At 39.6% G+C, this 72,089-nt stretch overlaps 1 pseudogene; it reads left to right on the forward strand.

The window, feature by feature from the left end:
* The first annotated feature begins 24,370 nt into the window (after nucleotides 1-24,370).
* LOC112312451 (cleavage and polyadenylation specificity factor subunit 1 pseudogene) lies at nucleotides 24,371-24,980 on the forward strand (annotated as a pseudogene).
* Nucleotides 24,981-72,089: the final 47,109 nt, after the last annotated feature.

Consider the following 72,089-nt stretch of genomic DNA (forward strand, 5'->3'; position numbering starts at 1 on the left):
TGATGTCACCAAATTTGAATTGATTCATCCAACTGAATTAAACAGAAGGAGCATGATAATTACAAATGAGAATGCTCCTATCTACACACATGTGTGTTTAAGCAATCAGCAATGATGGGAAAGGAAATATAGGCAAGGCACATGGTAGAAGTTTGCCAGGCTATGGCCCTAGGGAAATGTATTTTTAGATATAGCATTCTGTTTTTGAGATTGCAGTGAATGCTTTAGGACAAGGAACGAAGCAATCAGCATTGCCTGTGCATTATGGACCACACTGCCAGGTATATCATAATCACTTGGCCTTTAGTCTTTGATCCAAAATTTATTCTTCTAGTGTATAGAAAGGTGGTTATATTTGCTTTACAAATCATAATACTGATAGATAGTTTATCCCTAGAGTCTCTGGGATTCTGACCAGAAAATTATATTCTTGTTCATGGATGGTATGTCTGTGTTTCATACAGATTGGTAGTGAGAAATGCATACTATTTGGCACCAAGTAGAAAATGTTAATAGTATTGTAACATCATGAGAAAGAACCAAAAGTAACATAGGTGTTTTTGTCTTTGTTTTTACTATAAACTCTTAATGATAATTCTGAATATCCAATGTCATTAAAACATAAGCAGTCTGACATATTGTGAAGGGCTCTTCAATTTTCACCATAACAAAGAGTGTTGCCCCTTTTGCTGATGGTTTGATATGGCAACTTTTAGAGTTTTATAGCAAGATAACAATTCAAAGTTAGGACAGTAAAATTACATAGAATTTCACTGCTCACGTGATATATTCATAGCCCTGCAATGGGGCAGACAGAGAAAGTTTTATTATTGGCATGCCATATCAGTCTCATCCACATCTCAGACTTAAGAAAAAATATATATCTAATGTTCCCTAGAATTCAGTTATTCCTCTTGACTACAGTATTTCTGAAGCTAATACAACTCTCCCCCCAACTTTGAGATGTGAAACACTGAGTTGATATTTAATACCACTTTTCTTCTTTGCTTTTCACCTCTGATCGTTTGACAATTCCTAGCACTTTGTCTTTCAGAATTATCTATTTGTGCTATACCTTTGGCCAGCAACCAAGACTTTACACATAGACCATGGCCCTGACCCAGCCAGTCATCTTTCTGCCTCCAGTACTTTCCTCATCTAATCATCTAATCCATTCTGCACATTACAGACAGATTGACTTTTATGAAAGGGCCAATATATGTCATTCTTCTGCTTTAGAATCTTCAATGGTTTCCAATTTTCTACAAAATAAAATTTCAAACTGTTTGGTCTGGCAATAGAAGATCTTTAAAGTGTCCAATTCGAGCCCTATTCTCTCAATAGTCACCATATCAAACCTAGGTTCCAACCAGTCTAGTAACTAGAAAGTAGATGTATCCCAAACGTATACTGTTTGTTTCTCACCCCAGGGACTTTTACAAAAAAATTTCTTCTATCTGCAAAAGAAAAGGGGAAATGTTGAAAAATGTAATGAGGTGTCTTGGATGGGATCTTAAAACAGAAAAGGACTTGAGATAAAAAACTAGGGAAATCTGAAATAACAATAATGGAATGACTCTTCACTGTGTGTTGTTTTGGGGGTGGGATGCTTAATGGCAGGTTCTGAGGCTTCTGGCAATTTTCTGGGTCTCTTGTGACCAAATAATCTCAACATTCCCTTCAGCTTGACTACACTTTAGACAGGCATCTTCTGGAGTCTAGGCTCCAACCTCCTTTTACTTAAGGCATATACTTTAAGCATATGTACCTACGCATATACCTTTCTGACTTAGGGGAGACACATCTGTCCTGTAAATATGGTTGGGAGGTGTATATCTTCCTTTGAAATTATTTATGTCAAAGGGTTGGTAAGTAAAGATCCATGAACCTCTCAGCCATGCTTATTCAGTTTTGCATTGTCTATGGCTATTCTCATGCTACTGGGGCAAAGTTAGGTAGTTGCAACAGAGATGATGGGACCCTCAAAGCTTAAGATATTTATTATATGATCCTTTATAAAAAAGTGTGCCAATCCCTGGTTTGTTTCGCCAGTTAGTCAAACTTCATCAAAACAATGTTTTGTTTTTCCAAGGGGGGAAAATTACTTTTACTTTCTTATCAATCAATACAATTCAATAAATATGCAAGCAGCATAGTGTGATTAATAGTATGGGTTATGGAACCAGATACTCAGTTTGGCTTTAAGATGTGACTTTACCATTTACTAGTTGGATGACAAGAACCTTGCTGGTAACTTTTCTGTGCCTCTGTTTCCTCTTCTGTGAAACAGATAAATTATTGGGTCCTTAAGGGCATTAGTCAGCAAATGTAAACACTCAGAACATTAGCACATAGTTGGTATCATATACATATTAGACATTATTATTATTAATAGCAATACATCATTACCACCGACAGATTCTCTCCTTTTTTAAGGAGGATAAAGAACCAAATTGGTAATTGTTGCCTAAGCAATCCTGTGACCTCACAATGAGTGTGCAAAATATTTTGCTACCAGTTATCTTGTTTATTTTGTTTTTAAGTACTGTCCTACCCTTTGCTGACATTTTGCTATTGTGTGTTCCATTTTAGCAGGATCTTTCTCAGTGTGTTGATACCAATATTGGATACCATGGTTATGGAAAAACTTACAATAGTCAAAAGAATACATCAGTAATGGTGGAATTTCATGCATAATGGTAGCAGTGGGGAAAATAGAAATGATCTCATTATTTTCCTCCCAAATCATATTTCTGTCCTAAGGTTTACTTTTCCCTAAAATTCACTTTGTAGCATTCCCAACTACCACCTGTCTTCTTTTTGTCCTGCCTATTAACTCTCCCAATGTATAGTAAAGAAGCCCTGAATTCCAGTTGTTCTGTTTCCTCAGATACAAAATAGGAATAAAGCTGCTCTGGCTATCTCATTGAAGTATTTGTTCCCAATAACAAATATGGCTAAAATCCAGTCATGGGGTCACATAGGACCTACCTGCTATGGGGAAGATTTCCCCATAGCAGGTAGGTCCTATGTGACATGCTTCTGGCTTCCTCTGTTCATGTCTGCTCCTCTCCCTCTTGACTGATTCTTACCGTAGTGACTCCAGGTTGCTATTGGAACATGCAATTGAGTTTCAGCCTTAGGCTTTTGCACTTACTGTTACTTCTGTCTGGAAGTCTCTTCCTCAAAATGTATTTCTTTCTTTCTTTTTTTTTTTTTTTTGGTTCTCCGCTTAACTGTCAATTTTCTCAGAATGACTTCCTTGACCATCCTATTTAAGTGTTTACAGTTTATCATTTGGGAAATTTATATCCTGCCTTGTTTTTCACTGCAGTGCTCATCATTACTGATCTTTTTGTTTATGTATTGTTGTCTGTCTTCCTCCTAGAAATTAAGCACCATGAGGATTAGATTTTGTCTGTTGTATTCACTGCTGTGTTTTCCTTGCTGAGAACTGTGACTGGCACACCACAGGTATTCAATATAAAGTTGTGGGGTAAATGAAAGGACACTAGGGTTTGCATATTAACTTGCTTTAAAAAATTACAGAGTTGGAAGTCAATTTAAGATGTGACGCTGAATAACTTCTGCCTTTTCTAGTTCTTGCTCCTGCCACTGCTGAAATATCCCTTTTATCTTTCCCAGCTAACTTCATTCTTGCTGGACCTCCTTCACTGGCCCCTGGCTTCCTTTCATCAACTTTCTCTCACCAGATTTCTATCTAATTTCCAATCTTGTCTGAAATCTCATTGCTTCTCTCTTGCTTCCTAATCTCTGATCCTACTTGGTACTCTGTAATGCTATCACTGAGAGTACATCGATGCATCAGAGAGCAGTGCTGTTCTGGAGGTATGAGACACAATTAAGTAATGGATAAAAGATTAAAAAAGTCATAGCATCTTGTGAGCTATTATTAATGTAGAAACTGTCAAATTAGCTCAAACTGCTTGAATTCTTAAATGGTTTTATAGAGAGGATTCACTGGCAAATGCTAGAAAATGCAATACATAATTTGAAATGGGGTACTCCTTTTGGATAATTCTTTGAAATTGGATAAATATGTTAGGACAAGGTTGGGAGGGAAATCCTGGTGGGAAGAGACCCACAGCCTCTATGGTTCTGATGTTCCTTGATTCCTGGTTCTCTTCCCCCTTTCTCATCTGCCTTTGGTTGTTACAGAATTTGGAACAAAGATAGTGTGCACCCCCCAGACTTCGGCCTCCAGGACCACATTGATCCTCTAATTTGAATTCTTTTGGTTTTAAATTAAGACAGACAAAAGGATCCCTTAATAAGAACTCCAGAAAACAAAGAATCTTGACAACAATGATAAAAGAATAAGAAGGAAAGAAACAAATGAATTAAGACAGCTCTAGAGGGCATGTGGGTAGACCAGTTGAGGTATTTTGGGGATCTTGTAGGAAGAACATATTAAGGTTGTTATCTTTCACCTCAGGGCTACACTTTCTAACATTTGGAGAACAAATGCTGCTGAGCAGAGTATTTGAGGAAGAAGGAGCTTGCATTAAGTGGAGAGAGAATCAAGACCATGAGATGGGTCTGTGGGCCAAGAGTGGTTGATTTTGAATATAATAAAGGAGCATCACTCAAACTGTCTCCAATCCTGGCTCTTAAGAAATGTATGTGAGGCTTATAAGGAGAGAGGCAGTAATTACAAGTGAGTTAGTGAGGAGAGGCTAGGAGCACCAAGGGTACAGTTAGTTTCCTTCTGTCCTAGGGCTTTGTATGAGGGGATAATGCAGTTGCAGGGGCAGGGATAGGGGGCATGGTGTGATGTGATGGGCATGGATGTGATGGGATTTACATTTGATTGCAGTGCATGCTGTGAGATCCCTTGGGCCAACACTGGAAACATTGGTAAATGTCTTTGCTGTGACCTAGGAGTCTTGTAGTTATGCTGAGAAGGGTAGAGAAGATCTTCAGACACTATCTGGGAAAGATTTACTGGAGCTGGATCCTAGCCCCTATGCTTTAACATTGACCTGATGATAGGGATAGATTTATTGCTTCACTTTTTTTTTCTGGGGCTACTTTACATTTCTAAGTTTATGTTAGGGGAATAAGCTTTGGACAGAGAAGTGAGTTTACAGACAAGTTCAGCTTTCTAGGCATACAGGTTGAATTTCTGTACATTCAGTCTGTCCTCTATTTTGTCCATGTACTCTTTGGCTCTGACAAAGAGGCCATGTGTGGGTATTTTTGAAGGACTTGTTACTATGTGTCAAGTATTGTGCTATCTGCTTTCCTTTTACTTTACCATTTCCAAGTTCCAGGAACTAGAAATCATTATGATCCCAATTCTAATTGCTCAAGTTCACATAGATAGTAAGATGCAGATCTAGGATGTGAACTTGTTCTGGTCTGTTTAATTATAAAGCCCAAGCATGTAACCTGTATCTTGTACAGATATTTTTGGTGGCTACAAATAAGGGCACTTAGTATCGGATTTGGCCCATTGCAGCTACTCAAAAATATTAAGAGCAATATTTTTATTATGCAAAGAATATTGGCCCCCACATCTAGAGCCTTTAAGAAAGATTTTCACCAGCCATCTAGATAACAGCTACACATGTGGAAGCTAGGAAAATGTTTTATGTCAAGTGGACGTTGATATGGCCTGAATTTATTTCCTAGATTTAAACGTAGGTATTCTCCTAGGTCAGTAAGTCTAGAAACTGAGATATTGACAAAGTGTCAGTGTGGGAAATAAATTTGAATTCAGTCAAGTTAAAAAAAAAAAGTCTCTATGTAAAATAGCCTTAAGCCATGCAGGATTTCTCTAGGTTCCCGTTGTCACATTCCTTCCAGCCCACCCATAAGTCCTTCAAGATCCCTGGTTTCTCTGTGCTTCCCAACTTTGTCCTTGCTAGTCATATTATTACCTCTTTGACCACAAGCCTAAGGCCATATAGGGAAGGCAAGCATTCTCTCTCCCACACAACTCCTTTGGGAAGGAGACATTTTGCTAACAGCAGTCTATGCTTCAATGCCAAAGGTCAAAGTTTATATAAGACTTGATTTTTAGGATCTGAATCCACTTAGCCCTTCTTCCTGAGTGAGATAAATTGTGAAGGTTATAAGGCCACTTCGTTTTACCTCAACCTTTCAGGGCTGCTCAAAAGTCAATTGGAAGTCAGTAATATTGTAATAACTATGTATGATTCCAGGTGAGTATTGGAAATGCCAAGGAGAATAATGTAAAGTATATGCTTATCTAACCTCTAGCCTATACACCTGAAATTAATACAAAATAATATGGAATATAAACTATAATTGAAAAATAAAATTAAAAAGAAAACTATAAAAAAGGGGTAGCATATGAAAAGAAAACTGCTTTTGTAAGTAGCATTATCATAAAAAGAACAGAACTAAATGAGCAAGAACTTTATATATTTGAATTCAAGATTTTCTTTTGAAATATTTTTGTTCTCCCTAAATGAGAGTTGAAAATATGTTAGGCATTTGAACCTGTCACGAGGCACCCCAATACCTTTAGACATTATGAGGGATCTTTATTTCTAACACCTGAAAGATTCTTCTGGAATCTTGTGATATTGAGACAAAAGCCAGGGATCTCTAGCCCAGTGCCGCCCTGCTTCTCTGATTGCTCATCCAGAAGGAAAGTGTGGGGAAGATGCGTGAATGGAGAATGCGTGGGTCCCTCTTCCACCTGGGCCCCACGAGTGCCGTGGTTGGAGTTGCCCAGGCACCCGCTTTGTGCGTGGGTTCAACGGCTTGCATGACAGTCCGCATCACATCCATGCTTTTCTTGGCAAATCTCTCTCAGAAAAATATACTTTTCTCAATGTGTCAATAAAGATCTTTGAAAGGAAAAATATACATGTAATTGAAATGAATAAATATAAATGTTATTCACACAGGAAAAATGTCAGAGCCCCCAAAGGCAATTCCTTCTTAAACAGCACAGCTTCCCCAAGTCTCTGGAGCCTGTGGGGCAGGGTGGGGAAGGAGCATGGGCAATCAGGAAGGAGTGGATGCTGTGCCAGTTTCTGCCCTTCTCTAGTCACCTGTTCTACCTGGAGGATGGGTTGGAATTCACAAGAAGGGATTATTGCATTCTCTCCCCTCAGGCAAGGCTAATAATTCCCCAGCTGCTCCAATTTTAGATTCCCTGGGTATGCTCAGAACAATTATAAGTAAAGAAAACACCCAGTGCTCCGGCACTAATAAATTACACAGTGCTCACCTAATTAATAAGGTAATAGTGCCCTGCCAAATTATAATCATTGGGTATCAACCATTTACACAATCTACTCTTGAAGAATAGTAAGTAGAACTCAGTGAGTGCCATAGGAGGCCTCTCACAGGACTGAAGGCAGGTGCTCTGAGTTCTGACTGGGGTGACGGAGCACATGGACTGATGTTCCAGCAGTGGCCTGGGAATTAATGACTCTGAGCCTTTCCAAGGATCACAGTATTTTGGACAATCTCGGGCAAATCATTTAGGGATGTTAAGTCAGGGAGAACCAATCTTACCAGTTTTGAGATAGTCCTGTTAAATGCTGATGCATTCTTTTTGGTGTTGCTGGGAAAGACTCATGACACACTATAACGGTGCAGCCAAGGGGGGGCCCAAATGGGGATTTGTAATGGGGTCCAGAACTCAGTGTCCAGGAAATATTAAAAAATATAGATATATAGGATGTCCTCATCCCCAGAAGTCTGAGCTGAGGGATGGGACGCATGGAGCAGGGCCATTGAGAGTCGTTTTGAATAGCAACCGTTTTGCAGATAACCTCTAGAATGGTCATTTAACATACTTATAACCTTTAACTAGTTTCATAGAGATGTTAAACAACTATGGCCATGCTTTGAGCCAGGGGGGTGGGAGTGACTTTAACCCATGATGTAACTGGGAGGCAACTCACCCTGGTTACAGAGCCTATGTAAAAGCTTGGAGATGATTGGCTCCACACCACAGGGCCACACCTGCCGGAACTTACTATGGCAGCCCAGTAAAGCTGGAAAAATACGGGAATGCTGTCCGCTGTGGCCAATTGTGGGAGGAGTCGGAAATGGTGCAGCAGAGGATGACTGGTGCTGGGATTTAAACCCAGGCACAGCAGCCACGCAGTGTCTTTTTGGGACCATGAGGCTTGTACAGAGAAGAACTATGGGCTTTTATTTCTTTTTCTGAGATACAGTACCCTAGACTGGGCAGAGGGGGAAGGAAGGACTGTATATTTGTGGGTATTCTAAAGGACTTTGGGATCTCAACGAAGACGTTAAGTTATTACTCTTAAGTTTATATATCCCTTTAAATAAATAATCCCTTTCCTTTTCACCAATCTCTGGCATCAAGAGACATCTTTTCCCTGGCAGCAGGCAAGGCAAACCTAGTATAGGGTGGGGGGCCGCTGGAGCGCAAGGGTGGATCCATTCGGTAATAGTACATCATTCCCCTGCCCCGGGTCTGTTCTGTAACAATACTATGACATATTAAGCAGAATAGTGACTGATAATTAAGGGGAAATGAATCTTTTTGTGTAAACTGTTTTTCCTAACAAGTCCTGGAAAGGTAGCATTAGGCAACCCTGTGTAAATCTTGTTTTGTTGTGAAGCCCTCCCACTGGTGCATCGTGGATACGAGCAAGTTCAGAACTTTCTCTATCTGTAAAACATCCAGTAGCTGTCTGTCAGTCTAGGGAAAGAGGCTGTGAAGATTGTTTGATTTTTAACATTTCTGTGTTGAGACTTAGTAATGATGTTAATAAACCACAAAATGTACTCCAGAGACTGCTTGCCCTGGAAGGCACCTGTCCAAATATTCATGTATTCAGAAGTCTGATTCTATTTTAGATCTCTGCAAATGAAGGACAAGCAAGGTATCATTATTTATAAGAATACAATTGTTAAAAGATTACTTTAAGGGGGAGAGACAATAAATATGTTGCATTTCTGATTCCTTGTAGGTTACTTCCTTCTCTACATATTTTCTCTTTCTCTTGCTGACACACATTTGCTTTCTAACCCTCAGTCTCTTTTCTGTGGTTCCCCTTGTATATGGTACTTAGAAGCTTACGAGGGACCTGAAGGAACTCTCAGGGCATGCTGTCATCACAAAGAACCTCCTAGGACCCACTCTATTCATAACCAGACCTTCCATGCATGATCTAGAATGTCGGATCATAACCCATGCTAAGGATAACATGAGGAAGGTGCTCTCTGCTGGAGCTGAGCTGGGGCACCCAGGATCTTTGACCAGCTTCACATTTCTACCAGAGTTTCGAGGAAACAGACATCTCATGACGACTGCAAGGAAATCATAGTCTCCTGGTGCATGAGGCTGGATCACTCAGAGCCACAAGGATTCCCTTCACTTGGCCTAAGGTGTAGGTAGGAAACTACTGCTAGAGTAGATTTCAAAATGTAAATAAGGCCAAGCCCTAGGGAAAGCACATTGGTACAGAAAAGGGGACTGGGAATGGTCTCCCCATTCCTAGCACAGCTTGCCTAAGGGTTGAGTTGTATCCTCTACAAATTTTATGTTGAAGTCACAACCCCACCATATCTATGCATTTGACCTTATTTGGAAATAGGGTCCTCACAGATATAATTAGTAAAGATAAAGTTATTAGGTGGGCCTTAGTCTAACATGACTGATGTCCTTATAAAAAGGAGTAATTTGGACACAGACACATTCAGGAAAATACCATGTGAAGATAAAGGTGGAGACTGGGGTGATGCTTTTACAATCCAAGCAACGCCAAAGATTTCACATGTATATTTTTCTCTGCTCACCACCAGAAGTTAGGGGGAGAAGCATGGAACAGATTTCTTCTCACAGGCCTCAGAAAGAACCAACTTTTTGCTGGAACCTTGATCTCAGACTTCTAGCCTCCACAATGGGAAGACAATACATTTCTGCTGTTTTAGCTACCCAGCAAGTGATGATACCTTGTTACCACAGCCCTAGCAAAGTAATACAGGTACCCGTGCCAAACCTTCTGTAAAACTGAGACAGTAAAGATGCCCTACTCCTGAGTTGTTCTGAGGGATATAGTCAAATACTTAGTAGAGTTCATGACACACATTTGAAGCTGAATACATTTTGGCTATTGTTATTACCTAATTATTATACCTATCACTGTATCTGTCTGAAGATTCTCCCTATTCCCCCTTCTGTAATTCTCAGCACAGTTAGAATATTAAGTTCTGATATTGGTTGAAAACTAACTCCCTCAACTGTGCAGAATGATTCATTGGTTTATAAACCCAAGTTTTAATTTCGGAGCTAAGTTAAGGAGATCTGAGCCTGCCATTGTGCCATGTAGAAAGGCAGGGATGTCACGCAATGTATTACACTTCCACTGGGAGATGGCATGAGAGTTGCCTCCTCTAACTTAATCTTTAAAGCTACTTATGGAAGGTTTTTGTTGAAACAGACAGGGTTTCCACAATTAAATTAGCGTACATTAAAAAGGTTTCATTATGGCATGATTCTATTATTGAAAGAGGCAGCAAATAAGCAGTGTAGGGTCCCTGGCTGCAAGTCCGCATTACTGAGACCAGGGTTCTTTTTAATAGGTGGAAGAATATTAACCTACATATAGCTCTAAAATAGCATGTTCTCAAGAATATGTAAATGGTAAGTTGTGCTCCAGAACTCATTAAAAATAAAAGGTAACCAGTGAGAAGACTGATCTTATGAAAAAATATGGCAGGCTATTGGCTGCTAGGAACTCCAGTCTGTTAACGGAGGGAGAGAGGCAGAGAGGCAGAGTCTGGATAGCTCAAAGCTATTGGGATTAGGGAGGTTTTGATGCTTTCCTAACTCTAGAATGATGGCTGGTTCAGATCTATCATCTCTATCAGCCTCTATCAGCCAGTCTTCCCATCTCAGATAAGGCATTTATCCTCCAAAAGACTGTTTGGATTCCAATGAAACTTAGTGGACCCAGACAAATGGAATGCCTTCTCAGGGGCTTGTCATAATTCTCCATGTGCAACCCTCTTATGGTTTGCAGGGGCTGTTTTTGTGGACTTTGGGTTGCCAATTTGAGATAGGCACAGAGATACTTAAATAATTACTGACCCAAATTTAAAGTCTAATTCTCTGATATCAGTGGCCTAGCTTGACCAAATCAATCTTTCTTTATAATGTGTTTCTATTTTGAGGTTTTGTCTACTTCAACTCACTGGAAAAAAGCTTCTAAATTTTTCAAATCTGGTTTTATTTTGCATTTGCTATTTGAAAAAGTAGCTGTTGGGAATAATAACTAAAATAAAATTATATTAGACAAATGGTTGTTTCCAACCAAAGTGCCGCAGGAAATAATCAATAGCTCCACTGTTGGAAAATCAAATATGTTGGTATTAATATTACTATTGTTTTCCTCTTTCCACTAACATTTTAGATTGTACCTCTAAAGCATTTATTGTTCAAGGTTAGCAATCTTATTTCCAATGTGTCTTAGTAATTCAGCATTCATATTTTATAAGCTGCTAATTGTTCTCTTCTGCATATATTATATAATTTCACTAGACTTTGTGTTTTTTTGCATATGCATATATTATTTCTTTTCAATAATAGGTCAGTGTATTTTAATTAATCTGTTTCTGTTTGCATATGTATATTTTTCTCTGCTCACTAATAGGCTGTCACTGTATGTTTGTATATTTATGTATTTTATGGAGATATTTGCTACTAGTTAAAATGCACACATTTTATTTTCTAAACATAATTTATTTTTATGCATTTAATATATAAGAAATTATTCATGGAACAAACAACCAAGAAGCATTAGCAAATATCCAACTGAACTACTTATGGCAACACTAGTCTCCATTGTGAGAATTCTCTTCAAAGTGACTTGTAGTCATTTCTGCCATGGGCTTACCATTTTATTTAATAATTGTGATATTGTCACATACCATTCTGCCTACACTTGGCACAGTCTGTCTCAGTGATATATTTGAAAAAGGTTCATAAGCTCAGATTTTTTTGATTCATCAGTAAGAGCTTTTCAATTTAAATTGAGCGTATGTATTATATTTCAATAAATAAAACATGGTTAAAAATTAAGACCTTCTTGCACTCTCCTACTACTTCTCAGGCTCTGCATCTACCACGTTCATGTCTCCAAGGTAACCACCTCCAACCACTCCCTCACCATTCAGGGCAGAGCTACTAATAGTTATGGTGCGTTGGCCATCAGCTCTCTGAAGAAGGTTAACAAGCCATTGGGGAGGACTGAAAACAGAAAATAGTGAGCAGAATTATTAATAAAAACAGAAAATGCCCCATGCCCCATGTTTTCTGTTTTTATTAATAATTCTTCTCACTATTTCTAGTTCTTCAGTTGGTTATTTGTATAACTCTGAATACTGTGCTTCTGTACCACAATTTACTGATTTCAGACAGTATGTATTGCCCCTTTCTTGTGAAAGATGAGAAATACAACATACTTACACCAGCCCGTGTCTTTTCTTTTACTCTTACCCATTTGTTATTATTTTTAGATCCTCTACTGGCTACCTTTATGATTTCAAGTAATGACTTAAAACTTTATTTCTTGATATATAAAACATAAGCAATGTCTCTTGACTCCTCATTACATAAGATGATATGTATGTTTCTCCCCCCAAATTTTATCAGTTCTTCCCAAATGGCTTATTTAGGTTCTTCAGAGAGCTGGTCTCCTGCTTCCCTCTGGGACCAATACCACTACTGTTAGCATCTCTGCACAGAGTTCTAGGGAAACAAGTGTACTGTACCGACTTGTACTTGCACTGATTGGTGTTCTTCTTCTCATACTTTGAGAGTCCAAGCCTCTTCAAGATTCTGTGATGAGGAGTGGTTTCTAAAGCCACCCCTTGTTCAGGTTAATTTTAATATGATTCTGTTTATTTCTATATTTCTTTCTTTTTTGTATTTATTTATTTATGTTTAGAGAGAGAGGAAGGGAGGGAGAAAGAGAGGGAGAGAAACATCAATGTGTGGTTGCCTCTCATGTGCCCCCTAGTGGGGACCTGGCCAGCAACTCAGGCATGTGCCCTGACTGGGAATCAAACCAGCGACCATTTGGTTTGCAGGCCGGCATTCAGTCCACTGAGCCACACCAGCCAGGGCTGTTTATTTCTATCTTTCAAAAATTCAGCAGTGTACCCTAATGAAGATCAACCTTCTATTCATAATGCTCTTTTGGATCAATTTTATTTTGTATGCCACGTATGATATTTTATTATGATTCTTTTTGAGAATGTGGGGGTAAAGGTGTGTGCTCAGTCTACCTTCAAAAGGTCCTTGTGAGGCAGATACAATTTATGACTATCTCAGGATGCAGCTCTTGGGAACACTGGCTTTTCTGTAGTTTCTTCCTGCTTCTTTCAGAGGGGAGCAGCATCAAGGCCCAGCCCTACTTCTAGGGACATACTTCACATGAAAAGTGTGCTCTTTTGTTATGGAAAATGTGAACACATACAAGAGTAAAGAGAATAGTATGATGAACCACCACTTGGTCATTACCCAGCTTCAACAAATATCTCACAAGCAATCTTGTTTCCTCTTCACCTCTATCTACTATAGTCCATGTGTGGAATTACTTTCAAGCAAATCTTTGACATCACACCAGAATAAAAACTAGCAATACGGGAATAGATTTCTAAGCCAGACTTCAGAGGCTGCTTTTGCCCTTCCCCCACCTTGTTTCCTGCCTGCTGTTAGGTGAGTGACATCATACAGCCACTGATACCTGGGCTGCGCACCTGGACCCACAGAGACACAAGCAATGGCAGGGAGAACTGAGGACGGGGTTTTTCCTAATTGTAATTTATTTTTTAAGTGAAAGGGTAAGAATATTTAGAAATACCAAAAGCAGTTAAGTTTAAAATGATATAAAAAGCTGCTTCTCACACTCTGGCAGAAGGACTGTCGTTTACCTCTGGGCTTCTAGTACCACACAGGCTTTTTATCTGCTTGTTGGAAGCACCAAGGCAGTTCCTAGTATGGACGCAGTTATTGATCTTGATGGACTAATAGACATTTCCAAATAGATATTATTTCAGAATTTTAAATTTGTTTTAACCTTAAAGTCATCTTATTTAAGGGAACAGAAAGAGCCGGGAGTATTCAAGCCAGTGTTAGTTGAAGGTTCCTAAGGCAAATTGCATTATGGCCCTGATAGAAAATATTTCTGAAGGTAACTAGCCTTATCCTTTGTCTCTGGGTTAGAAAAATAAATCAACCTAAAAATAAAAAGAAATCTCAATGACCTGTAATGTCAAATGTTTCTCAGTATTTTCATCTTTTTTAAAGTTTCAATTATTATGTCTATATAAATAATTTCCTTCTCTCTCTGTTTTCAGATCAAATTTGTTACTCAAATTGAAAGCTTTTTTTATCTATTGGGTTGGCCAAAAAGTTTGCTTGTTTTTTTCTCCCATAAGATAGCTCTAATAGGGCTTAGTTGCCATTAACTTAATTTGAAACAATTTTGTTGGAATGTATTGTGACAGATGTCATATCAGCGTGTATTTAAAAAACAACTTATCAAAACTGATGCAGTTTTGTGTGGCCATATTTAATTGAAGATGGAAGAAATATACATTTTCCAAATGTTATGCTTTATTATTTCAAGAAAAGTAAAATTGCAACTGAAACACAAAAAGAGATTTGTGCAGTGTATGGAGAAGGTGTTGTGACTGGTTGAATGTATCAGAAGTGGTTCGTGAAGTTTCATGTAGGAGATTTCTCACTGGATCATGCTCCACAGTCCGGTAGACCACTTGAAGTTGATAACGATCAAATTGAGGCATTAATTAAGAAAATCAATATTACACCAGGAGATAGCTGACATACTCAAAATATCCAAATCAGTAAAGTTATTGGTGAAAATGTAAAATGTGTCTTTTATTTTACAGAAAAAAGCATACAGACTTTTTGGCCAACCTAGTGCTTATTGGAAACACCCATGCCAATACCTAGTACACAGTAGGGACTTCAACATTAAACTTGGTGGACTATTACACAGTTCCAAATAGATATTATATCAGAATTTTCCATTTCTTTAAATCTCAAAGCCACCTCCTTCTGTTTCCACAGGTTGCTCTGGCGCGACTGTTGTCATTGGTTGTACGGGTGCTAAATGTGGTTCCTCCCTGTCCTGCATTTAGCACATCCAATTATCTACCAAGGCCTGTGTTTCCCTCCTTAGTATTTTGTCCCATATATACTTTTCAATGTCCACATTCACTACTTAATTTAGCCCCCCATTAACTCCTGCCTGGACTACAGCAGTAGCCTCCCAAAGGGTCCCCCTTGCTCCAGTCCTTTCTCTTACATTCCATCCTGAGATTGTGTCTGAAAACTCCACTTTGGTTGCCATTCCCCGTCACACTTGTGACCAGAAACCCTCCGTAATTCCTCATTGCCTGTAGAAGGAAGTCCAGTGCCTTTGCCTGGCATTGCAGGCCCTCCACACTGCAAAATCAACAAACCCTTTCAGTCTTCAGATCACTTATCTCAACTTAATAACTTTGTTTATTTGTTTTTCTTCTTTATTGTCTGCCACTCCCACTGGAAATAAGCCCCATAAGGCTTATTTCATCTCCTAATGTATCCAACCATCCACAGTGCCTAATACAATGCTTGGGAAAGAGCCAGCACTGGATAAACATAACATATTAAATGAATGAGTGTCTTTCTCGGTACTCTGTAATTCTATACTGAACCAATCTCAATTACTTACTATGTCTTCAATTACAAAATGGTATTTACTACCTCCTCATTTTGGCTTTTCCTCTTCTTTCTCTTTGGAATGTTCCCATCCTCCTCATTTCTAACTGTAAGACCCACCTCAAAGTCTGTATCCTACAAACTTCCTTCCCTGATTTGCCCTCCAAAAGTCCCGATACTTCGTTTGGACAGTCTCAGAGCATTTATCACATCCTGCTTTATGCTGTACTTGTTTATGCATGTATCTTGGTTTTGTTAAAAATTGTAAACTCTTCGAGATTGGGAAGCATGTCCCTTGTTTTGGAAATATGATCGCTACCTTTTTGTGTGTTCTACAATTGTGGTACCCACTGAGGATGTTTGGATCACTCACACTTGCATTCACTGGTAAATGAGAAGTTGAAATCTATAAATATTTCGACCTTTTCTTCTCCATTTACTCTCCAAATCCCAACTATGTTCTTTATAATGTCAATCATTGACTGGCCATTGAGTTTTCTTCTATTTTCTGTACATTATATATTTATGATGTGGTGAAATTCATCACTGGCATGGGGATTTGCTGACCCAACATGATGTGTTTTTAGACTTAAACTCCTATAATTGACTCTTGGGTTTCTGTTCACTCATTATTAATATGGATAGATTCATGCTGCTGAAACTGAGCTCCAGCTCTGAGAAAAACACTGTGTAGAACAGCTTCTGAATATCATATCCTTAATTTGAAATTGCATTAGACTCTCTAAGTTGTAAAACGTGGGAATTCAGGAGCCAGATTTACTACTTTCTAGCACTATAACTTTGGCCAAATTCACCTCTCTCAGACTCAGCTTCCTCACCTGTGAAGTGGAGATAAATACAAATAAATTAATACAAATAAATTAATTGCTCCTAGCAAGCTGGAAGCAAGCAGACAATAAAAGTTCACTTTTTTTTAGGGAAAGACATTGGAAAAGAGCTAATTTCAAGAGCTTATGTATCCCTGGGCAAGGACCTCATACCCCGAGTTAGATGTGAAGGCCAGGTGACCTCTCTGATTGGAGCCTCTCTTGCTGCAGTGGCTTTAGGAAAAGCTTCAGCTCCTAACTGCACCTATGATATAGACTCTATAGTTCTGTCTAGCCATGCTGAATTTCTTTTGCTTCCTCCAAAGGGCTATACTTCTCTCATCTCTGGATTTTTGTATGAGTTGGTTTTGTGAGCAACACCTTTCCAGCTTTACTGTCAGTTCCTCAGTAATATCTTTTGATAACTGTTTCCCCCATACCTAAAATTAGGTGTACTCATATTTCCTATGCATTGTGATAACCAAAGATGGCATTTAACTGGAGCATAATAAATAGAAGAAAAAAAAAGGAAACAAAATATAACCAGAGACATTGAAGTTAAGAGCAATCTAACAATGGACAGGGGGGAGTGGGGAGGGGACAGTGAGGACAGGGGATTACAGGAACTATTATAAAGGACACATGGACAAAATCAAGGGGGAGGGTGGAGGTGGGGGAGGGAGGGGGATTTGGCTGGGGTGGGGTGGAGGGATGGGGAGAAAAGGCACACAACTGTAATTGAATAACAATAAAAAATTAAAAAAAATAATCAAGGAAAAAAAATACTTAACAATCAGCGCAGCATCAGTATGATCAGCAAGACCATGTAATAGTCATGACTCTGGAGTAAGGTCTCAAGAGCCCCTTTAGTTGTTGGAGTGTGAGGCATTCTTGGTCATCTAGGAGAGAGACTGAGGGAACCAGGTGGATGTGGGGAGGCCCTCTGAGGCCCAGTGTAGGAACTGGATACCAGGCAGTGTAAAAGTAGTGGACTGTGTTAACAGCTGGGTTCCATGGCGTTTCTTAATAGCTGAAGGTTGGTCTTGACTTTGGCTCACTATATTTCCACTATCAAAATGCTTGCTGCACTAATTATAATTGTTTATTGTCTTGGACATATTTCCTGCCAAACTTTGACTTCTAGTCAATATATCTTTTTAATAATTGTCTTAGGTTGGCTTTCCCTGAAAGTGGAGCCAGAGTCAAAGGCTTGATGCAAATAGATTCTTTGGGAATTCATCTCAGGGAAAAGAAGTGAAGGAGTTGGGAGAGAGAGAGGAGAAAGACGAAAAGCCCATTTTAAGGGTACATTTTGTAAGCCATGCTGTAAGCAGTGGGGGCTTAATTCTGTCCTGGTAGCAAATGGAATTCCTATCAAAATTGTCTTCTCAATGAGGGAAGGTTGATTTATCCTGGGGCTCACATCCTCCTTGGTTTGAGAAAGCATTTACTCCCCTGCATTTCTGGATTGCATGTATATGTGGACAGAGGAGATTTAGAAGCATTAGTAAAGGTTCTGGGGCAGTCAGCAGAAAGGTACAAGGGCAAGCATGAGGTGGGGACATCTGTGGAGTATGAGTCTGTACATGATACACCCGTCCACTGTAGCTGCTGCTGAAATCTGAGGTGGCAAGAAGTTTGATCCAGGGCACCAGAGGTACCCGTTATAATGATACACTTGTACTATGAGCCCTAGTTTTATTTTGTGAAATTAAAAAATGTATATATCTTGCTAAGTTCCATGTTTTTCATGTTCTTCCTCAACTCTTTCTCAGTAGCTTCTCTTCTATATACTCAAAGATTTAACAAATAAATATTGAACATCTAATACATGTGAGATTTTGTTGATGGTTCCTACAATACAGCAGTGATAAGAGCCAGTTCTTGTCCTTCATAGAGCTTCAAAACTATCGGGTCCTGACCCAGTGCTACACAAATGGCTTCAGAGTACAGCACACCATTTTTAAGGGTTGAAATGGTGGATTAATAGAGCATTGCATGCAGTGATGTTCTGTTAACCCTCATCTTTGTTACCCATTCTATGCCTGGGTTTCCTCACATCTTGAATGGACATTACACGACCTATTTTTAGTACTTTAGGACTCTGTTGAGTAGACAAAGGGAGGTAATGCCCTTGTAAGTTTAATGTAGCACTGCCAACACACTATTTTTGAAAATGTAAATAAATAAATGAAATAAAAAAATAACTGAAATGTATGATAGTATTGAAAATTTTCCCTTTCTCTAATTTTGAGATTTTGAGGTTAAGATTTATAAAGTGCATGTTAATCTCAAACTACAAATCAGGGAAGTCCAGCTCAGGTTTATTGTGATGTAAACTAATCTCCTAGACCAGGGGCTTCCTTAGCAGAGGAGAAGAGAAAGGGAAGACTGTTCACTGAGCATCTGCTATGTACTAGAGTGGGCTAGGCACTTCACATTAGTGGTCTCCAGGCAAAGCCATACATGGAAGCATCTTGTCTTCGGTCCTTACCTTCCCCCTATGATACCCTTTCACTTTGTCCTTTTTCACCACTCAATGCTCAATGGATGTAAAATGTCTCACCTCCTTTTTACCATTGTTATACCGTCTGCATCCCATGTCTTCAAAGTCTGCAATGACTAAGGCTAATGTATTTAAAATACCATCTCTATTAAGGTATTAATGAAAGATACTGATATTATGAGAACTTTGCATCTCAATTCAAATAGTAATTCCAAGGCTGAGAATATGAGATAATAACATTCAGGGGAAGATAAATTTGGAGGGCAAGGTGAAGATCATGTTACTTTGCATATGACAGAACATGTAGTACCCGTCTACAGGGCTTACCCTGCTTACATCATAATGTTGAGAAACCTGTGGCATAGCTTGACTCTATGAGAAGGCCAAATTTCCATCACCATTTCCAATTCTTATGTGTCTGATTACAGTAAGACAATAACCTTTCCATGTGTTTAAGTGGGACATTAGAAAAGTAAAAAGTACAGGAGAGAAAAGGTCACCTGAAATCAACAACATTTTACTTATGAGTTCCCTAGGTTTCTAGGTAAGTGGAAAGTTTTTTTTTTTTTTTTATAAAGATTTAATTAATTTATTTTTAGAGAGGGGAAAGGAGCGAGAAAAAAAGGGAGAGGAACATCAATGTGTGGTTGCCTCTCACATGCCCCCTGCTGGGGACCAGGCCTGCAACCCAGGCATGTGACCTGATTGGGAATCAAACTGGTGACCCTTTGACTCACAGGCCAGTGCTCAATCCACTGAGCCACACAAGCCAAGTCTGTGAAGATAGTCTTAGTAATAGTATCATTTTTTTTTCTCTGATTGTACTATTAGATGTGGATTTCCAGACAACTGAGTCAGTCTTTGGTAAAAGGATAATGAATGGTAATTCTGATCTCAAATATTTTATTTTATTTTTTGTTTATTGATTTTTCTTTTAAGAGAAAGAGAAACATCAATTTGTTATTCCACTTATTTTTACATTCATTGGTTGCTTCTTGTATGTATTGTGACTGGAGATCAAACTCACGAACGTTCGTGTATTGGGACGATGCTCTAATCAACTGAGCTACCCTGCCAGGGCCTGACCTCAAATATTGACAATGCTATCCCTGTCTCAGATGCATTCATTTAGTTTTCAAAAATGACATGTCTTTTAAAAAGATTCTAAAACTGAATAATCTATTTCTTCTATAATAATATACATTTCCATTATGATTACCCTGATTCAAGTACCTTTTCCATGTATGTAGAGCACAAGTTTTCACCTTTCTTAAAAAACATTGTGAAGACTGACAGACAACCACACATGCCTTCCTATATATTTAAGTTCTGGTTAAAATAATTTTCTGTAGGAAGTGCTCATTTTTACAACCTGAAACTACTTTCAAGTGCAATTGGGTTTGGGCTTCAACAACAGTGTCAAAACAACAGCATCAATAAAGACTTTTTGCTTTCTTTTTAGGACTCTTCCACTGGCTCAAACTTTGAGTTGAATTTCACAATTAATCTTTTTTTCTAGACAAGGGCACTTTTTATAACTGTGTTTTATGATTTTATAATTTAACATATCTGATGAGGGACAAAACCTTAGACAAAACACCAACAGCTCTTAAGAAACCTTTAGACATTCATATTACAAAAGAGGCTCACAATCTGAAAGATACAGAATCTGACACATTACTAGGTACAAAATTGTCACCTTAAAATGTGAATGATCAATCTAAAGTGATTAGAGAGGAAATAATCAGTTAGTTGGAATTCCAGTAACTCCTGTGGTTTGCACAGCATGCTGTTACCTCCAGGGTGGAAGAATCTATCTCCTTGTTGTAGAAATGTATTCAGATGAACTCTAATGAAAGCAGGCATTGCATATTTTTTCTCTTCTTCTTCCAACTAGCTTTTGCTTTGGTTGGACTTTGCAGATATCAGTAGAGAACAATGACCAGGCGATTATTTTTTTATATCTTCTTATTCTGCCCCACCTTCTATACCTTTGGATGCCAAACCAAACTATCAGTTCACTTTGATCATGTCTACCACTTAATTTTAAAATAACAAAATTTAACCTTACTCTTTGACTATTTTTGAGGTGATTTTCCTCTTATGGTAATTAAACTGGATAAGCAACAAATCAGATTTTGAAAATAAAGCAGCATTTTCAAGATGTAAATCAAGATTTGTGATCAAATATGTGTGGCAAATCCAATGTCCTGTGCCACTCAGAGTGTGGTCCGTGGGCTAATACCAGCTAAACACTTGTTTCCTGCCTGTGATGTGATACAGACAAAAACCGAGAGAGAATAGACTTGAATAGAATAGAATTTCACATCTATTAAATCTAATAATAAAAATTGATTATATTTTGAATGCATTTATTGTTTTTACTTCAGTTTTCTAGTAAATTACTTTTATTATATTTTAGTAAAATAAATGCTCCTCTATGAATTGGGAAAAAAAACCCAAACCAATTCTTCACCACATACAGTTAGAGGAACACCAGTATATGTTTTCATCCTCCCTCAGAGATTCATAAAACATAATATGTAGTAAATTAGGCTCTCAGAAGTCATTCAGTAGAGAGACTCATTTAACTCAGTGTTTCTGAGAAAACAACTGAAATGTAGAACAGTATCTAAAATCTCCCCTCTCTCCAATTTTGAGACTTCGAGGCTGATTTATAAAGCACATGTTAATCTTAAACTACAAAACAGGGAAGCCTTATAACTTCTTTCTTTTGGGTTACTTCTATTAACATTCCGTGTAATTGATGTTCTACAGAACACATTTTGGGTAATGTTGAATTATGATGAGCAATGTCTATAAAGCACTTTATCTTTTTAAAAGCCTAGTAATATATTACCAAAAATGTACTAAAAGGGGAGTCAGGCAAATACCACACACTGACATGATGCCATATATATTCAGAAATGTACGTTTCAGCTATTTAACTAGGGCATGAAAACAAGTAGAACCTATTCATACACTTTTAACGTATCTGAAAGTGTTAATCCATGTAAGGATGAACTAATTTTACCTTAGATAAGGAATAAGATAAATAATGGGGAGAAAGACTTGGACTATTTACTCATGTCAAAAATAGAAGGACACTGAGCCCAGTTTCCACGCATGACACGTCGGAGCCAGCAATCGTGTTGTGAATTCCCATTGCGTTCACTCCCACGTCTTCAACTGTCTAAATTTGGGTGATATTTGGAAGATGTCAAAGCAGAGTCTAGAGATTTGGTTTTCATAATCAGGAGGCTAATCACTAACATTCTGAAATAATTCAAACAAGAAATCCAACTTCTTGCATTCCCAGTGATGCAGGGGATCACACTGTCTCACTCAAGTGACAAATAATCTGAACCAAGTCAAATGGAAACTGCAGAAAGAAAACAGAGAACATAGTTAATTTCTTCAAGTGAGGGATTTGAAAGTGATGGTGCACAGGGATAGCAGTGTATGGAGATATTTCCTGGGGACCAAGGGATAGTGGCTCACCCAACAGGGTGGTGTTTTCTTGGGGAATTCTCTGTGGTTTGGGGGTTAGTCCTTCAGCATCAGAAGCAATATTATTAGTGCTGCACAAATGACAGGTGTTAGTATGCTAATTAGTGATATGAAAGCTTACAGCAACCCTAAAGATTAAAATCAGGTACTTGGGAGAACAGTGGTGAAGAATACACATTCCAGATGGATGTTTCTTCCTAACTTCAGTTCCTGGCATCTCCACTAACTAGTTGTGTGACCTAGATGAGTGACTTAGCTCTCAGTCCTGTTGAGAGGACTGAACAAGATAATAAAGAATGCTGTCTGGCATGCAGTAAGCAACAATGGTTAGCTATTATAATTTATGTTGATAAATGCAATATCAAGTAGACTATATATTCAAATTTGCTTGATTAGCTTATCTCACCTTGTAGGCAAGCTACATAGGAAGCCAAATTACCAACAGCTGCTTAATGATGGGGCACTGGAAGGAGTTACTTCTGTCTGCATGCTTTGTAGAACTAGCCCATGAACACACAGTGCAACCGTTTCAGTGCCCTTCAAATAAGAGTCATGGATACGGCTGGCTAACAGCTTCTAGTAGGTTAGGGGCAAAAGTTGTTTTCCTGAGAGGTATTCTGCTTCTTTGTGGTGAGTCTGTATACCTATGTTCTGACCCCCTATTTGCTAGTTTTAGAGTGAAGCCCTAAGAGGACAACCTATTTCCACGATCACAGAGGTCATCTTACTGTCACCCCACCATACTCTTACCTTCCGTGAGATAGGCATGTATCCAGACTCAAAGTGAATCTAATAGTGAAGACTGGGAATTCTGGTAGCAAATAACCTATACATAAAAGAATAGCTCATTTTGAAGATTTGTAGAAACAAAGTCACAATTTGAGAAGTGATTTATGAATTTTATTGAGTACAATTAAATGTATGCAGTTGGCTATTGAACTGAAGCCTTTAGGATTTATCTGAATTATCAAGTGTCTGCTTTATCAATTTGGTCCAATTATTAAAGAAATGGATGGAGTGAATTATATATTAAAAATTGGTGAACTTATGGTATATAAATTATACCTCAATAAAGCTATTTTTAAAAAAGAGAGAGAGAAAAAAAAGAAATTGATGGAGCTTAAATAAAACTGCACCCACCAAACAAGGAGTCTCAGAATAATCCTGAAACGCTTGACTCTTGCTACACGGCAGCCAATGTGTTTAGGCCCTCCCGGGTTTGTGACATTTGGTCATCTTTTATGCAGGATCCCTCATAAGTGATGTGAACCCATGATGACATTAGAGTTGTGCAGGCAATTTTCACCCATGGTTCAGCCTATTAATTACCAGTATTTTTGTGATCTTGTTAAATAATGTTGAATGGCTACAACTAAACTTGCTCCTTTTTTATGAATAAGGTGGATTGAGTTGTGTTTGGACTGCTTTTGTTTACTATTAAAGGTCAATGTCTACGATCACTGCAATTAGCAGTGAAAAATCATCAGATTCGATCTTGTATGGATCATTGTAGAGACAAATATTAAGAAGTGTGAAGGTTCTTCTTTATTATTTCTATTTAACATAGCAGATACTTTTTGTGCATCATTCATCTGCCCTGAATTCTAAGATTAGTGTATATGAAAATAAACTTTTAACTAGCAATCTAGTGAAGAAAATAGACTCCTATTCAAATGTTACATTATCTCCCCTCCCCCCGCCCCCCGTCCTGCCACACACACACATTTCTATCGCCTTTTAACAGTAATCCCCAGCAGCTGTACATCTACCAGATAATCAGCCAAGAACTTGAACCTGGCCCCAGATGTCATGAAGAGTATCTTGCTGCTGTGCTACAGGGAGGCAAGCAAGACGTTAAGCTTTGTTGCCTGGACACAAAGCCCCTGGAAGTGAACAGTGTGGGCTTCATGGTGGACAATGCCCAGCTGGGTTTCCTGGTGCCTGACTGTGACCACAACCTGATAGTGTACACGTACCTGTTAGAGGCCAGAGAGAGCTTTGGTGGTACACACCTGCTGCCCTGGCCACGATTTCATGTGGGTGCCCCACCTTCTAGTGGAAGGAGGCAGGCTGCCATGGGGCCTGATGAGAAGTCGGTCCTGTGGAAGAGCAAACACATTATGTGGTTTGCCACACTGGATGGTGGCATCGGGCTCCTGTTGCCCATTCAGGAAAAGACTTATCAGGGTCTGTTGATGTTGCAGAATGCGCTGACCACCATACTGCCTCATCATGTCTCAACATAGACCTGTGCACCCTACTAAATGCCATGCACCACATCCTGGACCGGAAGCTGCTCAACTGCTACCTATACCTGAGCACCATGGAGTTCGGGGAGTTGACTGAGAAGATTGACACCATGCCCCACATCATCCTAGATAACCTGTCAGAGGCGGATGGCACCATTGCCCACTTCTAGACCCCTGCACAGCTGTTGCACCCGTGCCCTGCCCACACCCATTTTTTGTACAAAACTCAAGGAAAAAGGTTTGTTTGATTTGAGAAAAAAAATCTCCACCATTTCTACTTGGCAATGAACCTCCAGCATCACACTCAAAATCAACTTAGAGCTTTTATTAAGTACATTCTTTACCCAAATCCAAACAAATACCTTGTTTTTTTTCTTATGTAAAACATCCTCCTAAAGAGAAAAAGTACAAGTATGTATGATTGCTTTCAAATCTTAGATGAGGTAAGTTCAGTGTTCAATAACTTCATCAAATAAGGTCCAAATTTTATGGTACAAATGCCAGGCTTCACAGGTCAGTGAGCTTTTTCAAATGGTACATAGGCTGCCTCTATCAAATTTGTACAAAGGAATTGATTTTGGTGGTTGGAATAAGGCCATTTTAGTCTTGCTGCAAGCTCTCCAGAAATAATGGTGCTATATTAGAAGATAAATTATAAATAGAGTACTGTTTTTAAGTATTATTCAGAATGTTAACAACTAGTACAAAGGGCTTTCTATTTCAATCCTAAATAGCAAGTGACAACCTGATTTTTAAAGTTCTCTAGTACCTCTCAGTAGTCCTGTGGATTCCAAGGAAAGTGGTGCTGTCTGGCTGACAGAAACATCATGTTTTATTTGTAACCTTTGTTTTCTTCCTTTTGGGTCTTCTGTGCCTGTTATTGACAGGAAGCCAAAGAAGGCAGACAGGACCATTGGTGTCTAGAGAGTTTCACCACTGGGAGATGGGAAGAAATGTGTTTCTAAAATGGAGGCTCTTGTTATATTTTACTTTTTTTTTTTTTTTGAGATGTTAATTGGCAGAAAGATGGTAGGTACGTTTGTAATGCATCTTACTTGACCTCCCATAATGCATCTTTTGCCCTTGTGAACTTTTATCTGTGTATCACCTCTCAGAATGGGAGTTTTTTCTAATCTTTCAGCTTATCCATTCTACAATGTCATGAGGACTTTGCGCAGTGCATATACGCATTGTGTCTTTTAAGAGGGCTTTCCACAGCTACATGTCTGCAGTGGTTAGGGACTGAATGTATTGAGTGTGTTACACACATAAAAATACAGAGTTCTGTGGAAGAAGCCTCAGTTCCTTCAAGCAGATTTACTCATGTCTGTACACCTGATGCCCTTTCAGCATTCCTGTTTGTTTGCATCCTTGTCTTCTTGACTGGGGCAGGAATTTCTGCCATCTTTGCTTCCTTCCTTGTATATATCATAGAGTCTGGTACCCAGTAGGCGGTTTTGTTTATTAAACGTTTGCTGCACCACTTCAGGACTGAGGATTAAAATCTGGCAAAATATGACAAAATCTCAAATATAGAATGATCACTAATGTGAATTAGGGATTTGTACTGAGTCTATATGATGCTCAGGTGGGAAGAAATTAGGGAATAATGATTAGTTTCTTTTTCTTTTTTAAATTCTCACCCCATGACATTTTTTCATTGCTTTTAGAGAGAGGGGATAGAAGAGAGGGAGGGAGAGAGAAAAACATTGATGTGAGAGAGAAATATCCATTAGTCGCCTCCCATATGTGCCCCGACTGGGGATTGAACCTGCAACCTTTAGATCATGGGACAATGCTCCAACCAATTGAGCCACACCAGCTAGGGCAATGATTAGTATCTCAGAAAAGTAAAGCAAATGTTTACTTCAAACCCTAATAAGAAAGAGATGTAGGCTCCCACTATAAAAATACCTTCCCACAGCTGATTTTCCATCTGTAAATGAGGAAGTTGGATGGATCTCAAGGATCCTTTGAAGCTTAAAAATTAAGCATCTTTAGCATAAGGTACTAATTTCTTTTACTTTGCCCTGTTCTTTATATTTTGAAGATCTGATGTTCTGTTTGCTTTTCAGCCATGAAACTAACCGTAGACCTTACCTATAACCAGGACCTACAAAGAAAACTTCCAATCATCATTTTGGGTTTTTTAATTGTTTGAGTGATAAGATATTTACAACTGGCATATCAAATTACATATTTTATGTAAATATCTTATGACTACATTTTGAAATGTAAATGAAAGAATTAATTTTAATAGAACCATCTTAAATTACCCTCCCTCTCACTATTAAAATGACCTCTCTAAATTTATAGTAGTTTATTTCATTGTTAAGTAAAGATTATCTATTGTTTCTCAGGGCCCATTGTGCCTACTCAAGCTGTTGTTAAAGGTCCCCTACCAAGGATCGCATACCCAGTCTGACTGGTTTCAGTGGAATCTCCACTTCTAGCCTCAGTGGTTCATTTTGTCACTTATAATAGTAGCCATTCCCAGATACTCATAATCCTCAGAGCTGAGGTGTTTGGGATCACTCTAGGCTAGACAGTCCCTTATGTAAAAAAGTGAGGACTGACTGACTCCTTATGCCACATGTGTCTAAGGGCTTCCATTCCCTTGCCCCCTCTCTCATGTTCCACTTCCGGTCCTCACACCTCCTTCCTGGAGGGAGTCTGTATTCCTTAGCCTGTTCTTTAGCATAAAAACCTGGAACTGCAAGGGACCTCAGAGATTATGTGTAAATTTGACAGATTAGGAAGCCAAGGCCTAGAGCAGTCATTCAAACTTCTTAAGGTCAAACAGCTAGTTAGGAAAGAGTGGGGCCTGAACTCCAGGTCTTTTGACTTTTATGCCAAAGACTTTTCTCTTCTGCCAGGCTTGGATAGGAGCAGTGCCAGTAGAGGCTTTGGAGTCCACATTGCATTTTACAATAGCAAGACTTTGCTTTAAGTTTTTTTCTCTCTTGTTTCACAAAGGTGTGTGTGTGTGTGTGTGTGTGTGTGTGTTTTAACTTTCCCAGTTCTCTCATTTTCTTACATGGAAGGCTAATCTGACATCTTGTGAAGAGAACTGATGAACTGTTTTCTACAAAATAAACAGTGGAAATCAAGTAGCACAAGTATTTAGGGACATTCAAGGGTCCTTAGTGCCCCAAGCTTCCAATGGCTCAGTAAACACGCCTGCCTTGACTGTGGAGGGAGAGGGAGAGATGGAGAGAAGCTGTGTTCTGGGGACTGTGCACCAGAGAGGTAGTGTCTCAGTGAGTGAGTGAGTGAGCGAGCGAGTAGTTTTCTTGGCATTGCGATACATCTATTCTCCAGAAAGTATAAAAACGCAGAATCATCATCCCCAAAGCAGCCAACGAGACTTGTTTTTCTGTCTCCAAGTAAAATGTTAACAAGACACTGCATGTCACATCAAACACCCCAGAAGGCGAGCCATGCATCTCTTTATGTTCCACAGGGACTGCGGTTTCAATCTCATGGGGGAGATTTCCAGCCCCACACAGTAACATCAATGAGTTTACGCCTGCATGGAGGATGCAGCAGTGTGAAGGATACTGGGGGCAATGACCTCACTTCTAAATGTCTAGATGTTTGCGGTGGGGGGGTGGGGGCTTTGAGCGGGAAGTTTAAAAGACTAAACCATGCACGATAAAGGAGCTGCAGCTTTTCTTGTCTTTGTCTCGTTTGCTTTCCTTTTCTCCCTTTCCCAATTTGTGCTACCTTTTCTATCTTCAAACTCTAACTAACCTACACACTGCCTGGCTTGCAAAAACATCTCTTGAGAGAACTGTTCAGTTATTGGGATGGGATCTTACCAGCAACCCTGAGAGACATTCCAGTTGTGAGTTTCAGAGCAGTTACAGGTGAAGACTGCTGCCTGAGCGAGACCACAAGGGCACATCCCCCTGTCTTCCCCACACCACAGGAAACCCCAGTCTTGCTGCTGTTCCACTCAGAGTCCCTGGTCCTCAGAGCATGGGAGGAATAAAGCTGTTAGTCTCAATTTGAGTCATTGAAATCATTTTGTTTTGGCAGAGGGTGTAGTGATCATAAATAAAAGGGTTTTATCTGTGACTTTTCAACCCAGATGAAAACAGAGATACCTAATGGTGCCGGAATAATAAACTTTGTTAAAGCCAACTCTCAAAACTCCCAATCCTTCACAGTAAGGTTGCATTTGCTCACTAAGTCCCTCTGACTCAGGGAACAGGCAGTAATCTTATTCTGCTCAACCTTAAACCTGGAACAGGCAGTTTGTGTTGGAGGCTGATGCAAAGCAAGAGGCTAAACTGATTTATGGGTTTTCAAACTCTCCAGGTGATACAGACTAGGTGGCTTATTTGATTTCAAGGGGCTTCTCTTCATGACAAGTGTGTGCAGAGAGTTAAGAGTTACTCGGAATAGGAAAACACCAAGGTGATGCTTCTCTCAGATTACTGGGAGGCCTGGTAGGGAGCAGGTGTGTGCCACTGAGGATAGTGGGGTAAGGATAAGAAACAATAAACTGGGCATTTTGTATTCCCCTGTTACTTCTCAGAGAGACTGTAATACAGTTGACCCTTGAGCAACTCAAGGGTTTGGGGCACTGATCCCCGCAAGCAGTTGAAAATCCACATCCAACTTTTGACTGCTCCAAAACTTACCTACTAAGAGCCTACTGTTGACAGGAAGCCTTACCTACTAAGAGCCTACTGTTGACAGGATAATATAAGTGGTTAACACATATTTTGTATGTTACATATGTTATATACTGTATTCTTACAATAAAGTAAGCTAGAGAAAAGAAAATGTTATTAAGAAAATCATGAGTAAGAGAAAATACATTTACAGTATTTATTGGAAAAAAAAAACCCTGTGTATAAGTGGACCTGTGTAGTTCAAACCCATGTTGTTCAAGAGACAACTGTCCTAGCTTACTTGTCTTCTGTTACCAGGAGACTGCTTTCCAGCGTCTCCAGGGTGATTTAATGTAACAAACAGTGTGTACGCATTCAGGTTTGAGCAAGACTGCCTCACTTACCAGCTGTGTATCTTCGGTCAGTCCACTAACTAGTCTACCTGTTTTTCGTCTGTAAAATAGGAACAAGAATATCAACCTTAATCAGTTATTATCAGAATTAATGCATATAAAATGTTTAGCATACTGTCTTTGATGCAGTGGCTGTTCGGTAAGCATTTCTTTCTCTTGCCTGGCCTGCTTCCTTCCACTCCAGCACGTCGTGTACTAAGACCTCTTGCTACTCAAAGGCTTTTGAGCAGCCACTTTTGATGCAGACTTCTGTATTGTCTCTAAAAGTCTCACGCAGCCTGCATACCCAACTTCTGCTTAATTGCTTCCTCCCACCATTGCTCTTGCTAAGCTCTCTATAACTCAGTTTGAAGTTTAACCCTATTTGCCCCTTGTCAAGGAAACTATGCTTGGGGGGTAAGCTGTTTCTGAAGAATTGTGCAATTTAGGAAAATTAAGTTCCAGGCCAGCCATGTGGCTCTGACAGCTTATACTGCTCGGTACTTAGCAGTAATGGAGAAAATGCCAGTAAAAATGATAAAACGGCAGAGCCCTGACCCACCAGGTAATTGTATATTGAATATGTCTTGGCTCAAACCAGGAATGATTTTGCTTAAATGAACTAAGGGCAAAACTGCATGTTGTAAGTCATATAAAACAAGGCCAGTACCCTGGGTAATTAAAGATGCAAACTAGAAGCACAAGATGTTTGAAAATGGAAAGTGAATATCATTGGCTTCAAAGGGAAGAGGTGGTGGGGGGAAAGGGCAGACAATTTTTCTTTAATGAGTACATTCCAGGCATGTATATGGACATGAAAAAAGACAGGCAGCCATTCATACCTAGTGCTATTTTCTTTTAATATTAGAAGAAAATAAGATGAGAGATAAAGGTTTTCCAGAGCCAACAACTGCTGTTATCATCCTACAGCCTCACAGAGAGGGGCAAAGAAGGTAAAGAGTTTGAAGGAGATAAGTACAAAACCATAGAGTGAATTTGTGCAGGAATGAGGATTAGAGACATTAAGTACTTTAGTCACTTGATCCTGCTAATCTTTGTTCTCTTATGTGAAAAATTCACAGGCTTTAGAAAGAATAAATACTGTAGGTTCTTGGATGAAACCAGGACTGACTGTCATTGTATAATCCCCTCATATTTGCACCCTATCTCTTCAGTCATCAGAAACAGGCAGGTGGAGAAGGCAGGCAGAGAGATTAGCTCTCCATTTCTCAGCACATTGTGTTTTTGTATTGCAGCATCTTAATTACCGAAAAGTAATTCGCTGAATAGTACCCTAGTGGCTTGAGGAAGTTAATGCAGTTTCCAGAAGTGTCTAACCTTCTCCCAGGGAGTAGCTTAAGTACAGAGGAAATCTGGCTCAATAAATACTGAACAACAAGAATGAACTGATAAGGGTCAAACTCTATACAACAAAATTTAACCAATGGCCCATTAAATCCAGTACCTTCTCAATAAATCCCCTTTCACCATAAGGCACTATTTGCCTGGTAATTTCCATGGATTGATGGCCATACTACCTCAATCCTTTGAGGTCAGGTCAGTATCAATTTATCCCTTCATTTATTTCATCATCTATCCATCCAGCCATTGCCCTTAAGTATCTATTGTGCAAGGTTTGTGACAAATAGGACACAGTCTTTCTTATAAAGAACTCATTGGAAGGGGGAGATGGGTGAGCTAGAAATCCATACCAGACTCTTAGAGAGGTCTATAGAAAGACAATGGGCATCATCTGTTTCAGAAGTCTTCATGGACCAACATTCTTCCATAGGCTGTGTCAATTACTCCCTTTTTGTGCTCCCACATGGCTCTGCGTTTCCCTGTGTTCTAGTACTGGTCACATTGTACTGTAGTTGCCTTTTCATCATTTGTCTCCTCCCCTGTGATATGATTTTCTTGAGGGCAAGTATTAAACTTCCGTCATCTTTTTCCCTCAGTGTCTAGACCATCCACGGGCACTGAGAGGGCCTCAATAAATACTGGTTGATGAATGAATGGATAAGGATACATTATTTTGGCTGTGAATCCAGCTATACCAGGCATTGTTTTGACCTACACATATAACCACATACTGACTGGCTATTTTCAAGAGGTAATAGCTGGGAATGACCACAGAATCTCAGGCTATGGGCATAAGTAAGTGGGTGTAAAATAGTGATAAATTACTATTTATGGCTTAGGCAAAATTTAAAATTTGTGTGGATGGCACACAACTGCTTTTGGGATGAGAAATTCAGAAATACATATCCATCATGAATACACAGATGTGTTATATATAGTGGCATCCTAGATTGCTTCCTTTACCTTATAAGCTATGTTCAACCAATCTCTGCATTTTGTTTTTCTATGACCTTCATATCTTCAAAATCTGTCCACTTTTTATCCTGACTGGTGTGGCTCAGTGGATTGGGCATTGTTCCACAAAGCAAAATGTCGCTGGTTTGATTTTGGTCAGGGCTAATGCCTGGGTTGCAGGTTTGGTTTCCAGTTGGGGCTTGATATTTCTTTCCTCTTTCTCCCTTTCCTTCCCTTCCCCCTGAAAATAAATAAATAAAATCTTTTAAAAAATCTGTCCACTCCTCCCCATCTTTCCTGCCAGTATCTCAGCATAGGCCACCCTCATTTAGTTTATAGAAACTGTTCCAGTCTTCCTAGATTACAGTCTTGTCTTTTCCTCCCCCAAATCTATTCTCCACATTGAAGCCAGAATGTCTTTCTAAAGTATATGTAATTATGTCTTTGTCTTGTTTAAGACTCTTCAGGCTCCCAGTTACATACAGGATAAAGCCTCAGATCGTCAGCATGCCATGCAGTGTCCTCCATGTTCACCTGTGTACTGTCAGCTCCTGACGCTTCTCTGTTGATTTCTCTGCTGTGAATGCACCATGCTTCGTCTTGCCTCCTGGCCTTTGTTCCTCTTGTTCTTTGGCCAAAGTGTCCCGTTCTAGCCCAGCTTAAGTCCCACGCCCTTCCCTCTGTATACTTTAATAAATTCTATCAGTGTAAATGTGTCTTCTTCAAAATTCCTTTCTTGAATGTCCGCTTCCTTCTCCCTTCTCCCCAAACACATGGGGGCTGCAAGCCATTTCTTTGTCTTTCTATAGCCTCCCGTGTCCTTTTCACACCAAAGCAAACAGACTTCTCTGCTCCCCTATCTAGCCTAGATCTTGCTTACTCAACTCTCTAATACTAAGCTTATGATAAGAAGTAAATGAGTGAAAGTAAAATAAAGGCTCAATGAAGGGTCAGTTCAGTTTCAATTTTGCCCACACTGGACCTTTCACAATAGGACTCATTTCGTGTGAACCCTTGGTGAGTTTTTATTGATAGACAAACTAGAGATAGAAGTGCAGAACATTCCAAACACGTTTGGTGAGTTAAGTCCTTATTTCTGATACTCATTAAAATTTTGAAAAATAGGATGACCAACTGCCCTGGTATGCCTGTCCTGGGTACTTAAAGTGCCACTTCCTGAAAGATCCTCATTCCTGCTTTCATGCCTGAGACTCTTATGTGCTGGGAAACCTTCCTGAGTCCCGTGCTAGCAGGGCACACTGGAACTGTTGTTCACCTTAGAACTCTCATGCCTTGGAGCTCATCTGCCTAGGACTTCTGCCCTACTTAGTTCCACAGCCTTTAGCACTTCCATGGAGTGCAGGCATATGGAAAAATTACAAAAGGTAAGTGTGAGCTGAGGCTCTCTCTAAGATCAGACCAACTTTCTGTAAAATGAGGATCTAGAGGACTTAGCATTATCCTCATAGAAGCTCTGTGAGGTGACTGGTGGAGCAGAAATTCAAACCCCTGTGCCACAGATTCTGCAGATCTCCCTCTCCTGGCAGCGGTGAGGAGTGGCATAATCCTTAACTGGGAGTTAGGAGACCTAGAATCTTAGATTCCTCAAAGCTAGTTGACTTTGGGCCAACTCTTTAACCTCTCTGAGTCTGTGTCTTCATCTGTAAAAATGACATAGTGCTTTTACTATATGCATCCCAGGTTGTTGGAGATTCAAAAGCATAGTGTATGTGAGAATAATTTGAAAGCCATGAGTGCTTTGCCAATGTGACTGCCATTATCCCGTATCAATGTTATGTGAACACAGGCTGAGTATTTTTTTTTTTTTTACTAAAAGTTATAGTTGGTATAATTCTAGAAGTGTCTGCTCTCAAGCATATAAAGCAGACCTGTGCAGAAACATAAAGCCAGTCTGCCAGTGTGTGATGCACAGCTGCATACGTTGGAAGCTCTTGGCTGTGATGCAGCGCTGGCGGCCTCAAAAAGCAGTGTGTGTCTTCCTGAGATGGAGCTGGGGATCATCATTTACAGAATTGAACTGTACAAATTACACAACAGTAATCTGACTACCTGATCATTACTTTTACTGACATTTGCCCAAGTTGGCCTCAGACCATATATAGGATGAGTTGAATTTTTAAAGCTGTATTGAAATTTAACATCCACCCCTTTATTACTTTAATGCTTTTTTGTGTTTTTTTAAGAAACATGATGTTGCCTTGCTGTTTTATTCGCTTTCTGCAAAACCACAGGAAAACAACCAATCCTGATGCCTCTCTTTTATAGCATTTTTAAAATATAAAATATTTTCTAGGTAGAACACATTGCATTACCTTTTGCAGAAAACCTATGTCATGCCTCCTCACCCCCCAATGCTTACTCAGTTTCACAATGTGTGTCTGCACCAAAGAAAACTACTGACCCTGTGATCTGAACAACAAAATGTCCCCCAAATAAATCACCTCATTGGTTAGGTTTGATTAAATCATTTATCAGCAAAAAATAAAAATTGCTTTTCTTTGCTTAGTGTGTCTGGAGATTCAGGAGTATTTTGGGAGCCTATTGTGATCTCAGCATTTGTAGTAGCACCGCACACTATATTACCAGTTGATGACAGTATGGACGTGAGTTCAAGTTAGGAGGAAGGCAGTGTTCTATTTGCACTGCTTGTCACATCTGGCTTTGAGTCTGAATATATTGTTGGTTAGATCAGATCATCTGTAGGCATTTAATTGTACAGTTTATGTACATATTTACTTCTGTTAACAAAATCATATCACTCCTCCATCCCTGATACCTAGGCACTGAATTCTTTTTCCAACCATGCAGATGGATTTGTGGTGTGTGCTTTCTTTCTCACCTTATTGAAATACTTGGCTAAAATTAAGAATGTGGCCAGATGTTAAACACCGGAGTTTTTCCCCATGTGAAGCTCATTAATTCCAAGGGCTTCTGAATTGCTATCTTCCTCTTTTTTCTCCATCCCCTTCTTGTAGGTTACTCCAGTGAATGTGAATTAGATGGTTGCACAGTTTGATCCTCTGCAACTCTATATGAGGTGTGTGAACTTTACCTAAGTGGTCACTTTTCCTAAGATTCTACCAAAATTGCATTTGGTGTTGGATGATTTGAGCAAATCGTTACTCAGCCCTCATTATAGACATAGTGCCAGAAGAATGTGTGAGACAAATGTCTTATTTACATAGCCACAAAATTGAACAATAGTTCATTCTGCAGGAAGTTTTTAGAGAGGTTTTGTAGAAGAGATTGGTAACATTCATTTATTCTTCTAACATTTATTGAGCAGCTACAGTGTGCTGGCTACTGTGCATATTGTGGAGATGAGATGAGAGACACAGTTCCTAAAGGGGTTTAACATCTAAGGAGCTGCCAGATTTGCAAATAAACACAATGACAAATGCTGTGAGGGAGTGTTTAAACTGTAGAGACAGCATGGGTGTAGGAGAATTACAGTTTGCCTAGGGGTGTCAGGGAAGTTTTCCTGGTGGGAATAGAATTTGAATTGAGACTTGAAGGATGATTAGAAGTTAAACAAACAAACAAAAGAGCACTGCAGGAGGGGAAAAATGTACCAAGGACTGCTGGCAAAAGCCTACTGCTGGGATTAAAGTGTGTTTGTGTGTGTGTGGGGGGGGTGGTTGTTGCTGGGAGGCTGCAGTCTGGGTGGACCTACTGAGTCAGGGTCAGGCAGATCACAAAGGGCCTTGGGTGCCAAGCAAAGGAATTTATCTTTTATACTGTTCAAGAGGTTTTTAAAAAATCAAGGCAGAGTTTGTGACAAATGGCAGTGGGGAGAACAGCAATTACACATTTCTGACAGTCTGGCTCCAACCTTCCCTGAGTGAATAAAAAAGCTATGTGTACCCTTGAGAATATGTCAAATGTGAGTGGAAGAGAGCTGAGATTATTACTTGGGTAGCTGTGAGCTATTCAACATAATTTCATAAGGGGTATACTGGATCAGATTTATATGTTCATACTTCTAATGAGGAAATGGGCTAAGAGATTGTAAGTGACTCCCTCCTGGGTTAAAGATGGAGTGATGTTTAAGGCAGGGTTTTATTCAAATTGGCCAAATGCACTAGGGCTGTTTTCATCTCACTGAAAGGTGGAAAGAAGACTAACAGGTTGGGTAGGTAAGGATTTACAGCACACCCAGAAGAGAGACAGCTGAGTGCTGGGTGGTTGGATAGAATGGAAACAGAGCAGTTGGGCCAAATTTTAAGGGTTGAGCAGGACCCTCCAAACACCAGAGAAAATGATAGATGGGTATCTGGTAGAAGTCCTTAAATTTCTGGTCAAAGATCTGTAGCCTAAGGGGAAATTTTTGGAGAGCTATAACAAAGTTCAGAAGGAAATGATGATAGGGAACTAACATCGTGCATCAATAACCCTAACAAGTAATTTACCCATAATCTAATATGTTGATTTTGTGATGAATAATCTAGTTGGGGGATTGGGAACCCAGACCCATGGTAGCAGAATTCAGTTAAACACAGTTCCAGCTTGGCCTCCAAATGATGGCATTAGTATTTAGAAATATGAGAAGTTCCAAGAGCACAGGCTATGAGAATGGTGCTGCTGGACAGTGGTGCTATAATTCAGTGGTTTCTCTTATTCAGAAACAATCCTTTCTGTCAGGGACAGCTCAGAAGTAGTGCTGCTTTAAAACATAGAGGGCCTGGCCAGTGTGGCTCAGTTGGTTGTAGTGTCCTCCCGTAACTCAAGGGTTGCAAGTTCAATTCCCTATTGGGGCACATACCTAGGTTGCAGGTTGATCCCCAATCTCTGGTCTGGACAGGTATGATCCCTAATTCGAGTGCATGCAAGAGGCAACCAATCCATGTTTCTTTTGCATCGATGTTTCTCTCTCCCTCTTTCCTTCCTCCCTCCCTCTAAAAAACCCTTAGTAATGAAAAATCCTTAGTCAAGTATATAAATAAATAAACAACAACAGCAAAAAATACACAGAGGACGTGGCCAAAAAAAAGGAAGCATTTATTGGCAGAACCAGCTAGTTGGGAATAGCAACTCATTGCCTTGTAGGCTTTATCTTATGCAGGGGTGTCAAACTCACTTTTACTGGGGGCCACATCAACCTCGCGGTTGCCTTCAAAGGGCTGAATGTAATTTTAGGACTGTATAAATGTAACTGCTCCTTAACTAGGGGCAAGGAGCTCGGTGCTGCCACTGGGTAGAAACAAGGTGCTGGGCCAGATAAAACAAGGTGGAGGGCTGGATTTGGCCAGCAGACCTTGTGTTTGCCACCTGTGTCGTATACCTTTTCTTTTCTTTCTTTCTTTTTTTTAGAGAGAACTTTTATTTTTATTTTTTTTATCCTCACCTGAGGACATGCTTATTGATTTCAGAGAAAGGGAGGGAGAGAAACATTGACATGAGAGAGAAACTTTGATCAGCTGCTTCCCGTACCTGCCACAACTGGGGACCAAACCCACAACCTAGGCATGTGCCCTGACAGGGATTTGAACCTACACTCCTTTGGTTTACAGACATTGCTCCAACCAAGTGAGCCACACCTGCCAGAGCTATCTTTCACCTTTCAAATATGGACTTCTTATTTCAGAACTGATTCTGACCCAAGAGGTGTGTGATTTGATTACTATGAACCTATTGTTCATTACTTTAATGTTTTGGCAATGCTCAGCTCTCACCATGGCCTTCAGTTTATTTTTTTGCCTAACATATCAGCTTGACACATTCCAGAAGCTTCTTTCTACTCCTTGATACCCTAGAAGTCTGCAATGAAGTGAGAACTGGTACGCTGGAGATATGACAAATCACACGATTCATTACATGCCAAAAATATAAAAACACTTTCTCTCAAAGTTTACTGAGACTTTTTAGTGTTTAGCATATTAATAATATGGGCCCTACAGTGTGTGTGGTGGCGGTTAAACCATGTGTTGCTTTGTTTTGGAATTTGTACTAAGGTTTTCCTTGGCCATGCTTCATGCCTTAGACAGCATCTGTAAGGACCAATGGCTTTTTTTTCTGAGTTGTGAGATCATGAGAGCATGACCTAATACTTGGGTGAGCTTTTTGAGTTCCCTGAACACTGGCTAAAAGATAAATGGGACAATCTAAGTAGACGTGCCTAGTCTTGCACCTGCTATGCTGTGGTAGCTCATTGGCAAGTTCCTTCATGACTAAAACTAACAAACAAGCAAACAAACAAATGACCCCCCCAAAAAAAACATAAGGGAACATCATTAATCATTAATCCTGATAACATGTTAGGGTAGAATAATTGCAACTGCCAATATTTGAACTGTGTTTTTCCTTCTCAGTTTTGAAAGTGGGCAAATAATAATCTCTTTTGTACCTTTCCTTTTTTAAAAAAATGTTTTTCTCTCTCTTTTTGGAGGGTGGGGGTTTGCTTTGTGAAAAACAATCTGGCTGTTCTGGTTGGAGGTGAGACATGCCTCAATGTGCAGGGATGAGATATTAAAGCAAAAGATAATGCTGGAAACCACACTTTTAACATTCAATTTCAGTGCTGTCCAGAACAACTATCAAAGGTGAGTAATAGATTTGACAGCTATACTCTAAAATGGACCTTATTAGTGAAACTTAAATTATAACCAGACATTTCCTATCAGCACCCCACACAGTTAATGATAAGCAGTCAATGAGATTTATATACCCTTAGCATTTTTATAATGAGTCTGTTGCTTTGATGACAGTTTACTGTCAAACATTATGCTTAGAAATTTATAGCATTTGATTCAAACGAATAGACAGTTTAGCTTCATTGCAGTCTGTTCTGGTTTTCCCTTTCCATGAGGCTCACATTTTCACTTCTCTCTTTTTCCGTTTTTTCTTCTCTAAACTAAGCTCTTAAACACTCCACTGGAAATGAAGTTTTGAAGTGGGTACACATTGACCAGCAGAAAGTGTGTGTTAACTTGAGGGGAAAGGGTTCAGTGAATTCTAAGAACAGGCATGAGGAGTTTAAAAAGAAGCGTGTTATAATCAAGTATTAAGAATTTACAGGTGCACCAGGACGGTGGCTGCAGCGAGTTGTGAAGTTTAACAGGAAGGGATTGGGTGGGGAGAGAGCCTTTAGGTCTGTGAGAGGGCGGCCCATACACTTTCGTGTGGAGCAGATGACATTTCGTCCCTTCCTGGAAAGAACTGCATGTTGGTTCCCAGAACTCCCTTGAGGACAAGTGCCCAATAAATGCTACTGACAGATTTACTGCAGCTGGAAAGAGCCACCAAGGTGATTCAAAGGGATGCGCTGCCCCCACAGGGTCACTGTGCCACATAGTTCAAGTGGCCACAGCTGTTGGTCCGATGGCTACCTATGCACAGCAGGGAGTATGACTCTTGGTAGCAGGTGCTCAATTTTCAGGAAATAGAACTGCTCGAACACCGTGGTCTTTCAGGTAGACTGGCTTTGAACACAGGTGTTTTCCACAGGTGGTACTATTAGAATAGCATTTGTGCAGCATTTTAAAAATAGCCTAAATGGGCTGAAAACAGTCTTATCTCTTATATCCTGTGCTCTCTGTCCTGTTTCAGAGTCTTTGTACCTACTTCGCCTTCCCAAGCATCACATTACTCTAGCTTAGATAAATGAGCTGGAAATTTGCACCTGTGTGTGAGGTCTAGGATGGTTGACGCCTGCACTCTGCCTGTTCTTCTGACCCCAATTCCACCTCGCCTCTGAAATCCTGGCCCTAAAATCTGTGCTTGTCCTGTTGGATTCATTACTGAGTGGCCATCTTGATTTCTGAGTCTTTCTTCTTCTGAAAGGACCCAGAATTGGCTTCTGCCTCTGGCTCATTATAGACCAGGCTGTTTCTGGTCAGAATTCTCTTGGACTTGGAGCCCAAACTGTGTCAATGACTATTTCACTGGTAATTAACCCCAGGGCCCCAGCAAGAACCTGGGTGGATGTTCAGACACATGCCATTTTAATAATGATTTCAATTACAATAATAACATCACTATCCTGTCAGGCCTGACTACACACAAGGCTCTGGATTAGGTATTTTACATATTGATATTTTACTTGTTAGTGCTTACGACAGCTTTGTGAGAAATAGTAGAATTGTTAGTGGGAGGTGATACCATTCAGAAAAATAAGGAACTCTGATTTCTCATCCCACTATCCATCCTGTTGTTTTGGTCTCAACCAGTAAGTGTATCTTTCTTTTTCATGAGGATATTGTTTCATATGATCATTCTTGTCTCCATGCTGATGGATGACACATTAAATTTAAATAATGCTGTGTTTGGGAGAGAGAGGGGAAGAAAGCTTTGGAATTCTCCAAGACCTGAGTAGGGTAAGGCATCACACGAGGTATCAGGCCTGAGCAGGTTAGTATCCCAAGGCACTATACACTGGTAGTTTGATGTACTCACAGGAACAGTCCCATGTCCCTTCCATGGTGGTCTCCAGTGTGCACTTAACCCTGGGGAAAGCATGCATTGAGGAGCACTGGTTGTCAGGGAGAATTATGAAAACAAGTGAGTGCCACGGTAACAACTTTGGAAGATAGTAAAGGGTCTAAAAAGGGTCATGGACAGAAGGCGACATTTCTCTAGTGTGCCCCAGAGGTCATGAAACTGAAGGAACACAGCCCTGGTGACTGTGCAGGTTGCTGAGTGGATGGCTTGGAACCAGAAAATGAGAGGCACATAATCTGCCATTGGCAGCTTAGATGCAGGCAAGACTTGTGATTGAGTGGCTGTTGCTCAGACTGGGCTGGAAAATCCCCCCTAGCCAAGACCCGTATTCCTTGAATGTAGCATGTTATGTGCACAGGGCTGTCTGCCAGAGTTTGGGGCTTTTGAAATGCAGTATTACTGAAGCTGTTGACATTTTTTTCATAGAAGATAAAAAATAATGTATTGGTTATCATATGTCTTTTATAAACATTGTACTTATGTATTCCATACAGCCTGCAGTTAAGAAAAACAACAATTTGTCCTTGGAAACCAAGAGAAGTCATGTGAAAAGGTTCTAAATGAAGATATTAATATTCATATTATAGCTAAACCTTGCTAATTTGCACTGATGACTGGGAAACCTATTGCAAATTACCAAATTAGTGAGTAAGCCAGCAACCAGGATTTCAAAAAAAACAAAGACAGCACCAGAATTTCATCAACACAATTGAATTTTAACTACTGAGAGTAATTTGTAGTCTATAATTTGTTTATCTTGCAAATCTGTGTGCATTTTAAAGAGTAGTGGTGGGCTATTAAAATAAAATTAGCTTCTTATGTATAGTTGTGGTTAAGAAGTATATGTAAAAGAAACAAACAAACAAAATCTCCAAACAAAAAAGAAACTGAAGATTTTCCAAAAGGATTTTTATTTTTTAAATATTTCTTCAGTTATAGTAGCAGCTATAACTTTGTTCATTTCCTCCTCTTCAACCGAAATATGCAAAACTTAACGAAATATTGCACAAAAGACTCATATGCATGGTGGAATCTCTGAATTAGCCAGGCTCCTTATTTGTGAAAGGGATGCTTTTCCAAAGCACAATTACATGAAAATGGAAATAGACGTGAGTCTGTTTATTCTCAGTGACAGCAGCAGACCCACGTCCTATGATGGTGGAGGGGCCTGGTGGGTGGCACACCTAGGACCAGCTGTGACCTATCCATTAATATGCTATGTTTTCTCTTCTTGTTCTTAATAAACATTCACTTTTATACCAAATTTGTAATTTTGTATTCTTTTCCTTAACTGTATAAATTTCTGCCTTCACAAAAACTGAATCCTCCCTGGTAGTTGCAGCCAAAGTTCTAGACTTTCACAGAGGAAAGTGAGAAGAGAATGGGCTGAGGGTAGCATCCAAGAACATGGGTATTTGAAGTGGAAGAATTCTTTGTAAAAATGGAGAAGCGATGAGCTCTGGGCTCAGAGAGTTCCAGGGATGTGAAGACCCGTTCCCATTCTCCCTCATCCTCTTGCTGCGACCAGGTTCTCTGTCTTCCGGGAGGCAAGAGGATCTCTCTGCCTTCCTCTCCCCTCACAGAAGATCAGAGTGTCAGCCTGTCTGTATCTGATGGTTTCTACTGCATCACAACTCAAACTGTACAGGTTCTGTAATAAATACTCAGAACCACCTGTGATTCAGCGGGGGAGGTGTGTGTGGATATTACTGGCCCCCCCCATCTTGTTTCTCTCCATAGTCTTGTGGCTCTGCTACTGTTTATTATACATGATTTCCTTACCTTACTTAGGAAATCAAGTTAGGAAGTACAAATCAGGTGCAATCAATCATCTGTAACTAGATCTGGAATTGCTTAGACTTGCCAACTCCGTGAACCCCTAAGAACTACATAGCAGATGTTGGAAAATGCTGGATCTGAAGAATGTAGGCTTGGGTCTGCTGTCCTTCCCATGCAGTCTCTTGACTTCAGTAGCATAGATGTGGAGTGCTCTCTCTTTCCTCACTAATCAGAGACTATCAGGCAGGAGAGTGACTCAGATTAAGTTAGATTGAGGACTAAGATGGCTGGAAAAACAGTCTACCAGCTATAGCCATGTTTTATCACTTTGTCCTTAAATTATTTATCACATTGCTGTAAGAACCCATGAATTTCAAAACAGGTCTGGACAAGAAGGAAAATTGTCTACCCAGGGGTAAAGATTGGGGATGGGAATTTTACCCTCATATATAATGGATTTCTCTAAAATATCTTGCCTATGTATGATTCAGCCACATACCTATGGAAGCTAAAGTGGAACCAGGAAAGAGGCATAAATAATTACTGTATGTAGAGATCTTAGGATAGATGAATTACTTGTGTTCACTGCTAATTTTAACTTTACCTACACCTTAAAATTCACAGCCCTATAGGGTATTTGACAACTGTATTGAGGCTCTATGTTCTTTGAAGAAGTAAGGAATATGAATATTTTTCAAGGGAAGTGTTTAGTATTAAAACCTATGAAATAAAAAAGAAATAAAGCTTTCCCCTCTTATGATTATTTAATCAGAATTATATGAGTTTGTTACTTATTTATTTTAAAGCGTCAAGTATTTTGGAGTGTTGAGCTTGTTGGCAGTGCCTCATTCTTCCCTCCTCCACTTTTGCAGTTTTGATAACTTCCTTGGGCTGTTTCCCTGGAGACCGTGATGATAATGGCCATAACAGGTACACTTACTCTCCATCACTCTTATAAGGATGCAGTTGGTGTGAGTGGGTAAAAACTTCTTGTAATGAAATCCCATTCCAATTACTACTGTGTAGAACTTAAAGCATCAGCAGAATACACTGGGAGCACTTCAGCATCTTCTTGTTTCTTTTCCCATCCAGCTCAGATATTATTACTTCTTAAACTTTTGTCTGCAAGAATCCATCAATGTCCTTTTTCGATCTCTCTAAAACACTCTCCAAATAGGATTCAGAGATAGGTAATTTTCTCTTATCTGAGTTTTTGTGGAATTTAGTTCAAGTTTTATTGTATTTTTAAGAGTCCTCTAGATACCCACAGAGATGGTCGAGTTAAAATACACATGCTACAATGTACTCATAATTCTAAAATATTCTTCAGAAAGAATAATCAGAGGAATCATTTCTTTGCTCAGAAGAGAGGCAGCCCCAACACTTCTTAATATTTCCAAAGTTTTGAAAACCAATGCTTTACCCAACTACTATGGAATTTTTATAGAAGGTGTTGGAAGTGTTTATAATATGTATTAACAAATAGACATGGTGAATTCTCTTAAGGAGTTGACCACACAATATAAATTTTTGGAATTTCTCTGGACTGCAACAATGTAATCTTATTAATTCCTTGATTTCGTTAGGATGGGAAAAAGATGGTAACAGTTATGTATTCAAGGAGAGACGAGGCTAATGGATGTTTCCTGAAATGTTTGCTGAGACTTAGCAATTGGAGTTAGTTTTTTCATTAATAGTCTATATACATGTTTGGGAATGTTAGAGTCTGACACCTCCTCCTTTTGTTTCTTCATTTTTATTATTTCCATTTCAGGAAGTGTTTTTCAAAAGAAAGCAAGAGGGTTTCATTGAAGTTATGTTTCATTGAAAGACTTTATTCATCTCTGTCTTCAACTTCTCTTTCTCAACAGCTTTCCTAAAAAACAAGGAGTGAAAATTCTTAAGTATGAACAAAGGAAAATTCACTTGTATTTATCATTTTTATCACATTTCCAAACTGAAAATAATTACCCTAATGAAGAAAATCTTTAATTGAGATAATGGAAATTGTTTTCTACATACTTTTTTTACATTATTCACTTAAGATTAAACCTATTATCTGGCGACATCATGATGCAGGATCCTGGTGTATGTGTTATGATTAACTAACACATACAGGCATCTTGTTTGCCTGTATGAATGCCACCTGCTTATAGGCAAATTTGCCTACATAAAATTGGTTGAAATATTTAGTGTCATTTAAACTCCCTCCATTCATGAGTCAAAACATTGGTTAAGTATCTAACCAATAAAGAAGATATGATGCTATAATTTTTAAGGACACAAAGATGCTTTACACACTGGCCTTCTTTCAAGCAGTTTATGACTAATATAACTATTAAAGACAAATAATCACATGAAGTAGTGAGAGGGTGTCAGTTCCGACAGTAAAAACTGCCAGAGGATGGTGAGTTCACTGTGGGCTGCTGTGTCAGAGAAGGTTTTCTGGGATGTGCTTGATAAATGAGGTATGAATAAGCTATGGTACCTATGAGGTGGAGATATGTATAGGTGTGTAAGGTAGCTAGAAGGGATAGAAGCAGGGAGGAGAGTGCTGTAGGTAGAGGGATTGGGACAGCCAAACATTGCAGAGTGTTGGGGTCTAGTGGAAGGGCAGTGAACAGGTCAGTCAGCCTGGAGTAACGGGGAGCAAACAGGCAGGCCAGACAGAGGACAGTACTAAAATGCCTGAGAACATGTCACTCAAACTAGAATTTTCAGCTGTGACTTCAGCAAGTCAGGATAAATAAATTCCTGTCCAAGTGCCAATTAACCCTGTTCCCCCAGTAATTGATTCAAGTTTCAGTGTCAAAGACTGGATGACTAAATGGTCTCTATTTTGTTCACCATGCTTTCAAAAGAGCAAATAAACACATTTTCTGTTCAAAGTGTGTCTACATATCAGCCAGTGTTAATGGTTCTCAGAGCCCCATCATGTAGGTGGGGGCACATGGCCTTATATAAACCCATAGGTACACACATCCACATATAGATCCCTTTATGTACATATGTATATATTTTGGACAAAGTTTATATAGGGACTGCTGAAAATCCTGGTGTATGGTAAACAGCGCTTGCTTCACCACACCCAGGGGAAGGGTTTTATTTAATGTATATGTCCTCCTGTTATTTACAAGCACCTTTTATTTGATGAAGAAAATGAATGGACCAACTATGTTACAGTATTTTCATTTCTTACACATGTGCATGATCTTCCATCACAGCTCTAGTCTATAATCTATAATTAACCTATGTTCATACTGCCTGTGAAAACCTTTGACGTTTTTTGTTTTCCCAAGTAAACTCTGTAAGTAGGTGTCACTGCATACCACAAAGTTTTCTAAGGCCAAACCCGGGAACATACATTAAAACGGTATATTTGTACAAAACAAATAGTAATTGTTTTAAAAGGATCGTTAATTTGTAGGTAGATCAACTACATCTAATCTTGCCTTTTACAATGTACTAGTAAGTAACATTATTTAAAGTCATTTGTCTGTTGAATTACTGAACATTTTGTAACAAATCATCTTTTCTAGGAAACAATTAATCATGAGGCATATTGATGACAAGTTTGGATTTTAGAAAACAGTAATTTATAGTATCAGCTCAGTTTCTTGATGACCCGCAGTAGACCATATTAGTATTTTACTGATTCTTCCCTCTTCTTTGCCTTCCACCAAAGCAGAGAGTAATTCATATCCTTGCTAACCTTTGCAAATGATTTCCCCAAAGGTTTTCCTTCATCAATAACAGGGAAAACTAACCCATTGTCATCATCTTTTAAAAAGTAATTAGTCATGAATAATTGTTCCATTCACATATGTCTCTAACTGAATTGATTTTTTTTCTTTTCTTTGAAGGTAGATCTATTAATTGGGGCCCAGTTAGAGTGCTATCACCCTTTTCCCCCCATTTATTACTCTCTGCTTTTCTATGAATACCCTGGATTGCACTAGGCTTGTAGAGTTTAATGCTGTTCTAACATTTCCCTTGTTTTATTGTACATTCTATTCCAAAGTAGAAGAATGGATTTTTCTATCCCACTTTATTAGATTCAATTTTGGAACATTTACTTAATGGGTAATTTTTATGGCAGCCCCTATGCAACATTTATATGGGAAATGTTGTGCTTTCTTGATTCAAAATATCCCATGGGGTATTTTTTCCCTGAGATTTTTTCTTAAAAATACATTTTAGCTGTGTAAAAGAAAAAAAAACAACAAAACTTTTTCACTGGGCAGGAGTTGATCACCCTGTAACAAACTCGAGAGACTCACATACAGTAATTGGAAGACGGCCATGACAAAGGATACAGGAAAAATAAGCAGACCATGCCTATGTAAGTCCTGCTTCTAACACTCAGATGGGATTTTGTCTATGTGCTCCGATAAGGAGCTTCCCTGGAAAATTATTCAAAAGCTTTGGCTGCTACAGGCGCCAAGAGGTTAGTTATGCCTTTGCTTGCTAGTCTCCATTAGTCACTGATTTGCTTCTGGGCACCATTCGAGGGATTAATTTTTATCTGCAAATCCTTGTAAGGTCGGACCCTAGTTATCTTGGCAATAGTGTTTCTACTCACTCTAAAGGCAACTAAGGTTCACACGGGAGGCTCCTTATATATGACGAGAAGCCGGTGCTCTGTGCTTAAATGGGTAACCTTAATGTTGTGTGACTGGAATTTGGCAGTAAACAGGTATTTTATGTTCTGCCAAGATTTTACTATCAGATACATTCTCCTGTTAGCTATTTAATGAGACAAGGTCGTTTTCCCCATCTTGCTATATTGGAGCATTGCTTAGATTTATATCTGATTTGAAAGCAGCTGTTCCCAGTTGCTTCCTGGTACTTAAAGTCTGAACTATGTTTGGTGTTAGTGATTTGAAAAGCCTTTGTAGCTTGGATACTGATCTTATATGGTGCTGGTGGCTTGGTAAATACGCACGTAAGCAAACAAACGAAAATAGTAAACAATTCATTAGTAGAGTGTTGAGAGGCTGGAATACACTCTGAATTTGAAACCAACTCAGCCATAAAACCACTTTGTTTCTTGGCAAAGGTAACCTCTCTCTGCTTCAATTTCCTGAATTAAAATATAGGGATTATATAGTTTCTAAACCTTGGCTTCCATGGAGAATGATAAAGATTACTCATTGGAAGTGAGGTTACAAATAGAAGTGCTCCAAAGTGTGAAAGGAAATTATACTAATTAAAACATATATATTAGAAGAAGGTCTTATTCCTTAGTAACCTAAAAATCTCCTCAACAATAAAAATGCAGATAGATTTGGCCTTTTGCTATTTTAGTCATCTGGTTAAATACTGTATCCTTTTCATTGTCCTGGAAACTTTTCAGAAGTTGAAGCAAAATATGGATATAACAATAACACTGGAAAAAGACAGTGTGGTGAACTGAATACATTGGCTGGGATTTTGTAGGCCAATGACTCTGATCTTGCTCCCTTCTGAAAAAAATCTCAGGGAAATATGAAAGAAGAAAGAAAAAATAAAGATAAGGCTGACATGTAGATTCTGCATCTAAAATATGATTATCTTCCACATAATCTGGTTCTTGGAGAAGGTCACTACCACCCAGCTTACTGTGCCTGTCTGACACTTGGAACTTCCTTAGATGTATTTGTTAATAAGGTAGGTATTTATTGAAGGGTTACTATATGCCAGGCAGGCACTGTGCTGGATCAACAAGACAGACAGGGGTCCTGATTTCATGGATCTTATATGCCTCATGACGAGATAAACAGAAGAAAATAAATGAAAACGAAGAATGACAGATAACTCTAAGGCCTGGAAGAGGGACGCATGAGGTGTCCAGATAGATAATAGTGTGGGTCTCTACTTCCACTGGTGGTCCAGGAAGGCTGCACCGAGAAGGGGACATTTAAGCCGAGGGTCAAAAACAAGGAGAAGCCCTCTGTGTAAAAGTTGTCAGAAGAGCACTTCAGACAGATGTACTGGCATATGAACCATCCTGAGGTTAGAACAAAGAGAGAAACTGGGGCTAGAGCAGAGAGAGTGAGGAGAGGCCCCAGTAGCCAGTCCTGTTGGAAAGGATTCTGGATTTCATTCCAATGGCACTGGGAGCCTTTGAAGAGTTACAAGTTGAAGATTGTATGATCTGATTTAGCTCTCGCATTTTGTTGCTGTGTGGAGGATGGACTGAGTGTTTTGCCTCCTAAAAAGCTCTTTTTTCTTCTTCACTGCCACAGCCTGGTTTTGGCCACCATTACCTCTCACCGCACTAGCAGCAATAGCCTCTTGACTGGTCTCTTCATATTCATTTAACCCATTCTCCACACTGCAGCTAGAGTCACCTTTGCACAATGCAAACTTGATTGTGTTCCACTCCTGCTTAGAAACGTGCTGTGGCTTCTCATTGCTCCTGGCATAAAGTTTGCATCCTTCACTTTCTGATGCCTGCACTGGCTTGGCTCCTGCCTGCCTCCCCAGCCTCAGCTGAGTCGGCTCTCCTGCCTCTCTGGACTCACTCACACGAGGGCTTCTGCTCACTTCCTGACCGTGTGGGCATGTTTCTCTCTATCTCCGTACCTTTGCACATCTTTTTCCTCTCTCCCTAAACAACTACCCCCCACCTTCACAGCTACCAGTTTGTCTAGCTTGGTGGTTCTCCAACTTCATATGCATCAGAATCAGTTTTTTTAATTTCCAAAATGAGAAAATTTTATATGTATATATAAAATTATATATGCTATATATTCTTTAATAATTATGAGGATTATGTAGGTTAATTCCTGAAAAGTAAGAATAAAAAAATGTGTTCCTTAAAGTACATGTCTACTTCCTCTATTGCCATCATAAAGTCTAGAGTGAGGATTTTGTAGTCAGACAGTGAGTAGCTGCCAAGCATATGATCTTGGCAACTTCAGGGAAGAGAGATGATTGCATGTTCTGAGGTGTGAAAGGCTGGCCAGGACTCAGAAAGCTCATTTTACCTCTCACTAGTGCCATCTCTCTGTGTATGGTGGAATGGGCATAGTACTTTGGAATGTTTATCTTCACGCATTTTTCTATTTCTGATGTGCTGTTATTTCAAACAATTCAAATGACTGTAAATAGTGGACTTAGTTTTAACCAGTAGAGTAGAATATGGAGAGATTGAGACTTCCCCAGAAGGACAAGTAACCTGCCCGGACCTCGGGGAGACTGAGGTCAGGTCTAGGCATCTGATCTGTCTGTAGTGTGTGAAGCCCAGAACTCCAGGCCAGAATCCAGGGCCTGGACTCTAGCTGGTTCTGCCTGGCTTTGGGTGAACCTTCTTATCTTGGGAGGGGTTACACACTTGATGGCCAATCTCTGTTTTCATTTCTATGACTGTACATGCTCATGTCCCATTTTTGTTTAGATAGCACCTATTTTTCCTTCAAGACTAGTCCAGTTGTCCCCAGTTCCAGAAAGCCTTCCCAACAGTCTGGGTACAGAGGCCTCATGTGTTTCCCATTGCAACCTGGGCTTCCTTCATTTTGAAAACCGATTATTATGAATTGTAACTGTTGAGAGTCGGTGTCCTCTACATTTCTGTCACCCTCCCAGAGTAGGCAACTAGAGAGTGTCAACACTTTGTGTTCCCATTGTTTAGGGAAGACTAGACATTCAGAATAAGCTTATTGACTATGTCAATGTGTCCGAGCAGGTTTCTGCTGTGATGGAAGGGTGGTGAGTCAGGAGGCACCAGGTACCCCACTGGCATAGGAAACCAGAAAATTAGAAGTTAGTAGAGAAGAGGATTTAGGGAAGGAAGATATCACTGGAAATAAAACATGAACCTACTTTACAAAATTACTTAGAACCAGTATGTTTAGAACAACTTTATTTATACACGGCTCAAGGAGGCACATGCCTGATACAAGTGGTAGGCTTTGGCACACTTCAATCTTACACTCTGAGTCCTTCATGGGTCATGACCACACAATCTTAATTGTGCAGTGCATGTTTGTAGCCATAGACAGAAAACCTACTTGTAGAACCCTTTTTGACACTTCTTCTTACTATAGGTCACCCTTTCCTTATGCAACATATACTGATTAAATAGGCATTTCAGACAAGGACAAACAAGAATACTAGTAGAAAGTATCAAACCTGGCAATGCAATTGAAATGTTAACTCCCAGGTATCTACTTAGCAGAGTAAAGCATTCTGTTCAGGCCGGCAGTGAGGCAGTTATTTGGCATACTAATTGTTCATAGTCCCTTTGAAGAACAGAATCTTCATCTGGCAGGCTGCCCACTGACAACGTAGGAAACAGAACATTGCTACTGGAGGCACAGGATAAGGATCAGACTTTTCTTCCTGCCAGCCATTTTTTAGTCAACTAACCTTGGAGGCTGAGATGTCTCCAACCCATCAGTGCCTGCAGTCCCAGGCAGCCGTTCTATCTTTGGCCAGACCTGTTGGCACTTCAACACATGCATGCAAGTCAGCCCAGAATGTGTTCTGCATTAATTTTATATTTTGCAGATCAAATTTCATGTGCTCAGAAAATGAACTTGGAAGAAGTCACACCTAAACTTGCCTGGTAGACTCAGCTTTCAATTTTTTTTCTGAATGATGAACCAAGTCCCATCTCCAAAGAATAATTATATATGAAAAAAGATACAATTTTTAAGGTTGTGAACCTCTAGACCACTGGCCTAAGTCTGTTATAGTCTCTTTTCTCTCTGAAGTCCAAGAACCACCCTCCTGGCCTAGGGACTCTCCACCTTGTGGGGTACTTGCTTCCTTCTTCAACTAGTGAGATCTCATTAAGGGTGTGTGTCATTTTCTAATAACCTCCAAAACACTTAAACACATCAGGGTTAGACCACAGATAACTGAATAATTGTTATTCAGATAGAAAATCTTAGACAGAATATGTAAACCACATTTTGAAGCAGAAATTTTCACTGAGAGATGTTCTAATGTACAAAAAGGACAAAACGGTTGAGCTCACTTATATACTTAAGGAATTATGTGCAGTAAGGCAGTATAGATTTCATTTCTGGACTTTGTCCCATTGCTCATGTTTTCCTTATTTTTAGGTCTATTGTTTATTAGTAGGTGATATTTTGAAATGATATCTCAGAGACCTGTGATCATCACCCTATATGCAATATCTTTTTAGGGTCTTTTTAAAAAATAAATATGATGTATTTTTATTTCCAACTGAAATGTACATGTAAAGTCTTAGAAGACAATGCAATTGAGCAACTTCATCCAATTTAAAATTGGTTGGAAGATTCTATATATCTAGTCATCTATTACATGCCTATATATATAATCTTTAGACACACATATATAAAGGATCAAGGACACTGTCAAGCTCCCTTATTTCCATGTCACCTTAAGTCATTTCATCACAAGTTAAGGATTAATGATAACAAATGATGTCCTAGCTGAAGGTATCTATCAATTGTGCAAAGCAGACATTTGGAACCTTGTGAATGGAATCTATAGAGTCGAATCTGGAAGAGGCAAAGGACACAAAAACTACAAAAGAAGGATCAGGTGGCCATTGCAACATGTTAGAAGTGATAGAAAAATCTTGAGTGTGGGAAGAGAATAGAAAAATAAAACTCTCCTCAAATACCTGAGAAGAGTAGTTCTCAATTTCCTGTGGATTAATTGTGAAATTATTTTGTCAATCTTTGGTCCAGTTCTTCAGTAGTACCAATTATTGTTAATAATTTACCAAATTTCCTATGTGGCAAAACAGGGATTTATAGATAAAAAATTTATTATACATCATTTTCAATGACTATAAATGTTAAGCCTAGACAACAACAGGGAAGGAAGGCACAGGTCCTGGGATGGAATGAGAAGGACAGATAGTGTTTAAATGTGGTAATAAGCACAGAGAAAATTTGACCTTAAAAAGCATAGAGATATCCAGGAATAAAATGAAGGTCAATGGTAAAATTGTATAAGTTATTACATGATAAAAATAACACACAAGCAAAGAGTGTTTTCATTTTGATATGTTCTAGAGTATAGTTTTGTGGTGGGGTGAGGCTCAGGAAGTTCAGGAATGTGTATTACATCCCTGTCCACAATATAAGAATATTATATTGACAATACTGTTTCAAAGTGATTGTGTCAAAATAGCTGTCTACGTCTGCCTGGAAAAAACAACTGCACCAGAATGGCCGTTTCAAATGGTCAGAAACAAAGCTTCCTGCTTATGAACATCACGGTGAAATCACCTATGTCTCATGTCTCCAGACTACATCGCTGGTTACTGTCACCTTCTACACAGAACTGGCAGGGTGAGAACCCACCTCTGTCGCTTATCCTGGCTGTTCATGGATGGATGTGTAAGCAGGAGACCCAAAGTGGACCCTAGATACTCATGATTCTTCTTGAAATATAAGATTTTCCCTTCTGATTCATTTATTTACTTTTGTTATAGGTGCTTTTGGTTTTTCTATATATGGAATACTGAACATTTTAGAAAACTATCCTCCCAGTAGTGGAGAGGTACGGTACAGAATAAAAGGTTGTCCCATGAGCTTCGCATTTCCTCCTGGGATTATAAAAGAACCTGCCCTTCAATATTCACTTAGCCATCTTTTAAGATGCTTGGATTCGGTAGTCACTAGAACCGTTCATGAACATTCTGGTTCTTCCCCTTCCAGGGATGTGGTAGAATTGCACTCCCCCATTCTGCCTTTGTGGGTGGGCTTGGCTATGTACCTTTTTCTTTTGCCAATGAAATGTGAACAGAAATGATATGTGGAGCTTCCCTTTTTTTGTTTTGGAATCAAGGTGTGAGATGGTTCCTTTTGTCACTTGGGTCTCTGACAACACAGGACAGAGCCCCCACTGTCACAGTAGGAAATTGGAATAGTGTAACCCACCCTACCATTCTTTTGATGGTGTTTCTGTAAGTGCCAACTCTAATATGTGGCCTATAGATGAACAGCATGTTTGTATAAGAATCCTAGGAACTAACTTCAAAAGATACAGCCTCCCACCTTCAGGCACCCCAGCTCTGGGAGATTTGCTGACCTTTGACCGTGGAGCCAGGATGATGTAAAGTCAGTATGACATGGATCCAGGATGACTAAACCAGGACGACGCACACCGGACCATCCCTTGCCTTATCAGAATGGACTGTGCTTGTTTGCACGTAGAGAACTTTTCAACCTCCTCCCTTGGTATCTTTGTTTTGATTCCCATCTCCCTCCTTATAAAAACCTCTGCCTGCACTGAGATGTGGAGATGGGCTTTGAGACAAGAATTCCCCATCTTCCAGATGGCAGGCATCTGAATAAACCGCTCTCCTTTACATCAGCACCTGCCTCTTGAGCATTGGCTTTCATAGTGGCAGGCAGCAGGACCTGCGTTTGGTTACCACTGTTACCTTACATCAGGCATTAGCACGACTGAGGAGTAAACTTTGTTGTATTAAGCGACTGAGATTTATGAGCCTAATGCGCCCTACATGTGTATTGGAAAAGAGCAGTCGTTCAGTATACCGGTGCATATATGATTCTATATTCTTCCCATGAACACTGTAAATTCCAAATTAGATATTGGTTTTATTTTATCATAATAAAGGTCCTCAAAACAGATAATCAAAAAACTGTAACATCTTCAAATTTTTATTCCTGATAAATTATTACTGCTTGACTAAACATCATATAAAGTTGTTAATGACTAATTATTTGTTAAAGTTTGAAAGTTATAATTATAGCAATACCTAAAACTAGTAAGTATTAGGATTGCCTTGCAAATGGTTCAAGTGGAAAACATTGTGAGCAGGTGACAAAGGATGATCAAAAAGAAATCTAGGGCTACTGCACCAGAAAGTACGATTTGTTATCTTGTTTTGACAGGTGCAGTTTAGCTTTAATTGTACGTGATAACAATCTGTAAGGAGAGAAGTGAGTGGAAAGGTGCTGGGATTCACCTTGGAAAGGTGGTCCCGAACCACTTCAACACTTCACACTGTTCTTAAGTCTGCTGAGAAATGAGGTGTGTGTGACATTGCCAAGTTTCCATGTGAAAATGATTATATTTGTGGATTGTGAAAGAATGAACCTAAATTATTCTATTGTATATTCCAGTTGATTGACACACTGATTTGCCTAATCAAGGATGTATACTGCCAGTAATTAAGTGTCTTCTATTTTTCAGTTTTCAGAAAACTGCTTCATGATTTAAACTTTTTTTCCCAGCAAGAATCCCTCACATGCTCTGTGTTCCTTTATATTCATCTGTTACAGTTTGGTTATAATCCAGGGTTTTCTGACTGATGAGCTATGTATGGCTTATTTCAAACCAGCAAACTCCAGCATTTTCCCAGTCTTCATTTTTTTTTTCATGTGCAATATTATGAGGTTTTATAACTTCTCCTGGAAATGTGGTTTTTATTGCACAAAAGAAGCTTAGCTGAACCTTAAAAAATGTAATACCACCTTACAACTAGTTACCATCATATACCAAAGAAATTACCTACCTGTCTTATCTAGTCCAGGATAAAAAGAAAAATGCAAAATAAGGAATTGGAAAATGAATTATCAATTAAACTTGGTATCAAAACCTTCCTAAACGCCTCAAGGTATAGTTGCTTAACCTTAGATTTTTATTTTTGTTGCCTTAAATATATATTTCATATCTATCTCATATATTCTTCCAAAACAAGTAGACTTAGGTATTTATAATAATGTGAAAGCTTGCATAAATATTATGTATTAGAAAGAAGGATACCCCCAGAAAGCAATTGTATATGTTTTTCTACCTTTCCTTCTATTCTATTACTTTGAATTCAGGTGATACGATCTCTCTTTAAACTTCTCGCAGGATTACTTTGCATTACTACTTATTTGTTCCTTGAAAAGCTTCTGCAGATGAAAGGTTATTTACTATAGCCCTTACACTCGCAAAAACTTAATAGGAAAAGTACTTATAGGCAGCACAGTGGTATCTGTCAGAAAGGCAATAATTTGGTTTCAAAGATCTGTCTGATCCTTTTCTTTTTCCTTACACTATGCCAACTGATACAAAATTACGTAACAAGCAACTCAAATGGACAAAAACCCAATGCCTATAGGAACTTGTACAGAGGTTCTCAGTCATATTTTTCTATATGGTTGTTTCTAAGAGTGGGGAGTCACACGTGACTGGTGGGTGCTAGGGCAGGACAATATTCCAGCAATTCTGAAAGGAAGATGTGTGGTTTGAATGGGTCCTCAGGTCATTCTGATACAGCTTTGTGGTGAAAGCAGGTGTGGGTTCTCTTTCTCCCCTTGCACATCATTGCCCTAATTTTGATGGAGAAAATATTTCAATAACATGTGTTGGGGAGGGAATTAGATAACTTCTAAATTCTCTTCATCTTTTAAAATTATATTTTATTGATTATGCTATTAAAATTTGTCCCAAATTTTCCCCTTACCCTCTCCTACCCAACACTCCCCACTTCCTCAGGCAATCCCCCCACAACTGTTCATGTCCATGGGTCATGTGTTAAAATTCTTTGGCTACTCCATTTCCTATAATGTACTTTACATACCCATGGCTATTTGGTAACTACCTATTTGTACTTCTTAATCCCCTCACCAATTCACCATTCCCCCAAATCCCCTTCCCTTCTGGCAGCCATCAAAATGCTCCCCGTATCCATGATTCTGTCTTTGTTCTTGTTTGCTTAGTTTGCTTTTTAGATTCAATTGTTGATAGATATGTATTTATTGACATTTTATTGTTCATAGTTTTGATTTTCTTTTTCTTAAATAAGTGCTTTTAACATTTCATATAATAATGGTTTGGGGATGATGATCTCCTTCAGTTTTTTCTTGTATGGCAATTTCTTTATTTGCCCTTTGATTCTAAATGATAGCTTTGCTGAATAGAGCAATTTTGGCTATAGGTCCTTGCTTTTCGTGACTTTTAATTTCTTGCCAATCGCTTCTAGCCTGCAAAGTTTCTTTTGAGAAATCAGCTGACAGTATTATGGGAACTCCCCTGTGGGTAACAAACTGCTTTTCTCTTACTGCTTTTAAGATTTTCCCATTATCATTAACCTTTGGCATTTTAATTATGATATGTCTTGGAGTGGGTCTCTTTGCATCCATCTTATTTGGGACTCTCTGTGCTTCCTTTGCATGTCTATTTCCTTCACCAAATTAGGGAAGTTTTCTTTCATTATTTTTTCAAATAGGTTTACAATTTCTTTCTCTTTCTCTTCTCCTCTGGCACTCTTCTGACACCAATGTTGGAAAGGTTGAAGTAATCTCATAGGCTATCCTCATTATTTTGGATTCTTTTTTCTTGTTCTAATGGGTTGATTTTTGCTTTCTTATGTTCTAAATCATTGATTGGATTCTTGGCTTCATTCACTCTACTGTTGTTTCCCTGTACATTGTTCTTTATTTCAATTAGTGTATCCTACATTTCTGACTGGATCTTTTTTATGTTGACGGCCTCACTAAGTTCCCTGAGCATCCTTATAACCAGCATTTTGAACTTTACATCTGATAGATTGCTTACCTCCATTTGTTTAGTTCTTTTTCTGGAGTTTTAATCTGTTCTTTCATTTGGGCCATGTTTCTTCATCTCTTCATTTTGGCAGCCTCCCTGTGTTTGTTTCTATGTATTAGGCAGAGCTACTTTGACTCCATGTCTTGGTAGCGTGGCCTAATATAGTATGTGTCCTGTAGGGTCCAGTGGCACAGCCTCCCCTATCACCCAAGCTGGATACTCTAGGTGTGCCCTCATGTGGACTGAGTATACCCTCCTTTTGTAGTTGAGCCTTAGTTGCTATTGGCAGATCGATGGAAGAGATTGACTAGGCCAGTCAGCTGCAAGGACTGGATGTGACCACAGACCATCAACCTCCCCCCTCTATGGAGGATCAGCTGTGTAGGGGCAGGGTGCTGGTGCTCTGACATGGTCTGTAGCTATTCACTGGGTTCACAGGCCCTGGGATTTCTAGGGTGGTCCAGACCATGGTCAGCCCCCACCTGTGTTTTGTCCAGGGCTAACCTGCCTGAGCTATAAAGCAATCTTAGATGGCTGCTACTTGCTCTGGGCTTGGAGGTTCCCAGGTGAAGCCATGCTGTGAGTCTAGGCTGGCTGTTGCTTGTGCCAGGCCTGAGGCCACTTAGTAAGAAGTCCAGGGGCTGAGGGTGTGGGGCTTACTGAGGCAAGCTATTGCTTGTTTTATACGGTTTAGGAAGTTGTGATCCATGAGCAAAGATCATCTATGCATATCTTGGGTGGGCCCATGAGTTTGGTGGGATGGAGCTTCAGGGGATACCTAGGGTGGGACAAACAGTGTTAGCCAGCTTGATGGAGTCTCAGTTATGGCACCTGCCTGCTGGCTGTGTGGCTTTGTTGGGGGAGGGTTCAAAAAAGGGGCAATGGCCTCTGTCCCCCTTTTTGTCTGGGAGAAAGCTGTCCCCCAGCTCTTGCCTTGATGCCAGACACTTCAGTTACTTCCTGTATACCACTGGTGCCTTTCAAGCTGCTACCCTGGTGCTGGAGCTCAGAGAGAGTGAGTCTGAGTAAGTATCTGTGTGGGTTCTTTAAGGGAAACTGCTTGGGACTTCATAAATTTCTTCCACCAACTCAATCTCTGCTGGTTTTTGCAGCCAGAAGTTATGGGGACTTACCTTCCTGGCACTAGAACCCTGGGCTGGAGGGCCTAGTGTGGGGCTGGGACTCCTCGGTCCTGAGATATACCTCCCAAATTTTTATCCACCACATGTGGATGTTGGACCAGCCCATTCTGCATCTCCACCCCTCCTATCAGTCTGGATGGATGTGGTTTCTTTAATTCCATAGTTGTCAGACTTCCATTAAACTTGATTTCTGATTGTTCTGAGTGATGGTTATTCTATATTTTAGTTGTAATTTTGATGTGGTTGTGTGAAAAGGTCAGCCATGTTTACCTATGCCACGATCTTGACCATTAAATTCTCTTTAAAGTGAAATATTTTAGGTGCATTTTGTAAGGTTATTGAGTTTCATATAGCATGTTCTTTGGAGCCATTTTTGTTTGTCAAGGGTGTTCACAAAAATTCTGGATCACCAATAAAATTGTCAGGAAGGGATCCTGTACTCTGTCAATCTTAAATAAGTCAGCCCCCATTTTTTTCTGCTATACAGAGCAGCATAGAGGAAATGTGTATATAAAAGTAATTTCCAAGGGTTCTGACAAGTCTTTGGTAGTTCTTGATGGCACTCTCTCTACTTGGCCTGTGTGACTTATGAGTTGCTCAGGTGGGTCCCTTCAAATTTCTGCGTTTACTAATTAGTGGCAGCAACTAAGTCTGTGCATGAGACTTTTCCAGTTTTCCTGTTTTTTTTTTTTAAAGGATTTTTTTTTTTTTTTGCATTATTTGTGAGTCCCTTGTCTAATACCTCTTCTTGCTGTCCTCCTCCCCAGCATTCATGGCCCTTAATATTATATGGCTTCAGTGTATGACCTTGACTTTTTCTGTCTCTGTGCTTCCTAACTTCCTGACATGTAACTACATTCCAGAGAAATATTTCCTGAGAGTTTTGCTCCCTCCTTTGACTCCAAACCTTGTCCATGCTCCTCCCCTTGTCTGGTTGTGCTTCTAGCTTCCACCAAACCTGTGATAATTGGTACATCCTGACAGGCTTCCCAGTTTGGTGAATGGCACCATCATCTACCATGTTGCCTGTGACAAAAACATAGGGGATATTTTTTGTTCCTTCTTCTCCCTCCTCGTACCATCTACCCAACAGCAACTCTGTCAATCCTATTACCAGATATATTTCTCATATTCTAAGAACTCACCATCTCCCCAATGACCACTCTAAGCCACCACCTGTTCTGGATGCCCAAAGCAAACCCCTAACTGGTCTCCTTATTTCCTCATGACCTACACAAAACATTCCTCACTCAGCAGCCAGTATGATCTTTTAAAAGTGTAAATCAGATCATATCACCACAGTTTAAAACCCTACAGTGGCTTCCAGTGGCTCTAGGAATAAGGGCTCTGGTACCTCCTCAACATTATCTCCTACTTTTTTCTTTGCTCATTATATTCCTGATTCATAGGCCTTCCTTCTTTTCCTTGAACAAATGAAGCATATTACATTTGTTGTTCCATCTGGGTGGGGTCCACTTAGCTCCAAATCTCTGCTTCTTAAAATTCAGATCTAATCTCAAATATCACTTCCTTAGAGAGGGTGTCCTCAATCACCAGGCATAAATAATCTCCTCCTCTCCCCATGTCCATCTATATTCTGTTAGTGTGTTTTGTTTTCACTGGCATTGTTATTTATTATCATTTGTTTATTGTCTAGCTTCTCCCGGCCCACTAAAAAGGATATTATTGTTCCTGTTAGCTATTCACTGGATCTCCAGTGCCAAGATCAAGTCCAGCCTATGAATATTGGTTGTTTAAGAAAAGGCTGAAATGCTACTTCTTTCATGAATGCCCATAATTTTAGCTTTTCTTATGGTACCTACCTTACATTTATATACTTGTTTCTTCTGTAAGAAGTACAGCTTTTCAAGGGCCCCTGTTCTATTCATTTTTTTATCCTCTAGGGTGCTTTTGGTTGGGTACATGCTTAGTATATATTTGCTGAATTCAATTATTGTATTTTTGTTGTTAAAGGAAATTGAGTAACAAATTTAAGTAGTGCTGTTTAGTACCCAAGAGAAATAGAAACAATTAACAATGCCTTAAACAGTCACTACATAGTGTGTTTATCTTCAGGTTTTAATTCTAAAATATGCTGTATTTCCAGATTTCCCTGTTCAAGAGCTCACTCTACAGAATCTGCTAACCATTCATTGGTTCAAAAGGAAAGGGAGCGAAACTGGCAAATAGATGCATAAAGGAAAAAGGCACATGTCCTCAAAGGTTTGATCAGTACCTACTGTGTTATGGATTCATGAAATTATATATCAGCAAGGGTATGGGTTGGAGGTGTTAGGAAGAAAAATAGCAGTCTTTAAGCAGAGGGGAAAGGAACAAGCAGGAAAAAAAAGGATGATGAAAAAGAGGTGATGTTCAAAATTCAACTCTTGAGTCAGAATAAGGAGGATATAGAAAAAAGTTTCTACATCTCTTCAGTGGTATTGGTTACTGTGCTCTCTGCAGCAGGTAAAGAAAAGACACTCTCAACCCTTTGTAATGTGTAAATTGCCTTTAGTCACTCTCCCCAGGATAGTAAGACATGTCAGCTTGGAAGTTGTTAGGCTGCCAATCCTATTGTCAGGCAACCAGGACATTTGAATTCAGATGTGCTGAAATTTCATTTGGGGGTTTTCTGCCACAAATCCCTAACATATGGAGAGACCTCTGGCTAGAAAATAAGTAAGCTTGACATGTCAAATCTCTTTTCAACTATATTTTAAACAGCTATCCTCAAAGAATCCTGAAAACAAGTTACAAATTGAGGTATTCAAGTAGGTTGGGGACAGGTGAGAGGGAAGATAGGCAGTTACTTCAGGAAGTACAACAGTTATCCACTTTAACAGCAGAGTCGTTCTTTCATTCTTATTCATTTGACAACTATTAGTGGCAAAGCAAGGTATCACAATGCTTTAGAATTTAGGCTTGGAGTAGGAAGGCTTGGTTCAAATCCTGGTTGGGTTATCTTCTGTGATGGTTACTTTCATGTGTCACTTGGCTAGGCCAAGTTATTCAATCATACTAAAGAAGTAGGTGTTGTGAAGGTATTTCGGAGATGTGGTTGACACTTGCAGTCAGTTGACTTCACATAAAGGAGATTATCCTTGATAATCTGGGTGGACCTCACCTAATCAGTGAAAGGATTTAAGAGCAAAATTGATGTTTTCCAGAGGAAGAAGAAATTGCTACTCTGGGCTAAGGCATTACATCCTGGCCTAAGAGATTCCAGCCTGCCTCTGGCTCGCCTTCTTACAGTCTAATAGATTTCAGAGTTGCTTAACTAGACTTCACAATTGCACAAGCCAATTCATAAATATAATAGGGGACCCTAAAAGTCCAGAATTTATTTATAAAAAATTGTGTATTTATTCTTACATGTTTAAACTTCAGTCACCTTCAAAGTACTCTCAATTTGATACAATACACCTATTGAAATGTTTTTCCACTGTTCAAAACAGTTTTTGAACTCATTAATTTTGATGCCTAAAAGTGCTTCTGCCATTTTTTGTTTTACCACAGCAAGACATTTCCCTTTGTGGATGCTTTTCATCCAAGGGGAAAAAAGGCACTCTGGGTAAGATTGGGTGGATAGGGAGGGTGGGGCACAGAGAAGTTAAGGTACTTTCCCAAGATTAGCTCAGTTACTAGGTATATCAGCCAGGATTCTATCAGAGAGACAAAATTATATATATATACACACACACACATACTACTTCTCTGTGCCTCAGTTTCTTCATCTATAAAATAAGGATGTCACTAGTGCCAATCTCACAAGCTGTGGTGAGGATTAAGTGAGTTAATAAATGTAAGCTTCTTAGACTGGGGACTGCACATATTAAATGTTCTTCTTAATTATTAAGCACCCATTTTTTTGCTTATGGTATTTGAGGGTGAAAAGTAAGGAAGATGAGATGTTTGATGTTGAGAAACATGCCATTCCTCAGAGGATATAGGGCATAATCACAAGTAACCCTCGTACACACTCATAATTAGGGAAAATTTGGGTTACAATAATAATAATACTATTAATGAGGATAAGCAATATTTATCCACTATATGTTAACTGTGGCACAGTTTCACTTGTTCTTCTTAAAAATTTCTTCCTTTATTCATGTTCTATTTCAGTTAACAAACATTTATTGAGCTCCTATTATATACAGCATAGTTCTAGATGCTAAAGATATAGTGTAAAATTGGGTCCCTATATCTGTAATACATATTCTAGCAAGGACTACAAAAATACATAGGTTAAAAGTTATGTAATATAATTCAAAGCATAGGTTATATGAAGAAAGATAAAGTGGGTAAGAATGGTCAGGGCAGGTCTGGTGACTCTTAAGCTGAGACCTGAATCAGGAGAAGCAGCAGCTTTGCAAGTATCTTGGGGAAGATGATTTCAAGTAGAGAAAACAGCAACTTGTCAAAGCCCTTAGATTAGAATAAATGATATAAAGAAGACCATTGGGACTGTACCAGAGTGAACAATGGGAAAAATAGTAAGAAAATGAAGTTGGAAAGGGAAGAGGAGCCCAGATTTTATGAGGTCTATAGGCCATCAGGAAGAATTCTATTTAATTATAAGTGTGATAGGAATACATTGATGCATTTGAGTAGGAAATGCAGACATTTATTGTAGATCCTGGGTGAAGTATGGGCTCTGGTGGTGAGGGGAGTAGAGAAAAGCATGGAATCAGGAGACTGCACAGGAGGCCATTAAAGTACAACAGGTGAGGGGTGATGATGGCTGCCACTCAAGTGGTAGAGATGGAAGAGATGAGAAGTGAATGATATTCAAGATGTATTTTGTAGATAGAGATGTAAGATAGAGCCTGAAATTAAGATGTAATTGCTGCCTTGACATCTTCAAGCTTCACAGGGCCCCCAAATCCTAAGTATGAGTTCCCTGCTGTTGCCAGTTGTGCTCCTCACCCAGAAGCAAAGGCTTCCCACCTGGCTAGTTCCTGTATCAGTTGGACCAGCTACAATTCACCGAGTCCTCAATCTAACAAGTTTCACAGCCTGTTGAAATTATCCAAACAAGCCAATCACATCTTCCCACTGGAACTAAGACCTACTGAAAGCTCTTGTTATTACAGAGCCTGTCCCCACAGCCCTTGCTCGTTCACTCTGTTCCTGAGTGGAACCCCCTTGTGGCCCTTTTGCTATGGGCTGTTGAGTATATGTGACTAATGAACCACTGCCAGTTTTATCTGTCCAGTGTGGGGTGTCATGTGTTTGGCTGTCTCTTACTACTTAAGGCAAGAGATTGCTGGCCAAAAAATAACTCTATCTGCACCTTTTACAAACTCTTGGGCCATTGTCTGAGTGTTGTCCCATTTGGGGTGAAGAACTCTGGGAATCTCTTGACCCATGGACACCCCAAATACAAATCAAAGTAACTGATGTCTGTATAAATACTAAGACAAGATTTTACCAGGACACTCCTTGTAACCAAATGCAGGTTTTGCTGCCTGCTGCAATGAAAGCCAAATTGTGAGACAGGTGCTAGTGAGAAGGAAAGTGGTTTACTCAAGTGCTGGCCACCTGAGAAGATGGGGACTGTCACCCCTAATCCCAACTCCCCATCTCAGTGCAGGTAGAGGTTTTTATGAAGAGGGAGAGAGGAATGAAGAATGAAGGTTCAAGGGAAGTGGAGTTGAGAGTTCTCTGTTGAGGGGACTACATGCAAGCCAACACAGTGTGTCAGGTAACTGGTAGAAGGTCAGCAAATTTCCCAGAGCTGAAACTTCCAAAGGTTGGACTCTGTCTCCCCTGAAGTCAGTTCCTAGAATTCTCAAGCAAACAGGCCACTTATCTGTAGTCACACATCAGCCAGGGTCAGCATCCACATAATGTCTAATGAATGATGGGGTAGGTTACAACCCCACTGTTACATCCTTACCCTCTTTGGAGTAGTTCCAGGCATTACTGAGTATGGCTAAATCATTAAATTTACTTCTTAGAATAAACAATGCTAGGCTCTTGAAGCAGGCATTCAATGGAATGTTCACTTCCTCTGTAGACAGAGGCATTTGGTTTAATTGAGAGGCCTAACAGTCTCCTCAAAAATTTCATATTTAAGTTATAAACTGGCAAATGAATCTCCGAATGGGTGTCACTATTGCCACAGGCATTGATTAATCTAAATTCACACTCCCTTACACTGATGCCACACAGGTTCCTCAGTGGGCTTTATAGGCCACAGAGGAGAATATCTCTCAAGTTTATGATTTTGACAACCACCCTGTCAAGTGGTCCTCTCTTTCTTGGTCAAATACGTGTGATGCTTCTGAGGGAGACACTTATCTTACTTCCTGAAAATCTCGATCATCACCAAGGTTTAAGTTGATGATAAGATATGAAAGTATTGATTAGGATGTAAGGGCTGAAATTAAGATGAATAGTAAATGCTGCCTTGACATCTTTGAGCTTCACAGGGTTCTCCCACTAGTTGCTCTGCTGTTGCCAGATATTCTCCCCACTGTGCTAATCCCTACATCAGTTGCACCAATATTTGAACTGAGCCTTGTTTAAAGCATTCCCATAGCTAGTGGGGTTGGAATTGTACATTCTAGCAGAAGAGAATGGCAAACCAAGACAGAAAGGTAGAGAAGCCCAGAAAGACATGTGATTTGGCTCAGTTGATTGGATATAGGAACCAAGGCTGTAAATTTATGTTGGCATCTTCCTTATAAAAAACCTTAAATACGAGGTCCATGTTGAGATTCTAAATCTTATCAAGAAGAATTAGAACTTGTTGGAGTTTACCAGCAGTACTGAGGGCTGTGTGTTTAGAAGGCTGCTCTATCACCTGTATAAGCTCCAGCTTGGGAGGGGGTGGAACTTGTGAGAACAAATATTTAGTATTTGTTTTCTGTGGTCATAAATGATGAAAGTCTTACTTGGAATTGAATCAGAAACAATGAGAGACATTGTAAGCAGATAATAAAAATAAAAAACCATTCAAATGGGTCCTGGTGGGTGAAGGAAAGAAAGAGGGGTTACTAATGGTTTAAGGTGTCCATGTCTGGGGAGCCACCAGCAGGTAGGAAGATCCTAGGAGGAGAAGTAGGTCTGAGTCAAAGAGGATGATTTTAATTTCAACATGTTGAGTTTCAGATGTGGTTAGGACTTTTATACTGAAGTATTTGGAGATAGGGGCTACCCTTTTAGACAGAGCAGTGTTCCAGTTATCAGCTTAAATAGAGAAGCTGCAGCAGTGGCTAGGTGACCCTGAAGGAAGCTCTCCTGAGCTCATTTCATCCCACTTTTCCTTACTTCACTCCAGCCACACTGGCTCCTGCAGGTCTGGGAGCTCATTCTGCATGCCCTCACATCAGGCCTTCCTACTCACTCTTTCCACTGCCTCGATCTCCTCCAGAAACTGCATGGCTCACCACCTCTTTCACTTTATTCAGATCTATGCTAAAATGTTCCCTCATCCAAGAGGCATTTGCTGAGCATTCTATACAGAATAGCACTCCTGCTTCTTCTTTCTGTTATTTCTTGTCCCCTTTCTCTTCTCTACTTTTCTTCAAAGTACCTATAAATATTATATATTTGTGTTTTGTATGTCACTATTCCCACTAGAATGTAAGTTATATGAGAAAGAGGACTTTTAGTTAATGCTCATTCCATGTGTTTGGTATATAGTGTTGCTATGGATTAGATGACAGCAGGAATGGGGAGAGAGGGGGAGAGAGGGAGAGGGATAGAGATAGATTGGAGAGAAGTGGAAAGTGGATTGGGCACTGGCAAGAAGCACTTTGGTTGCACTTTGGTTATACTCAGTAGTGGACTTCTTGTTTATTTGTTCACACTTTTACTGCTGGTGGCATGATTTTTCCCTGAGTGACCACCCTGGTTCAGCCCATGGTTCAGGTGGCCTTAAGAATGCTCCAAGCTCTATGTGGCATGTGATTCAAGACTGGCTAGTCAAAATATCAAATTCAAGGTGACTGGTGCAGTGATACACATCTGACCCACTTCCATCCATAAACACCAGGCTGAAGGCAGCATAGTATAGTGATTAGGAGTCTAGACTCTGGGTTCCAAGTGCTTCTTCTGTCACTAACTAGATAAATGACTTAGGCAAGTTACCTCCCTCCCCTGGGTCTCAGTGTACTGCAGGATTATTATGCAGATCAAATGAGTTAACATAAGGAAAGCTCTTAGCTCAGTGTCTGGCACAGAATAAGAGTTCTGTAAGTTATTATCATCTGGTGAGGAAAGAAGAGTGCTCTTTTCTATTGAATTCAAAGCTAAGATGCTGTAGTCTTGGGCCTGCTGAGGGCCATCTTGCCACCATATGGAACCTGGGAATAAATCCACATGGAGGAAAACTGAACCAGTAGATGGAGAGCTACTGACTCTTGATGATACTTCTGATTTGCTTAAGTAAGTTTGCTTAGCTTATCAGTGAGTTGTAATGAAAGATTTATAATCAGTAAACTTCTAGTAATGTTTATCTTCAGTTTGACATGCATTCCTTGCTTTCTTGCTTCAAGTGATTTTGTAACTTTTCCAATTTTCTTCTGTTAATATCTCAAGTCCTGAAAGCATCAACCAAACAAACGTGGCTGGTGTGTGTGGTGTATGTGTGTGTAATTGATTTAGCTATTCACTGGACTCTTGTCTGCTCCCCTTCTCTGGTTCATGGGGCAGAAGAGACCACAGAGCTCCATCTGTCCCACCCTCAGAGTTCAGAGCAAGGTCAGCCCTTCATGTTCTTTTTCTAGGCTTTGCTCTTGTCCTTTTCTATTTTGTTGCTTTTCATACAGAAAACACACAGCTCCTTCCACATTATCATTTGCCTCCTCACTCTACTGTTAAATGCTACTTCAGAATGAGAAAGAAAAGGTGGGCAAGGACAAAACAGGTATGTGCAGCCAAATCCATGGCAGATCCTTGCCCTCTCTGAGTCCAGGGGGTTATGATCCTCCCTCCCAAGTCTCTTCTCTCTGTGCCTCCCCATCTCAGTTCACTGATACCCTCGGGAAGAGAGAGCTATCAGAAGCTATATATTTTAGCTTTAATTGTTGACATTTTCTCTCAGAATTATATCCACTCAGTTTCTAATGCAAGGGTTGGACCCTGTAAGTGCTCCATGTCTGCTTCTCATATCGACCAGCTCTTCTTTCTGAGATGGGAGACAAGGAGGAGGAGTTAGTGAATATACAGAACCATTGTGAACTATCCAATAGAGAGTCATCTCAATACAAGAAAGAGGTGAGATTCCTCCAGAGTGAAAGGGAGGTTGGGGAATGAGGAAAGGATGTGCAACACTTGGGATGGGAACTGAGAAAGAATTTCAGCCAGGGATCATGAAAGGATGGGCTAGCAGCAACACTGCCATTCCTGTAGGTCGTGTCACACTACACAGGCTGGCCCTTCTGACCTCACTAGCCCCTTGTCAGTCTGTCAGTCTGTCCTTGTCTAGCCACTTGAATTTCTCTTTTTGACTTGTGGGCCTTCACAGATGCTTTTCTCTGTGCCCAGCAAATGCCTAAGTCCCAGCTTAGGTGTCATTACTGCTGAGAGACATCACTCACTTCAGGCCTTGGTTAGCTCCTCCTGCCATTTGAGCCTGCAGTCTCCAAACTTTCCCATCACACCTCTCATCACACTTGATCTTTGTTATTGATGTCATTGTCTTTCTCCACTGCTAGCTTGTGGGCCCTAGAAGGCAAGAATGCTGTTTATTCTGCATTGATTACTGCTGTAGCCCAAGGACTTAGTACATTTCCTGGCCATATTAGGCACTCAGTAAATGTTTGTGGAATGAATAAACTCAGTGTGAATGCTAAAGTATTCTTAATTGAAGATCTTTTCTTTTGCAATGGAATTATACTTGCTTAATATGTTGCCTTCTTTCTACCAGTCACATAATGCTAGGTAAGGGGATCAAGTCCCTATACATATTTATGCATAGCATGTCTGAGCAAAAGCAATCAGCACAGAGTCACCCAAAGATGATGCTGTCAATGAGTAGTCTTGTGAAAACAAAAATTGGGATAGTAATCCATTTAACTAAAATGTGATATTTTTCAGTAATATAAGAATATTATTTTTCTCCAAAGAGTTTACTTCAGCACCCCCTCCCCCTGCCACACACATGGTTTTTGGATTCTTGTCTAATTTTTATTTGCATGGATGCAGACAGCCACTGACTGCTTTACTGGGCCTGAATAGATCAGGTGACTTAAAAGCAGCAGCTTCTACAATCCATTACCTATCTCCCAAGTTGTCTAGTATCAAAATTCACTTTCTGTTACAGTAGAATGTGTGTTCTCTCTCCCTGACCTCTAGCTTCTGCAAGCTTACTGGGAAGAGGAGAAGGGGCAGAAATGAAAAACCTATGTAAGTGGAGGGAAGAGAGGAACAGAGGCATTCTATAAATGGAAGAGAGGTCCTTTACTGTGATAAGTTGCACTGCATAAATGATTTGTGTGTGCATGATAGCTTTCTTTCTAGTCTCCTTATGACACTTGGTAGTTCACTTCATCATAGCTACTCATCTACCTTAGCCAAGAAATTATAAATGAAGCAGAGAGAACACAGTGAGTGACTGAGTGAGAGAGTTTCTGAAATTTGACAATTACAGATAAAGTTAAAAAACTGATGACCGGTGTTTGTATAACAGTTATCAAAGTTGATGTTTAAAGTTTATGGTACTTTAGTTAATGAGATACTTGAGAAGAGAAATAACATCATTCAAGTTACCTTAAACTAAAGACTCAAAATACCTTCATATCTCTTTGTTTTCATCTTGTCTTCTAGGGATAGACTAAGGAAATCTGTTCTTAGTGGCAGTGTCTACAACAACAAACTCATTTCATTTTTTACCTTTATGCATATGCTAAACAACACTGAGAAACTTTTATTATCTTTTCTACACACATCATTAAGCAACTGGAGTCTGCCTCCCACTCTTGAATGATTTGAATCCATACCAAGTTATCCTGGGATTCAAGGGCAAGACTATGGGTGAAGACTGGACACAGTTAATAAACCAGAGACCTGGGCATTATGACTAAGGAAGAACTGTGTTGTCCTAATCTTCAATAATCAATTAGTCTTCATAAGGTGCAACCCTGGTTTTTGATGGAAGAAGTTACAGACTCAAGGGGATGAATTCGAAGAGAAGCAATAGAGGGCAAGGCACAAATGCACAAATATTTCTTAGTATTCATCATATGCAGAACACTGGAAGATAAGCAAAAGCATGGCTTTTTTTCCCTAACAAATTTGATTAATCAAGATATTTTAGAATCCTAAAATAGGATTAATCTAGCTTTTGTGTGTGAGTGTGTTGTGTGTGTGTGTATTCTGAATCGATGGTTTAAAAGATTCTTAATAATGTGGATATTTTCTAACACTTCCACCCACTGGCCTGCATAGACTCTGTCATTTCAGCTCTTTTAGCAATGACTTCTGAACTTGAGTGGCCATTAGAATTCAGTGGATAGCTTTGCAAAAATACGCATTTGCAAGCCCAGCCCAGGCCTACCCTCTTGGATTTCTAGGAGTTAAGCCCAGGTATACATGTTTTTATAAAGCCTCTCTGATAATTCTGATAACTAGCTGGTTTAAAGTCTATATAATACTATAACGTAGGGTCTCTTGTACGGTATTATCAGAAACAGAAATGTATGGGGGATATGAACATTTCTTTTCATGTTGGCTGGATAGTTGTGATTTTGAATAGTAGATTCAGCACATTTCAGCTGCAATGTGACTTTAGGCAATTTTCTTATAGCCTCATCTGTAAGGTGCTGTGGTGTTAAAAACCAATGCAGCATAATCATATCAGGGAATATGGCACTTAATAAAAGTTAGCTGTTATTATTAATAGAGTTTGAATATTTATGTTCATATTATATATTTGCATTGCATATTATAAATGTTTTCTATTAAAAGTCAATGTCTTTAAAATGTAGAATATTCAGAATTTTCTGCAAATAATTTTTAAGGATTGGCATTATATAGTTCTCCACATTTTTTATTTTGCTGGCTGTAGGACAGTGCCTAGCACATACCAACTGCTCAATAAAATAATCAGATTCATCTATTTAAAATCTGCACACCAGTATAAACATTCAGATGATATGAGTATACGTGGGACAGCGATGAAAGTTAAAGAAAACATCTTAGAGGTTTGTTCGCATCCTTCATGTGTGGCTTCTGAAGGAAAGGTGGAACCCATCCGGCATACCCACTTAGCATGTCTGATTTTGTAAGGTAAAACATTGACTAACAATAATCATTTAGGAAACTAAGGAGGCAAAACGCTATGATATTAGAAAAGTAATGAAGAGACAAACACTTAGGGAGCATTTGTTTCAGTGCAAGGTCACTGTTCATTAATACTCGTACAGATTGCTTATTAACCACCCAGAAAATTCACTTCAAGTTTTCAAGCTACATAATACTCAAAATCATTACCTGAATATAGATTAGAAGATGCAGGCTTGCTGCACAGAGAGCCAAAGCAGTTGTAAACCATAAGCTCCATTGATTTTGAAACTGGTGATTATCCCATGTATGACTTATCCCACTCTATCCACCCCTGCTCCCAGGACGTGATACTTCCCTTTCCAGCCTGGTTTTGAAAGGTTTTAAAAGGGATTCGGCACTCTGTGAAGCAGCATTCGACAGTGGGGCTGGTTAGAGGAGGAGGAAAAATGTCACCCTATGCTGTGGGTACCCACTGGGCAGCCATGGGTCGTCTGGCCTTGCAGGTGTGCTCCTTCGGCATCTTTGCTCCTCTGTAGAGCCTTGGGCAGCATCTCCTTGCTCATTTTTATCTCCTTGCACATTAATTAGTCTGCGCTTAATTGAATGAATGAATGGAGTCACTCATTCCAGTGTGACTTTTCTTTTTTTTAATTTAAGCTACCTGACTCTCATGATAGGCTCATTATCTAATGGGGCAGGGTGGCATAGACATTCACTCACTATAGTTCAGATGTGCAAAATACAAATAATAACTATGTTATAACCAAGCTTGCCTTCCCTGGAAGCCACCTTCCTAATGATGGCTGCAGAAGTACAAATTTGCCAGTTACAGATACTTCAGTATCTCCTGGTATAAAGTAGGGTTTCTGTTGTGGTAAACACAGTACAAAGTTTAAATTTTCTGTTTCTCTCAGCACAGAGGGCCTCTCTTGCTTCTGTTCTTTGCAAGATGTATCTGTGTGCAAGCAGATGCTTAAGTGTCCACCTGGGAGCAGGGGAGGGAACTTTATTTACTGTCCTCTGGGATTTTGTATTTTCTGAGATGTCTCATTTCCTTGGATCACTGAGCAAACAAGTGATCTTGGGTATCTAGTTTTGTGTTGCTGGTCCTGCCTTGGGTGTTGTGCTGACAGCCACTTCTCCAGTCAAGGGTGATCATCACCTTCTGGTCATGAGTTTTCCCACCCTGTGAGCTCTGTCCAGATGCAGGCCTCTGTTCGTCCACAACCTTGCACACCACTCACGTATCCCCCACTGGAGCATAGGGGGGCTTCTGGATCTTAGGCCATGAAGAATCAGGAGAGCTACCTCTATCCATCCAGCTAGACAGCTCCCCCTCCCAGTTCCACCACTCCTCCCACCCCATAGTGCTCTGGCATCATAAGCAACACAGGTCTTCTCTAGGGGGCCTGCAGATTTCCAGAGAAGTGAGGAGCAACAGCTGTAAAGGGTGGTTCTGCTACACCCCTCCACAGAAGTTACCTCTCATATTGGGGGTGGTAGAAATTTAAGATTATCCTGATTTTTTCTGTCTTTTTTCTTCTCTCTTTTGTCTCTCTTTCTCTTCCCTCTCTCTTACTCAACTCAGCTCTTTCCTGTCCCTCTTGATGGGCTTTCCATTCCCTTTCAGCCTGACAAGAGTCACTCCTAAATCCCATCTCCCTTCATCCTTCAACCCTCAAAGGTCTTCATGTGCCCCTCCAAGCTGCAGGACTGAGGGAGGGTCTGTAGGGAGAGAGCCTGGATAGCTGCAATAGTTTTTGAGGACTGCTGTGACAAAGTCCTACTAACTAGGGTGCTTAAACAACAGAAATTATTGTCTCACATTTCTAGAGACCAGA

Source organism: Desmodus rotundus, chromosome 13, assembly GCF_022682495.2.
Source record: "Desmodus rotundus isolate HL8 chromosome 13, HLdesRot8A.1, whole genome shotgun sequence".
Classification (NCBI taxonomy): domain Eukaryota; kingdom Metazoa; phylum Chordata; class Mammalia; order Chiroptera; family Phyllostomidae; genus Desmodus; species Desmodus rotundus.